General features: G+C 36.8%; 3 protein-coding genes across 4 annotated transcripts in view; 1 reads left to right on the forward strand and 2 right to left on the reverse strand.

The window, feature by feature from the left end:
• Nucleotides 1–3,654, reverse strand: part of MS3_00009283 (uncharacterized protein) — a 15,923-nt gene extending 12,269 nt beyond the window's left edge. Inside the window, exon 1 of the mRNA XM_051217638.1 lies at nt 1,821–3,654. Within this exon, the coding sequence (XP_051065056.1) occupies nt 1,821–1,970 (150 nt within the window). The 5' untranslated portion in view covers nt 1,971–3,654. The remainder of the gene's footprint in view (nt 1–1,820) is intronic.
• A 23,440-nt stretch (nt 3,655–27,094) lies between these two features.
• Nucleotides 27,095–37,517, forward strand: MS3_00009286 (uncharacterized protein; the record flags this gene model as incomplete). Of its 2 annotated transcripts, none has more annotated exons than XM_051217641.1 (4): nt 27,095–27,593; nt 32,041–32,593; nt 34,007–34,313; nt 36,012–37,517. In XM_051217641.1, 4 exons carry the CDS (start codon nt 27,186–27,188, stop codon nt 36,334–36,336), a joined length of 1,593 nt encoding a protein of 530 aa, XP_051065057.1. In that variant the 3' UTR covers nt 36,337–37,517. The 2 variants fall into 2 exon arrangements, with proteins under 2 accessions (XP_051065057.1, XP_012796653.1); XM_012941199.3 differs by having other exon boundaries at nt 27,186–27,593; nt 34,004–34,313.
• A 118-nt stretch (nt 37,518–37,635) lies between these two features.
• On the reverse strand, nt 37,636–58,627 carry RBM12B (RNA binding motif protein 12B). The gene is made up of 2 exons (XM_051217639.1): nt 58,569–58,627; nt 37,636–54,767 (listed from the first exon to the last, which is right to left on the reverse strand). The coding sequence occupies exon 2, from the start codon at nt 54,757–54,759 to the stop codon at nt 51,988–51,990; it is 2,772 nt and encodes a 923-aa protein (XP_051065058.1). The 5' UTR covers nt 54,760–54,767; nt 58,569–58,627; the 3' UTR covers nt 37,636–51,987.
• Nucleotides 58,628–60,948: the final 2,321 nt, after the last annotated feature.

Raw genomic sequence — 60,948 nt, forward strand, 5'->3', positions numbered from 1 at the left:
CATAAAGGCGAGGATTGACAAAGCAAGGACAGCATTCCTACATTTAAAGAATATATGGAACTCAAAACAACTGTCAACCAACATCAAATAATCTTCCATACGAAGTCATACTGTACAGAGCTAAAACTTGGAGAACTAACACAACCATCATTCAAAAGGTACAAGTATTTATAAACAATTGTCTACACAAGATACTCACTATCCGTTGGCCAAGTACCATCAGCAACATCCTACTATAGGGGAGAACAAACCATCTTCCAGCTGAGGAGGAAACTAGGAAAAGATTATGGAGATGGATAAGACACATATTGAAGAAATCATCAAACCAAAACTCGAGGCAAGCCTCAACATGGAGTACTGAATGGAAACGGAAGAAAGACCAAGAACATATTGAGCCAAGAATCGAAAGCAGACATCAAAAGGATGAATAGCAACTGTAAACAACTGGAAAGAATTGCCCAGGACAGAGTTGGATGGAGAATGCTGGTGAGCGCCTATTCTCCTCCATGGGGGTAACAGGCATAAGTAAGTAACTATCCTTCCAAAATTGCCCATACCCTTGAAACTGGTGGGATGAAAGCGATGCTTTAGATGCTGATTGTGTGAGAGAAACACCTTACTACTGTGTGGTCTTCGAATTTGAAACTTGACAGTTACAAGTATTCAATATAAACCTGAAGAACAAGTTATAATGTCAAAACACAACTCATTTCCTTTTAAAAGCAGTGACTGGATTACCTTTCCAGAATAATAGATTTGCTAAGCTTGAATTAGTGAAAACCACCAGTAAACAGATATGTCTAGTTTAGATTTTTGATTTGTGAACATCGACAACTGATCATGGCGAGTCGGTCAGCTTCAGAGAAACTTTTCTGAATTCAAAACAATTAATTGATGGTGAGCAGCATATTTTACCAAGTTATATGAACTTCATTGTATATCTTTAAACCCAGCCATTTCTAAGAGGTAGACTTTATATCATCGTTGTCTCCGAAGGATTGCTGGCATCCAGTGGCAACACCATGTTAGTAATGCAGAGGTTCGGCATCGTGTGTTTGGTTACAGTGACGATAATTCAATTGGTGTCAGTATCTTGAAACATCGACTTCGGTGGCTTGGATATGTTCTACGAATGTCGTCCCACAGAATTCCACGCCGTGCATTATTTGCCGACTCTGGGAGTGGTTGGAAAAAGCGAAGGTGGTCAGTGTATGACGTGTCGTGGTATGAAAGCTGCACAGGGATAGCTTCTGTTGGTCCTTCACGACTCCCTGGATGGGGTCCTAGAGATGGTGCAACACAGTGGCTAGATACGTTATCAGATATGGCTCAGAATAAAAGCCAGTGGTGATCCTGCAGTAACCTTTTACTTTCTTCACAAAACGTGATCGTAACTTCTTTAACTGAAAGAATTATTTCTGGTTGTACCTTTCTGTTTCCCCCATTATTATTACTACTTGACTACCATACACTAATTTGTGGTCGTTATTGTTCTTTTTTTTCTTTTTACACGCACCTGACATCCTTTATATCTTCCCACTCTGATTATTATTGCGTGGCGCATATGCATCTGGTGCCCCCTTGTACCAATATTTGTGTTCAAATAAACAAATAAACTTTATATCCAAAGTTTTGACGTAAGCACAAATATTAAATTCAGATATGCATTTAACCACCAAACATATTTAGACTCATGTAAAATTCCAGAGATTTTAGTGAGTGTTAAAAGCAATGATAGCAAAAATGTTGATTATAGTCCAACAAAAAACTATACAAATAAAGAATAAATCAGTGGGGAAATGATTATGTTGTAAACTAACCAATGGCTGGTCATCTTCATCAAGAGCATTATTTGGACTATTCTCTGTGAGACTATTAAAGATATCATCACAATCAGCATCACCATCATCCAATGAGGAATCATCTGATTTGTAGTTAGTTATTAAGGGCATACATTTTTTACTAGCCATAAATAATATTAACCCTGCGGTTTGATACAAAAAAACCCCGAGTACTCCTGCGTTTAACGGTAACCTTTAGAACTGACAAGTAGAAAGATAAAGAACTTATGAAATACAAAGAATATCAATTCGTTTAAGTATATGGCTGTGAAAACGAATTAATGTTGAGTTTCTAAATAATTAGCGGTTATGGCAACTTCAATTTATATCAAGATAAGACGGGTGGAATGTAGAGTCTGACACAAAACTGCATGACTTAAAGTTAGCATATCCAACCCAATAGAGGTAGAACCGGAAAAAGGTAACGAAAAAAAGACCGGACAAAAAATAAACAAACATAATAAACATCACCACTTTTAGAAATAGAAAACGAAGCGAACTTGAAGTATCAACTGCCCTTTAATTTTAATAGATATCAACTTGCCAACATATACAAGACAACAGTATAAATAATTTAACTAATTTGACTTCGGGTTTAAACATTAACCAATAAAATGTTTCAAGTCAAGTATAAAATCAGTTATAAGCAATGTTGAAGCTGGCGTATGCCGGCACTGATTTAAGTTGCCACACCATGTAAGCGCAAAGAGTATTTGTCAAGACAAATACTAAAACGGTAAAATAGTGACAGTAATAGCAATAATTAAAAAAGATCAGACAAAGATGTGGCTCGAGAAAACTCCAACCCGTGGAGTAATGAAAAAAGTTTCAAATAGTTTAAGGACTCAGGACGTAAAAAAGGGAAAGGTAAATGGACCTGCATCATTCACCTCAATTTTGAGGCACGCCACCTAGTTTTCAATAACTGGTTACAATAGTCGAGTGAACCCTAACGAGTTAGTCTGCACGTACCAACACGGCTATCATTCAATAGATTAATGAAATGCCATGTCTTAGTGTCACCCCCTCTAGTCTTCTTTCAGATAAATCCAACGAACATTACATATTGAAAAAGTGGATGTACAGTTATAAATGGAAATACTATAAAATGACCGACGAAATGGATGAACAATAACATAATTGGTCATCAGATTTTAGTCCAACTGACAGGTTGTAACTGATTATCATATAACAGCAGGAGATCAATGATGATGGCTTATATGTACGATGATGTCTGTTGAAAATCGTAAGGAATATACAAGCTACAGTCAGATCGCCTTAATAAATTGTACGTATTCTCGTGGTTTTATCCCATCAACCTTCACTGCTTCCTATGCTAGTTGTTACACTGCTTTACCTATTTCGAACCAGCGTGGATAAACAAGCGGGGTGAGGAATAAAAAGCAATCTTATTTGGCTTGCCAACGTTGAAATGGCTTAAACTATTTCAAGACTTATCAATTGAGATTAATTAATCGCAATTGATGAGTCTTCACCAGAAAGAGTTGTCAATCGCATACTGCAGGCAAATAAGGCTTTTAAAGAGACTGATCTCTGAACAGAATTAAGCAACGAAGTGACTAACCATTCATCCTTATACCTGACCCCTACCTTGACACAACACTAATTCCTGACCTTAACTCCCAACACTACTTCCCAATTAAACCTATCTGCACTATCTTACAGTATTAACATAAAATGTTACTGGAATGGACCCTTTTCTGATAAATACGTTATAACATTCTAGTCACAAAAAAACCACGAATGACAGTCAACACGCCAATGCGGAATACGCGCCATGACCTAGAAATCGTAATTTGCTACCTGATTATCTCATACCTGTACTTTGATCTATGTCTAAATGTAGTTATGGATACCAATATGTTAAGCACTCCAAATAGAGTCACGCACTGTTGAGTTCTATTACATGGTTAGAGTTGATGCATCCTATTGAGATGTGAATAAGTTCCCAGCTTGAGATTTCGACCAGCTGTAACTACATTGGTACGAACGAATAACTTTTGTTTTTAGCCAGTGATCATATTGTTATCTTTATATGGATACCCAGATCTATAGGACGTCCTGTAGTGTAGTTACTCTGATACCTAAAGGCTAGGAAGAGTTCAGGATGGAATAAAGGTCAAAGTAATTATACATCACCTCTGAAAAGACTGGGAGTTCTTCGCAGATATATCAAGACTAGCCAAGAGTGCTGCAGTATTACCGAAATATTCAGAATTTCACGAGTCTGTTCGACTTTTTATTGGGTATGACGTCTATCTTCTTTAGAACGTATTCGTTGGTATTAGGAATAATGATCGACTTACCTGGTCCTTGAAATAGTGCTTCATCAACATCTCTGTTATATGTGCTTAAATCGCTGCTATCTAGAATTCAAACCGTAGACTTTCCGACATTCTTCACCTCAGTCCCCGTTTCTGGTCAAAGACTGCTTCCACGAAAATACGTAACTTCTGCAGACGCTACATATCAAATATTTAAATGGTGAATGGTTTTAAAAAAAGACTCTTTCGTCACAGACTGTTTAGGAATTGTATGCTGCAGGAAAAATCTGCCTACTTAAGTGACTATTCACTAAATGTTGTAACAGCAATGGAACCGACTGCATTTATTTACGTCCTGATGAAATTTTCCTCACCATCATTATGACGAGAGTACCTGAGAGCACCCCGTACCATTCATCCAGAGTGCGATTGCTTCTGCAACAAAGTGAGAACAATCATCTGACCTTAATACTATATAGACCTCCTTCCTACTAGAATTGTCCAGTAATCTCTAATGCTGGAAATTCAGTAGGTCATACTGAAATGTTGAAATCTGATACCCCGAGTTTTTAAATAAATGACGAACTGTATACTACCTGTGTTAACAATAAAATCGTCGAATAAACCAAGTGATGTTATTAATTGCTTCTGAATCCGGAAAGTATGTTTCGAAATCGTGGATATTGATAACATATCCAATCATTGAAAACACCCATATTAATAAGATCCTCATAACAAAGTTTTTCCCAACTGGAGGCGAGAAAAAACTCTACCTGTAGCCCTTCTACTGTTACTGCTGGTCCCAAGCCCAGATAAAAGAAAAATATCGGGCATGGGATTAGCAACCACACCCAGTGGACGGTAACTTTGTCTAAATAAACACCAAACCCAAAGTTCATTTAAACCAACCAAACTACTCTGGTAGTTGAAGGTTCTTCATTTAGAAAAATTATGAGACCTTTTAGTTAAAGCCGAAATTCTGTGGAATTTATGAGCCGACAAACCTCCTCACCAGAGCAATGATTAACGTAGGTACATGGAATGTATGAGCAATGTAGGAGACAAGGAGAACTATTCAAGGAGCTATGAAAATTAGAATATACAACTCACTGATTCTCGAAATAAGCGAAACCTACTAGACATTACCTTAACAGAAACATTTGCTCCCGGCGAAATGCTATTGTAATCTGATCTGGTGTCGCTTTCCGCTTGTAGAATTCAGCAAGGTTGATATAGCTTCTCAGCCGTGGAAGTAGACTAATTCGGACCTTATGTAGCCAAGAGAGGAAGGTCATTGGAAGTAAAATATAGATGTATATTTACTTGTTTACAAACACGAGTACTATGTATTGAAGTGACGTATAATCTGAACACTGATACACTTAAAAATATCATTATTGTGTTTAATGGAAAAAAGCGGGAAGCCTGTTGAAGTATACAGTGACAATTAACCGAATTTTGGGGGTTTAGTCTCCGAACTAAGTAAATTTGTTCAACAGTGAAACCAGAAAAGGATGACTAATGAATTGTCAACTACACAGATCCAATGGCATTTCAACTTGCCCTTATTTAGCCACACAGGTGGAGTATGGGAAACGACGATTAAATCAACACAGCGGCTGTTATTATTGACCACCAAAATACAGTATTTTACTGACGAGAACTTTAAACAATCGGCTTTTAACCCCAGTTATCATGGACGCTAACGGTAAACCAGGTTTGTCCTCAAATATTTTGCTGTTGTTGGGAGAATGTGACAGAATGGTCAAGGAACGTTACATCAGAAATAAGTATGACAAATGTTGGAAACAGGTTAATTATCAAGCTGATGTGTTTTCAAAAAGGGAACTAAAAAAATATTTACCATCCATACAAACACGTCACAAATGGTTAGTCGAACGTCGCAGTTTCCAGAAAGAAGACACTATAATTGTAGGTTCGGAAGTTTTGACTCGTGAAAGGTGGCCCTGAGAAGTGATAGAAGTTTGTGAAAAAATAATGACGGGAATTTTGCGAAGTAAGCGATCACGACCGGTGCATTTAAGGTCATTTCCTGTGCCAGAATGAATTAGTGATAATAATCTACAACTAGAGAAATTAAAATGAAACAGCGAGCATGGAACAACAAAGCAATAATTACCAAAATATGTCGATCAGGTTCACCATAATGCATGTGTCATGTGACACTGTGATATGCCATTGATGTTTGATATTATTCAAATTAGTTAATGTTACTGGGGGCAGGGTTAACGTAAAGTGACAGAAGATAGGTGGTTTCACTTAGGGAGTTCACTAACAAAAATGTCTAAACATTCAAAGTTCCTATAATCTCACTTGCGGAATAAGAAACACCAACAGGTGCTAGAACATTTAATGCATTTTCAGACGAGCAGAATGCATCAATACAGCGAACAAACTCGAAATGGTTTCTTTACAACATTTACGTGCCCATAAGATGTTCGTTAATAATAATAGCAACAGAGAATGGGAGTGATTTTATCGTACGGACAGATTGTGTTGGATTATTCCAGAGTCAAAAAAATTGCAGGTAGAGTAATTCATACGGAGAGATGATTTAGAATGAGTGTGTTTCACAAATGACAAGGAGCTACGAATGTCGTATTAAGAAGTTTCTGCATATTAAATCACTTGATTTGATAAAAGGATAGTTTATTATTTTAAAGAAAAGAATAAGATCGAGTTTTTGTCTTCTCTTCCATAAAGGGTCGAGCTCAAGCTTAATAAATCTAAAATTATTAACCAAGAGTAAGAAGTGTAAATCATCTCAGTACTGATTCCCAGCCTTCATTTATCCTTTGTGTGCGCACTACTAAGAATAAACGTGCAGTGTTCTAGAAGTGGTTGAACACAAACTTCGTACATTGAAATACGTAACTCATTGTTAGAAAGGTTTCGAATTATGTAGCCTACAGGGCGTTGAGACTTGGAAGTCTGCTTCAATATCTGTTCTGTAAACGAGTCGTAGGAGTGCTTAAGTCCCAAGTCTTCTACTGTGTGTAACCTAGATAACACTTCACAATTTATGGTAAGATCTGAGTTGAGTGATGCATTAGCAAAGTATATCCACCTACATTTCGTTGTGCCAAGCTCCAACTGCCATTTTAAACACCACTATGCTACAATGTCGACGCAATTTCGTAGATTGTTCAGCTCATGTGAAGAAAATGAATACAGTACCTTAAGATAATCTGCATATAGAAGGGGCTTACCCACACAAATCTTTCACAACTATCATTGATAAACACTAAAAAGAGCAAAGGGCCCATGATGTAAGATCCATTTTGAATGTGTTGTGTGTTGGTGAAAGTCCCTCCATGTATATACTTGTACTTTATTCCTATTGATCACATTAGTTGTACATTGTTGTATTTTGATTACATTTGAATTGTTAATATTTTTATTTTTTGTTATAGTTTTTGTTTTTATTACGCATTCACTAAGTTTGTGTTTCTTCCTGAACTGCATCTGCGTTGTTTTACTTGACACTTGTTCTTGGCCGTAGCCATATTGATTTGATCCTCCTGTTGTGTGTGATCTATCCAGTCAGGATAGAATAACGTTCATTTGTTGTGATTGGTAATTTTTCCTCATCTTCTATCAACTTCTTTATTTATTGTAATTTAGATTTAATTGATTGAACAATCATTGGTTGAATAGCCGGGTGATAATATTTGTTTAGGTAACGATTTACATATAAATTTATGATGAATTATAGAACCGCTAGTTACCCGATTACTTGTTCTGATTTCGACGGGAAAGGGCGCGTATCTAAAGTCACGGAAGGCTATTCTTCAACATCCAAATCGTAGTTTGGATCCTACAGTTCTAAACAATTATTACTTGGCCGAAATCCTTTGGTAATCGTTCGCGGATTTTCTGGAAATAATTGGTCGTTTCGCTTATAATGCCAGTCAATCGTCGAAGGAGATCAGGCTCAAAGTTCGTCGATGTTAATGAAGAATCCCCTATTGTCAAGCAAGTGCCTTGTGACGTCCTTAAGGGTCATGGTTCAGACTTAAATAGGGTTGATTATCATGGCAGTGATTCTAGTCTTAATTCGATGTCAGATGACGTAAAAAATCTTAGTTTAAAGGAGGAGCAAAGGCCAGAATTACTAGGAAAGAGCATGTTGCCTATAGTTCATGTTGTTGGCCCAGAACTACCAAAGGTTGAACTGAGTTATTTCGATGGAGAGCCAAGAGGTTATTGGAAGTTTATAAGGCAATTTGAGACGTATGTAGCATCAAGAATCACGGATGATAGCCAGCGCTTGCTCTATTTGATACACTATTGTAAGGGCAAGGCTAAAACAGCTATTGAAGGTTGCGTCATGATGGAGGCATCCTCTGGCTATAAAAGAGCAAGGGAGATTTTAAAACGTTTTTTCGGACAGTCTCGCGTAATTGCTCGAGAAACACTAGAGGACTTATTCAGTGCTGTGAATTTTGAGTATATTGACGGGGACCAACTATCAAACTTGGCTATTAAAATGGAAAACTGTGCCATGGTCTTGGAACAGATGAATTATACTTCTGATCTAAATTCCTTAGTTACCTTGGAAAGAATAGTGAGACTCTTGCCTCAACCTATGCAAGCCCAGTGGGCGGACTGGGTGGATAAATTGACTGAAGATAACAGGGAACCGACCTTCGACGAGCTCACTCAGTTTATCGCATCGCGTGCGAGAGTGGCTTGTAGTAGATTTGGACGGTTAGCAAACCGTTCAAGAAAAGGACATAACGTAAAGACGAACTGTCACGTGCAATCAGAGCAAGGGAATAGTTTGACAACGAAAACTAAATGCAGTATGTGTTCCTACGACCATGCCATTGATAAATGTCCACAGTTCTTAGCGCTTACAGTTCAAGACCGATGGTCTCACGCTAAAAGCGAGGGTATCTGTTTCGTCTGTCTTAGACAAGGACATAGAGTTAAGGAATGTAAGCTGACAAAGCGCTGTAACGTTGAGGGTTGTGAAAAGAAACACCATTCTTTGTTGCACAGCGAGAGTGATAAACCTGGTATCTCGAATTGTTGCGGATATACTAAATCACTAATCAGTCTAGTGTGTTTAGGCATGATTCCCGTACGGTTGAAATCGCGAAAAGCCGAGATTGTGGGTTATGCTCTGTTGGACAACGGTTCTGATGTGACACTGATAAAATCAAACTGTTTGAGGTCTCTCGGGCTGAGCGAAGACGAAGCATCAGTGGTAGTTGAGACTGTGGGCGGTAATAGAACAATGAAGGTCACGAGTGCGCCTTTTGAGGTATATTCTTTAGATCGATCTGAACATGTTACGATTGAAGGAGCTCTGATTGTAGCAAGTATACCAGGTCATAAGCCAACAAGGTCAGCAATGAACAACCTAGTTAAGTGGCCGCATTTAAGCGATGTGCCAGTAGATAGTCTAGACTCTGAAGAAGTTTTACTGTTGATTGGTTGCGACGTACCAGAAGCACATTGGGTGTTAGACCAACGGTTGGGTGGAAGGAAGAACCCTTACGCATTGAAAACGTTGCTAGGGTGGACGGTTTTCGGACCTGCGTCATATTCGGAATATAGGAAAAGAGTTGTTAGTCATACCAGTAAGATACAGACATTGGAGAACGAAATACGTAAGCCTTATGACGTAGAGTTTTCAGATGCTTATTCAAGTGATAAATCATTAGCAGTAGACGACAAGGCGGCTATAAAGATTGTGGGAGGAGGCACGCGCTTCGACAGTGGTCATTTTGTAGTTTCTATACCGTGGAAAAAGAATCCAGATATGAAAGTGGATAATTATGAAGTAGCAAACCGTAGATTACAAAGTTTGAAGGGTATGTTGTCGAAGGATGTCAGTCTGCACATCAGGTATATCAAAAGTATTGAAAGTGATTTTACTAAGACTTATGCGGAGAGGGTCTTTGAAATATATCTGCAGTCTTATTATCGCCCTCGATGGTATTTACCTCATCATGCAGTATTAAACATGGAAAAACCAGAAGAACTTAGAGTGATCCTTGGTTGTGCCGCACAGTTTGCAGGGGTTTCCATAAATGATATGATTTATCAAGAACCCGATACCACCGCTGAGTTAAGGTGTATATTAATAAGTTTTCGAAAGGAGGCAGTTGCAATCCCTGCAGATGTTGAAGAAATGTTCATGCAAGTGAAGGTCCCTGAGTCTGATCGAGGAGCTTTAAGATTTCTGTGGTGGCAGGGGGGAGACATGTCGAAAGAACCATCCGAGTTTCAAATGACATCTCATCCATTTGGCGCCATATCATCGCCGTTTTGCGCGAACTTTGCCTTGAATAAGACGGCCCAAATATTCTCTGACGGTTATCATGGTTACGTCGTAGATGCTGTTAAGAATAATTTCTATGTCGATGATTGCTTGGTATCTTTTCCCACTTGTGATCAAGCAAAGAGTTTCGTCAAGCAGATAAGTGAATTATTATGTAGAGGAGGTTTCAAACTAAAGAAATGGGTTACCAACTCGGAGGAGGTAAGGACCATCTTGCCTGATGTATGTAAAGAACAGTCCTTGATAGAAATGTCAACGGATTACGACACTACTCATCGAACCCTAGGTGTAGAATGGGATCTTAAACAAGATGTATTTAAGTTTTACTTTGATGCACCGGAAAGGCCTCTGACTAGGAGAGGTATTTTATCTATAGTTACTTCTCTGTTCGATCCTCTGGGTCTAATTGCTCCAGTCTGTCTTACTGCCAAACTTCTCTTGCAAAAATTATGTAGGTCCCAAATAGGCTGGGATCAGCCTCTCAACGAGCCATACCTGTCCGCGTGGCTAGGCTGGGTAAGTTTTATGCGTCAGATAGGTCACGTCACGGTAGCTCGAGGTATTAAGAGGAGAATCGACGAACCCGACGCGAAAGTGGAATTGCACTTGTTCAGTGATGCTTCAGAGGTTGGTTATGGAGCAGTTGCGTACGCACGAGTCAGCTATTTGAAGGAGCCACCATATTGTATTTTGTTGTACAGCAAGTCTAGGGTAGCACCTATCAGACGAGTCACTATACCGAGACTTGAGATGGCGGCAGCGGTGTTAAGTGTGAGGCTTAGTGAAGTGTTACAGAGAAGTCTGCCTAATTTTTTCTGAGAAGTAAACTTCCATACAGATTCCATGATAGTGTTATACTATATTAAGAATATTGAGAACCGATATAGCACCTATATAGCCAACCGCCTCGCTGTGGTGCACCAGTATACGAAGGTTGAACAATGGAATTATGTAAAGTCGTCACAGAATCCAGCTGATTGGACATCAAGAGGTATACAAAAAATGACTGATCTGGAATCTTGGTTCAAATGTCCTACCTTACTGCATGGCGAATTCTGTACAACAATCACTGACTATCCGGAACCTACTCCTGACGATATTGAGTTTAGAAAAACTGCTGTGGTTAACTTGAGTAGTATAAAGCACAACATGTCACCTATTCTCTCTTATTACTCCGAGTGGTTGAAATTAGTCAGGGCCGTAGCCTGGCTTAGAAGGTTCATAGAATTCCTGATGGTGCTTCGTTCACCGAGTCATGAAGGATCCGTTCATCTAGGATGTTTAAAGGTCAAAGAACTTAACATCGCCAAGCGTAAAATTTTGTTGATGGTTCAGAAAGAAGTGTATGGAGAAATACTTAGTGGATTTAAAAACAATGGTAAAGTAGTTAGTCACAATGATCTGAAGTGCTTATCACCGATAATGCTTGATGGGTTCCTCTGTGTTGGAGGCCGACTAAGCTACTCAGATTTCTCAAATGCCTTTAAACATCCAATAATATTGCCCAGTCGACACTTAGTGACAGAAATGATAATTAGACATTATCATAAGGAACAAGGGCACACAGGAACGTCACAAGTACTGGCCACGATTCGAAAAAGGTATTGGATAATAAAAGGAACCGGCACGGTTAAGAGAGTGATAGGAAAGTGTGTGACATGCCGGCGGTATACGATGGTTACAGGGCAACAATTGATGGCACCACTTCCAGCCTGTAGAGTGCAACAAGGATGGTATAGCTTCTCAGTCGTGGGAGTAGACTACTTTGGACCTCTTTTTGTCAAAAGAGGAAGATCATTAGAAAAAAGACATGGATGTGTGTTTACTTGCTTGCAAACCCGAGCAGTACATATTGAAATGACACATAGTTTGAATACTGATTCGTTTATAATGGCCTTATTACGTTTTATTGGAAGAAGTAGGAAACCTCCGGAAATTTACAGTGATAGTGCGTCAAGCTTCATGGGAGCAGATTCTGAGTTAAGGAGGTTTGTGCAACAGTCGAATCAGCAGAAGATAAATATTGAATTGTCAGCGAGGTCCTCATCCAACAGCATGGGTGTAATTTGGGGAAGAGTGATTAGGTCTATACCAAGACTGGTATTGTTGATCACAAGAGAACAGGTGAAGCAGGTCTCCTTGAAGCTTTGGATTAGTCTTTGTTGTTATTAATGTAGTTAGGTCGAGTAGGCGTACTGTTGTAAGTCCTACTCGTTCCTATGGTGTGATATGTTATATAATGAACCATGACCGTAGGCATCAAGGTAGCTTGTGTGGTATGGAGGGATTTTGGGGGCCGGTGTAAGATCCATTTTGAATGTGTTGTGTGTTGGTGAAAGTCCCTCCATGTATATACTTGTACTTTATTCCTATTGATCACATTAGTTGTACATTGTTGTATTTTGATTACATTTGAATTGTTAATATTTTTATTTTTTGTTATAGTTTTTGTTTTTATTACGCATTCACTAAGTTTGTGTTTCTTCCTGAACTGCATCTGCGTTGTTTTACTTGACACTTGTTCTTGGCCGTAGCCATATTGATTTGATCCTCCTGTTGTGTGTGATCTATCCAGTCAGGATAGAATAACGTTCATTTGTTGTGATTGGTAATTTTTCCTCATCTTCTATCAACTTCTTTATTTATTGTAATTTAGATTTAATTGATTGAACAATCATTGGTTGAATAGCCGGGTGATAATATTTGTTTAGGTAACGATTTACATATAAATTTATGATGAATTATAGAACCGCTAGTTACCCGATTACTTGTTCTGATTTCGACGGGAAAGGGCGCGTATCTAAAGTCACGGAAGGCTATTCTTCAACATCCAAATCGTAGTTTGGATCCTACGCATGACACTACCATGTATTTCACCACTTCTTACAGGGACAACGTTAGACAATGAGGAGTTACTTTTAAGTATTGGACGTCGGTTTCTGAGGAAGGAATCAAACCAAGCAGAAAAGTGTTTTGAACCCCATAAAATGCGAGTTTACCTATAAGAAGTTAGTAGCTAACCATGTCCAGATATAGCACTAAGACTAGATATCCTTGACTAAGTAGAGAATAGAGTAAATCAAAGACGTCTGAGTGACTTGTCATGCAATATCAATTTTCAAGAAGTCCATGTCGAGTATCATTGATAAATTTTCCAGCGAGTAAATAGTTATAGAGATCGTCACTGGTAATTTTTTCCATAATCCTAGAGATAACTGGAGTAACACTTATCAGTCGATAATTGTTTCTGCCGTTCTTATCGCCAGATTTGTAACCTGGTACGATGTATGCGGTTTTCAAACAGTAAGGGTACGAACCAGTTTCCATAGAGAGCGTAAACAGCTTTAGAAGAAGAAGTGGAATATCTAGCCCACCATACTTTTAGAGAAAGCATGAAACCCCGTTTGCTCCATGACCTCTCGAAAACTTAAGGGTATTTATAGCCCAACTAATCTTCAAACACGTGAAGGAGAGAGATTTTATTGAGTTACTACTCATGCACATAACTCTTGAAACAGCACCATTTATAAGTTCTTCGCCATTTACAAAAATACCATTGAAAAGTTCTGCTATAGCTCGCATATATAATTCGTAAGGTTTACTAAACTTGTACGTTTTAATCGGTGCACAGGAATTTAGACAAGATTTAACGATCGGATAGAATTTTTCGATGGCTTCCATGAGAATATTACATGAGAAAAAGTTAGTGCAGTCTGAGAGTTTAATCAGTGAGCGCAGAAAATCCCAGTCAGTATGCTTATAGTATCTATATTGACAGGTTTACGAATGGATCGTTTATAAGAGGGATAGATAGGGAGAGCACAAACTACTATCTTATGGTCACTGCTTCCAAATTTATTGCATACTTTTACGCATGGTGGGATGACATCTCTACTAAATATTAGGTTGAGCATACGGTTATCTGTCGTCGAGTGGCGGTTGACTATGATCACCACTACAGGAAGACTATGTGCCGGTTAACCGATAAGATCACTCGTAGGCCAAATATTAGAAAGCAATTAAGGGCTGTATTCGAGATGTATTTGTTGACGATCTCGTGGTATCGAGAGAATACCAAGATCGTGCCAGCTTACAGGTTTGGTTACTGGGCGTAACCAAATCCGTGAAAGGTCACAATCGACGGAAGAATTTGTGTCTTTAGTGCAGTTAAACAAACAACTACAGTAAAACAATCCCTGGTACAATTGGTTATTATAGTAATTTTTTCTATTCCACCGATCGCGTTCTGCTGATAAAAGTGGGCCACTAAAATATTATCACCCCTAGTTGGGGTGCGAACCCACTATTAGCAGCGGTGCATGTCAATGATTGCTGACGACTACCGGTACTCCAGTTAACCCAATGAAATTGAAAACTCCAGTGATAACCTCAGCATTAAAGTTTAGATCAGATTCATGTATGAATGTGTAACAGCTTAGGTTGGTTGGTTAAGAGTTCACCTCAAACAACTGAGCATATGTCAAGACAGTATTGTTCAAGTACTCATTCACTTATTTTGTATAGGCGTTGTATTTCCAATAATCTTCTACTAAATGTTGAGAGACTTTGTTTGTCTGAACAAATCATCCCACGTTCCACTGTGACTGCGCTCAAGTATAAATAAAGACCTATTTACTACTTGTCTGGTTTCTTCTATCAGTAGCACGAGGGTTATCTAGAGGCACGAAAAATGCATTGATAATAAGATCATTACCAGAATTCAAACTTTCTTGAGCTCTGTAGACTATAACTCAGGTAGTTTGTTGATATTCAAACCGATTCTGGTAAACTATTTAGGGCACTGTCTTCAACTTTATTAGTTGTTAGGGTATCCAAAACGTATATAAGACAACTACCTCCTTACTTAGTTTCTCTGTCACAGCGATGGAGTCGATAGTTCTGGATATTTAATTCTGAATCAAATACTGCTTGAGAGCACCATGTTTCAGTGATAATTATGAAAGAAGGCTTGGTTAGAAGAGCTATGGTTCTCAAGTCTCAAATTTTGTTCAGAAGTGAACTTGCATTGATAAGCCATAAGTTTAAGAAAGGAGTATGGAGTGTTAAAAACCGAGGGCTTCCCCACTGATGTTTAGTATTAGATTTACCTGGACTACGGTTTAATATGTTCGATTGATCGTATGGGCTACGGCCTGAAGAAACTGTAGTGCTAGTGGGACTTGGGATTTCTGAAGGCCGAAAAATTCATGGTTTTGATAAGGTGGATTAATTTGTTGAACATGACTTGGTGATCAGTTGCCCATTAGGAAAGTGATGAGAAAAATTACATTTTACAGGCTTAATAAGTAAAGTGTTTGAGGGTAACCACTGGGCACGCTGGTTCACTGCTTACACAATGGTTGTATTGGCCGTCTTGTGTGACGTTTGAACGAATTGTGGCATTGTAGGCTTCCCTACGATGAGCTTGGTGTCGAGAAGTATATTTTTGTTTGGTAGAGTAGCGTTTTCATTCTGGCCAGCGTTTTTGTGGTGAGCTAGTTTTCCATGAACTGGGGTCGCTTGCCCCATGCCCAACCCTCCCTCTTTATCAGGGCCTGGGACCAGCAGTAGACCCGAGGTTCTCTAGGCGGAGTTTTTGTTTGGTAGGACCATCGTAATATTTTTGCCGTTAGATATGGAACCAGAAGGTTCTGTATATCCCTTCTTCTCATATGATATAGACCTTTTAATTTTAATAGTGTTTTTAAAAGCCTTCACATTAGGACTATGTATTTGGTTATGGGCTTCTAACGTTGCACTAGAAAATATCGGATCAGTGTCTCTATTAATTATACATTGGTTATCAGAGGTCAATACAGACAGAAGAGACAAATTAGCACTGTTCATCGGTAGATCAGAGTACTGGCTAACATGAAATAGGTTGGCTGAATCACTGGGTTCAGCTGATGAGGCAACGGGATTTATAATGACCTCAACATCGCTATTTTCGTTTAAGGTACGCTTTCGCGTAAGTCTTCGGTTGGTGGTCTTATCTGAGACTTTACGAGAGTTTATAAACTTCGTAGGCGCGTATATCAGCTGTTCGGATTCTTTGAACTGTTCAGTTAATAAATGAGAATCGAATCTAAACAAGACCGAGCACGAGTATTTCTGGTGCTTTACATAAAGTCAAATACATTGGCATGGACTATCTTGAAGGTTGGCTGCTTTTAATATCGAATTCCTTATATATTTAATGTCGATTTCGTCAAGTATATTATAGATAATCACGTTACTACGAGAGATTATTTGCTTAGTAACTTCACTAGCGATAAAATCGAAAGCAGATTCTATTTGATAATGTCTTTAAGTGCCACAGGAACTACATCCCTTGACAATAGCAGTTTAAGGGGTTGATAATGTCTTTAGTTCTTGAGTATGATCATTATTCTTTGATAAAGAGCTCGCAAGTGACTCCATTTCAGAATGCATATTGCTTAATTGTTTATAGATAGTGTCTTATTCATTCTCAATATTGTCGATACTTTTTTATCTTGAGGTAGAACTCATTATTAAATTAAAGAGTGAATCATCCAGCAGCAGGTGTGGTGTAAGTCCACTCCCAGCATTATCTAATTCGAAAGGAATTGTTATTATCTGAAGAATTAGGGCTCTTCCGGGCTCTTTTCTGTCAGTCGAACCATTTTACTTTGAGCGTTAATTATAATGCTATTTGTGAGTTATACACGAGGGTTCAACGATAATTAAGCGATCTATATTAGATACCATGTTATCGTAACGCAAAGTTCAAACATACCGCGAATCAATGCAAACAACGTAAACAAGCGGAAAGTTACATAAGGGTCGACAAACAGAAGTACGTGGGAGACTTAATAATGACAGTGGAAAAAGAAATATTAGACAATGGCAGGATTCAGCGAAGAACCTATCAGGGTAATACAGTAAAGTAGAGCAGCCAGTCAAAAGTGGTGAGGAAAAGTCAATCGCTGAAATTGACAAATAGCGGAACAGGTAGTTGGAACACTTTGAAGAACTATGTGACAGACTAGCAGAACTATGCTCATTGGGTGTCTGGGCAGTACCTACAAACCCTCTTATAGATGTCACTCTACAACAATCGTAGTCAGCAAGACCATCAAATAAATCACGAATGGAAAAGCGGAAAGTCCAGTTACCATTAACAACAGCCCACTATGGGCGAGAACAAACAAGCTTCCAGCTGAAGAGGAAATTAGGAAGAGACTATGAAGGTGGATAATACATATATTGAGGGAGTCATCAAGCCAAAACCCGAGGCAAGCCTCAACATGGAGTCCTGAAGAGACCTCTAGACCTTCTCTGGAAGTCCTCATGCTATTCTAAGGACATAGATGGTGAAAATTTGTCGTTCACTTTGTACTATTCTTATCCTGTGACATCGCGACATACATGTAGGTAATGACTGAATTTGGAAGGCCTGTACCAGTAACATAGATAAACTTCGCATCACTGGTGTGCCAAATTCTTCCAAGATAATTATTCACAAGGAACTGTAGACCATTTTATCAGTGTATTGTTTTTTTCCGAATTTTAGAACCACTACAAAAAACCATAATTGAAATTCGCAATAATTCAGGAGGCCACGACATTGAATACTCCGTTAGTTTGCATTTTGATCAATAAGTAATCCAGACGTTTCATTTTCAAAGAAATTCTACAAGAAGGTAAAAAATAACATTTTAGATTAACTCAACACTCAACCTATGTAATCTATTGATTTTTCCGCTCATTTACGTTCACTTTTTGACTCCATACCGCAGTTGCTACACTTCTTAAAGTGAAACGAACTTCACTAGGACGTTTAGAATATTTAAACGATACTTGAAAACACTTGGCGTTAAGACAGAATAGAATAAATCTTTTAGATGATTGCCAATTTTCCCACAGCCTTTACATAATCAAACGATGTATAAATTGACAAATGTTAACTAAGAATAAGGATCGAATTCCAGACAGATATCACTACTTCATAGTATGACAGATAATATTAGATGATGAACTACTTCGATTCATATCAGCATCACGTATTTCTGAAGTTAACTGTTAGCAAACCAACTCATCACCAGTTTGTCATAAACAACATAGTTTGGGACATATAGAGATCAGTTGAAGATGACGCACCACGTCAATACATCAAGACCAATACCAAGGTACTGATATTAAGGGCATCAGAAGTAATAAATATTAAGCATAGAGAATATTATTGAAGAAGAATGAATTAATGGGATAACAGGTATGACCTAAAAGTTTAGAATCTTCAGGAGTGCAATCGCGTCAGTTACACACTGTCATCTAACTTTTCCAACTATTCTTGCATTGTTTCTTTGTACTATTTAAACATGAATTAATTTTGATTTGATTATTTGTTCTCTGAAGAAATGGCTTACATTGAATCACGAAACATCAGAAAATCTAATTCTTCTACTCACTGGAATATTACATATATTTTATTTTTTTCCAACTATTGTTCATAAAGATTAGATAGACAACAGTCCGATAGCCTGTACATTGTAAAATCCAAACTAAGGTTTGGACTGCTGAATAGCCATCCAGGTACATTAGACACGCGCCCTTTCCCGTCGAAATCAGAACAAGTAATCGGGTAATTAGCGGTTCTATAATTCATAATAAATTTATATGTAAATCGTTACCTAAACAAATATTATCACCCGGCTATTCAACCAATGATTGTTCAATCAATTAAATCTAAATTACAATAAATAAAGAAGTTGATAGAAGATGAGGAAAAATTACCAATCACAACAAATGGACGTTATTCTATCCTGACTGGATAGATCACACACAACAGGAGGATCAAATCAATATGGCTACGGCCAAGAACAAGTGTCAAGTAAAACAACGCAGATGCAGTTCAGGAAGAAACACAAACTTAGTGAATGCGTAATAAAAACAAAAACTATAACAAAAAATAAAAATATTGACAATTCAAATGTAATCAAAATACAACAATGTACAACTAATGTGATCAATAGGAATAAAGTACAAGTATATACATGGAGGGATTTTCACCAACACACAAAACATTCAAAATGGATCTTACATACATGTTAACAATCAATAATTTTATAGATTACTGTCATATTTAGTTCGACTCCCACTAGCTTTCTTCTGATCTACACTTAGATCACTGAGCATCACGTATCAAGGTAGACTTCTTTATATTAGATTTTTCTAATACAGTTAAGGAAAGATTTCATAATTTAAGTTGACATATTTTCCCCAGGTAAAAATACTTATGTAACATGAAACTATACGTTACATGAATTTACATTGTCAGTTAATAATTTCAACTAATGTATTTCTCTTAATTTGGATGCTTCTGTTTGAATAATGAAACTATTTCAACCGTTGTATTCAGGAGTACCTTATTCAGTGTTTTCATTTTACCACCTGAATACATAAAATTTATCAATAAAATCCAGTTTGTTAGACTGACATCATCATCATCATTAATTATTGACTAGTGTAAGGTGAATTAACGAATCGCAGGTCCTCTGTTTCATATAGACACTATAAGTAACACAGCCATGTCGGAATTTATTTATTTATTTGACCACATATATTGGTACAAGCGGGCACCAGGTCCATATGCGCCACACAAATTTCTTTTTGATTTGTGTGAGGGCTGTGATACTGCTCGTGTGCCCAAACCGAAGCAGGTGGTTTTCTTAGGGGACCACACATGGAGCCTTTGAATTAATAGTTTTATCCATAAGGTAGTGGAGCATCGTAAGGAGATTCAGTCCCATGGTTGTCGGTAGGAACAGAAATAAACTACCTTTGGAATTTATTTATTTATTTACAGTGAAACACTTGAACTCTAACCAAAGTAAATCATTAAGTTCACTTGATGTTATTTTATTTTTATCTTCCCATTATTGTTTAGGACTGCAATTGATCAGTTTCATGTTGGCATATGTGCATCCTGTGCGGATTGCCTAGGTGTAGCCTTAAGTCACAAGCTTTTTAAGTAAAGATGAATAGTTTCTAGAAGTCGACTCCAGTTTGACATGCGTTTCGTCCTATTTAGTACATCATTATTTGTAAGATTCCATTAAATAAATCCATGGTGATCTAGCTTTAATCGACTTATGAATTCAATTATTAAATCTTAATCTTATTAAATCATAATACAAAATTTTGAATTCAAAGATATTCTACTGCTACTTGTGACACCTTAAATTCATCTACGAAGCATTTTCATTTCATGAACTATATGCATCAAATGTAAAAACAATTCACTTGAAGTTAACTGTTAGAACACATTATTGTGATGTGTGCTATTTGTATCGACAAATATAAGTGGTATGTAACGCGAATTAAGAATGGAATGCAAGAATATATAATTAATTGTCATTGCTACAGAGTATACTACCAGCAATATTTCAAACAGCTACTAATAGATGATCGCAATATGGAAAATGGCGAAAATATGACTGAATTAATGCATACTAGTCAAACTCTACACGAATGTTCTTTCATTTCACATTAGACTTAGTATTTCAATGACATAATTCTACATTTGATCGATCAATTTTGTTCAAAACTGGCAACTGAATGAAGTGACATTAATGATGACTTAGTCAGAGGCTGATCGAAAACTGAGTTTCTTGTTGTTGTCTCTTTTTCAAATATATTATGTATTGATAATACGTTTTGTAACATCGCTTAAATTTCAATGGTTGAGATTATGAGTCAGTTGAAGTTGGGCCACCATGGAAAATCTGGAAGCACTGGACGGCCGTTTCGTCCTATTGTGGGACTCCTCAGCAGTGAGCATCCAAGATCTCGACCACCTCGGTGTTCGAACCCAGGACCTATCAGTCTCGCGCGCGAGCGCTTAACGAATAGACCACTGAGCTATCTAGTGCTTCTAGGTTTTCCATGGCGGTCCAGCTTCAACTGACTCATGATCTCAACCATTGAAATTGCTATAATATCTACAAAACCTCTTCTGATATTAATCTCTTAAATCAACGAAACCTTCCTCTTAGTTACTAACTTTTTCTGTTAATAATCTGATTACCTAGTTTTCTTTTAAATAGTTTTATTATTAAATCAATAACACTAAATATGTATATTCAGGTGCTTAATTATAGACTTGTGGACAGCTAGGATGCAGCTAAACGATCTAGACTTCGCAGATGATCTGGTTCTTCTACCGCACACGCAACAAAAAATGCAGGAGAAGATGACCAGTGTAGCAGCAACTTCAGCAGCAATGGCTTTCAACATACACGAAGGGAAAAGTAAGATTCTACTATACAACACAACATGCACCAATCAAATCACACGTGATGGAGAAACTTTGGAGGATGTAAAAACTTTTACATATATGGGCAGCATTATTGATGAACACAGTGGATCTGATGCTGATGCGAAAGTGAGGATCGGCAAAGCAAGAGCAACATATCTACAATTGAAGAACATCTGGAACTCAAAACAACTGTCAATCAACACTAAAATAAGAATTTCAAGTACAAATGTCAAGACAGTTCTACTGTATGGGGCGGAAACTTGTAGAAATACGAAAGCCATGATCCAAAAGATACGATTGTTTATTAACAGTTATCTACGCAAAATACTTTCGATCCATTGGCCAGACACTATCAGCAACAACCTATTGTAAGAGAGAATAAACCAAACTCAAGTGGAGGAAGAAATCAGGAAGAAGCGCTGGAAGTGGATAAGGCACACCTTGAGGAAAGCACCCAACTGCGTCACGAAGCAAGCCCTTACGTGAAATCCTTAAGGCCAAAGGAGAAGATTAAGACCGAAGAACACATTACTCCGAGGAATGGAGACAGATATGAGGAGAATGAACGAAAACTAGATAGAACTAGAAAGGAAACCCCAGGAAAGAATGAGTTGGAGAATACTGGACGGTGGCCTATGCTTGATTAAGAGTAACAATCGTGAATAAGTAATTATAAACTTACTTAATTCTTATTCTTAGGTAGCAAGCTATTATAGTTGACGAATTATGCAATCAATCTTATCTTTAGAATATATTGAAATACATAGTTAGATAGACCAACCACCACTTATACGGTGTTGGTATTATTATTCTTCACCGTAATACCCTAAATGTTAGTGTAGAGTCTTTACAAAGAACAAACTGATTAAGAAAGAAATCTCTCTTTGATCAACTATCATTTATAGTAATATATATCAAAAAAGAACTCAATAATATAACACTTCTTATGTCAAACTTATTGCATAAGCGTACTATTGTACTTGATCAATATTTATCATTACCTTCTCTCGGTGATAAAACACAAATAATAATAACAAAACAGTGAACAATATAACAAATTGATTTTATTACGTATTTAGTATCTATGGGATAAATCATTCAAGTAAACCAAACAGTGATTAAGTAATGCAGTTTCATAATCCTTTTGATATCTATGTATCCAATACAATGTGACCAATGTGACATTAGTTGATTCCCCTGAAACATAAATAGAATCCAGGAATAATTTGTAAGAAGTGATGTTTTATTCAATGGGGAAAATAATAATCGTTTCGATTCAAGAATTTATATCCGTTTAGATTGAATTATGTTTATAACATAATTCAATTGTAAAGCTCATTAGTACAGTTTGTAAATTTTCAGTTTAGTTTAAAAGATGGTAGTTCTAATGAAACTTGACAGCATTAGTCCCGTATCAGAACTGATTTTGTTGGATAGATCATGCCTAGAGCAATGGAATTCAGGATGTACGTTTCGTCCTGTTTCGGACTCGTCAGTTGAATGTACCTACATCACAGAGTTCATGTCCGCTCTAAAACTCGAACTTGGTATCGTTCGTTTCAAACACCATCGCGTTATCCACTCATCTACTTAGTCCTTATAACCACTTAATTGTGCAATAGGGTGAAGTTTAAATTCATTTGGTATTGTTTACTTGAATCTTAGCACTGATGTTTAGGATTGCATTATAAGCAAAGATGGATAGTGGTTCGAGTCCCAGAGTGAACATCAACAAGTCTAAGATGCAGGCGCATGCAGCTGACAAGTCCCAAATAGGACGAAACGCGCGTCCTGGATTCCACTACTAGCCACTATCCACCTTTGCTTATAATGCTTGTAAATTAAGGTAATATCGAGGCAATCCATATAAGATGCACATATGCTAATAACAGAGACTGATCAATTGCAGTCCTAAACATCAATGGGAAGATACAAGTGAAACGATACCAAGTGAATTTGGATACAATAATGATTAATCTCTTATTGATATTGACATATTAATTAATTGAAATGAAAAAGGATTACAATCTGATCAGTTTCTCTTAGATTTTCATGAATAACTAGTGAATAGACAATTGGTAATATACTCGATGATTAATCGCAAACACATAAGCTAATCAATCAATATTTAATGCATAAATCAATAAAATCAGATTATGTAATCAACTTTCAATAACCCTATCAATCACATTTGATTTATGACAATGAAATAAATCATCTATGTCAATGATAGTAATTAAATGTACCACTATATTTACTTTCTAATATGTCAGTCAGTCAGTCAGCTACAACGTAGGACAAGGCACATATATGCATCGGTCCAATTTGCCATACCTCATTAACACAACAAGATGGACACCGAATTCATAAAAGTAGTTAATTCACAGGTGGTAATATATAAAAGAAACATTGCAATAAGGATATAGTACAGGAAGAAAAATTTCGTACGTTGAAAGAAAGATATGAAGCGAATTCAATCTTATAGTTTAAAGGAAAACAGAGAGTGTACACACCAATGCCATTGTGATCGATTCTGAGCCATGTCACCAACAGTCACCAACCATTGGTTACAATAGTCACGTGGACCCCAACCAAGTAGTCTACATCTACCAACGTGACTCAGACTAGAAGTTGGTGACTTCAAGTACTGATACCACGTTTTGGTTTGGCCGTCCCTAACTTTCTTCCAACCATATCCAACACCGGTTAGCATTGCACCTCGTGGTAGTCGGTGTTCAGGTATACATAACACGTGGCCCAACCATCTTAGTCGATGAAAATTTACGACCCCATCAACTGATTTACTATCATTCCCTAATATCCTGTGTCTAAGCTCACTATTACCTACCCCGTGATTTCAGCAGACGCCAGCAATATTTGTAAGGCATCTGTGGTCAAATACTAGTAGTTTACGAGTGTCTTCTACTCTTAATAGCCATGTTTCATAAAACACTACTGATATTTTTGATTAAGATCATAAATTGATTGATGTTAAACCTGGAAGCACTGGACGACTGTTTCTTCCAGGTTTTCAGTGATGGTCTATCATTAATCCGCTCATGATCTCAATCAAAAACTAAATAATAACCACAACCTTATACTGATAATCACAGTAGTTATGTATCATTTGTACTATATTACTAAGATCATTTTAGTAGTTTCATAATTATTGATTCATTTGTTGAGGTTGAAACACACACACACATTTATGATTGTATAGCTGTATTTACCATTAGTGTTGAGAGATAGTATATAGTCAAGTAAACGAAAGATTAGGAGGGAGCAGAATATAAAAACCCAAATATTTAGAGAGAACGACTCAGTCAGCCAGTCAGCTATAACGTAGGACTATTCTGATTAGTATCATGTGATTAAAACAAATTTATATTATTAACCTCTATTAGATAAACTAATGGATACATACAATCTAGTGACATGAATAAACATTTAATGAAAAAGAAGATAAGTACCATAGGTATTTCATTAATTCACTGACGAAATAAGACAATTTGCAATGTTAGAATAATAATTATTATTATGGATGGAAACTTCATAAAATAGTCCTAGGTGAAACTTGGTCGATAAGATTCGATCTGAACTAAGAAGGACCAGACATACATGATATTGATCGCTACCCCTGTGATCAATCAACAGTGAATACATCTCAGTTCTATAGGAGGTCAGTTACGTCCCCGATAGCCCAGCCTCTGACCGTGAAGCTGGGTAACACGAGATCGAACGCGCTAGGGAGCATCAACTCCCTCAAAATTACAGGTACACCTTGCTGACGAATGCCAAATATTACGAAATCTAGGTTCAGGGTCTCCTATCGACTACCTAAAACCACCATCTTATTCGGCAATCTAAGAAGGTACATTGATAAACCAGTACAATTGTGAGATTCAGCCAGTAGACAGACTTAACTTATATTGTTTAATAATGTATTTCAACACATTACTACTGATCTATTAAAATAAAAACTGACTACATATTTGAATAAGTATAGTAAATGAATAATCTATTAGAATCGAGAAGATAACACTTTTGTTAGAGGTCATAAAGAAATACAAACAAATTCTTACTAATTAAGTAGTTAAGATCCTGAGTCGATTAAAGCTAGACCAACATGGAAAACCTAGGAGCACTGGACGGCCGTTTAGTCCTAGTATGGAACTCCTTAGAATCTTCAATAGATTCATGAATTCAAAGATTAAATTACTAAACACGTCTAAAAAATCTATTTCTGATTAAAATTCTTATTAATTTTAACTTGTAAACAATGTCTTATTATCTGAATAAATATTGTTCAACATTAAGAATGATATTCCGTGTCAGAAAGGGGGTTTTATGAAGAATTTAGTAATTTAATAGTTCAATTCATAAGATAATTAAAGTTAGATGAGCATAGAAAACTTGGAAGCAATGCAAGGCCATTTCCTCCTATTGTGTGACATTTCAGCAATGCGTATCCACGATCCCACCTCTCAAGATTCGATTCGAATCCAGGATCTATCAATCTCGTGCGTGAACGATTAACCTGCAGACCACTGAGCTGGCCGGCATTCAATAGTGTTAATATGCGACTTCGACTAATCCACGAAATTACGCCACTTTTCTCTTCAATGAGCTACTATCTCACAATAGACACAGTTGAACTCTTTTTTGATTGACATCATGAACCGATTGATGTTAGACTACCTTTGGAAATTTGGAAGCACTGGACAGCCATTTCGTCCTATTGTGGGACTTCTCAGCAGTGCGCATCCACGATCCCGCCCGCGGAAACCGAACCCAGGGCCTTCGGTCTCTCGCGCGAACGCTTAACCTATTGAACCACTGAGCCGGCATCTAATGGTGATAGTGTCTAACATCAACTAATCCACGAAACCGGGCGACCATCTTCCATTGTACTGAGGTAGTTACTTGTCTCTACCTGACATGGATTAGCTCCACTGGTCACGGCTTCTTACTAGAACTCCGAGAATTCCCTCACGAAGTTAGTCACTAGTGAACACAGATGAATTCCACTGATCATGACTTCTTATTAGAATTCTATGAAATATCGTTTAAAGTAATCAGTTACTAATAACCAAATGATAATTATTATCAGAGAATAGTTAAATTCTCATAATTTCATTAATGTTAAATCATCATACATCTAGATTACATCATTTCGTTTATTGATTTTTTTTGTTGAAAAAAATCTTTATATTGAATACAATATAAATAAAACTTTATTATTATGATTATTGATTTTTTCCTCCATTAAATGGATGATATAATCAATCAATCATTGATATTGATTAACAAAGAAAAAATCAATAATTTAAATTTTAATCGATTCATCAAGTTGAATAGAAATCAAATAACAAATAATAAACAATCTCAATTCACAATAAACAACGACCATCTTAACACCAAACGACGACCATCCCAACAAACAAAAGGGATCCTTATTCATAATCACTATGATTCAACGAAATCATCAATTCAATAATTTAAAATTAGGTATTAAATTATCATTAATTACTAATGCTCAATATCGTTATGAAGGAATATTAGCCGGTATTAATTTAATTGATAATACAATCATATTAAAAAATGTGAAATTTTTTGGTTATGAAAATCGTATACCACCACATAACGATAATAATTATGATAAAGAGAATCATGATCCAGATCAACAAAATAATAAAATACCAATAATTGGTACAATATTTGATTCAATTACATTTTGGATATCAAGTATTCATCAAATTAATTCATTGAATTCAATGAAATCATTTAATCAATATGAATTAAACAATAAAACTATGATTAAAACAAATTCATCTATAAGAAGTCATAAAGAGAAATATAGACGGCATAATAGTTTGGTAAGTGATTGTTATAAATGTTCAGTTTTGGTTTTTACAAATGGAATGTTTATTTACTTTAGATGAATATCTACATAAGATTCTCTCATAGTATGTCTATTCTATAAGACTTCAATATAACACAGATGAAGAATATGTGATTAGCTGGACTAGAATGTCAATATATTTCTACACCAAAAACCCGACAACAGTCAACAGTCACTAATAATAAGGATAGTAGAATATATAACTCATCTAATAACTGACTAAGCACACAAACAAACATTCATTGTCTTCCTCGTCCACATATCAGTTAAAAACGTTCAAATGAATATACATTGAATTGTATCAGTAAGGCTACTTAATGATGATGTTGATAACGATACTTAAATAGGAATAAAATCTAAATCTATGGATAATAGTAATCAGTCAGTCAGCTACAACGTAGGATCAGGCACATATATACATCGATCCAAGTTGCCACACCTCATTAACACAACAAGATGGACACCGAATTCATAAAAGTAGTTAATTCACAGGTGGTAATATATAAAAGAAACATTGCAATAAGGATATAGTACAGGAAGAAAGAATTAGTTCATAGAAAGAAAGATATGAAGCGATTTTAATCTCTTAGTTTAAGGGAAGATAGAGAGTGTATACACCGACGCCACTGTGATCGATTCCGAGCCATGTCACCAACAGTCACCAACCATTGGTTACAATAGTCACGTGGACCCCAACCAAGTAATCTGCATCTATCAACATCACTCAGACTAAAGGATAGTGACTTCAAGCACTGATGCCACGTTTTGGTTTGGCCGTCCCTAACTTTCTTCCAACCATCTCCAACACCGGTTACCATTGCACGTCGTGGTAATCGGTGTTCAGGCATACGTAACACGTGGCCCAATCATCTCAGTCGATCAAGATTCACAACCTCATCAACTGATTTAACATCATTCCCTAATACCCTGCATCTAACCTCACTATTACTTACCCGGTGATCCCAGCAGATGTGAGCAATATTTGTAAGGCATCTGTGGTCAAATACTAGTAGCTTACAAGTGTCGTCTACTCTTAATGGCTATGTTTCGCTGCCGTAAATTAAAACAGAACGGACTGCCGCGCAGTATACTCGTCCTTTTATTGATAGACGGATATATTGCCTTCGCCATAGGTGACGTTAATTGGCAAAAGCCAAACGAGCTTTTCGAATCCGTGCTGAGATTTCGTAAGCTTCTTCTATATATATATATATATATATATATATATATATATATATATATATATATATATATATATATATATATATATATATATATAAGAGAGAAGCTGACTGGCTTTAATCTGTAGTTATTTGCTTCTTATTGATCCACTTTAAAATTAATAAACAATTGTAAAGTACATGTTAATGAATCAATACTATAGTTAATATCACATTACAACCATTGAAGTGAAACACAATAAAGATAAAGATTTGTTAATACTAAATAACCAGTAATCTACATAAGATATTCTCAAGATATAGTTTATATGCACTGTAACCACTTTCATTACAAAAAAAATATTGACGCTAAGCATAACAATTCAGGGAACAAAGTTGTGATGAATTCAGAACGAATGAAATAATTGAAATGAACTAGATTTGAGTATATCATCAATTGAAAATATAGTTATTTCAATAATTGAGATCATGAATCAATTGAAGTGAGATCACCATAGAAAACCTGAAAGCATTGGACGGCCGTTTGATCCTAGGTGCTGGGTTCGAATCTCTCGAGGCGAGATCGTGAATGCACACTGCACTAGAAGAGTCCTACAGTAGGACGAAACAGCCATCCAGGTTTTCCATGATGGTTTAACTTCAATTCACTCATGATCTCAACTACTGAAATTACTATAATATTTACAAAAACCCCTTCTGAATGTATACTATTTACTGTTTTAAAAAGTGATTTGATAAAAGTGTAAGACAAGTTGAGCATAAAAATAATCTATCGTTTCGAAATTATATAGAAGTTTTACAAAGAGACTAAAATTGCAAAGTAAACCCAATGATCAATTTTAAATACAGACACAATGTAAACTAAATACAAACAATGAAGGTCATATGAACATAGTCTAATACTTGAATTGTATCCTAAAAGACTTATTTCCTTGAACACGTAAATATTGGTATGGAGGGGCACCGAAAAGATATGCGCCACACAAGTCACTTGATTTGCGTATGGGCTGGGATACTTCTTGGGTGCCCAAACCGAAACAAGTGGGTTCCTTAGGGGGCCCCTCCCCGAGACATTGACCTAGAGGTCTAATCCACAAGGCGGTAGAGCAATGTCAAGAGATGCAGTCCCAAATTAGCTGGTGACCAAAGATCGGTTCATACGCCATTTGTTCCTTCAGGATACTGGAGTCCATGTGCACCAATGGTTTGGAATGAGGGTTTTCTATCTCCCCTAGGCGGACCCTTTGTGTTCACCAACCCGGTTAAGGCGCCGGACATTCATTTTTCGTACTCTCAATTTCGTAAACAACACTCGTGGCGCGAGGAGGTACTGAGCAGCACTTTTCTGGCAGTGGCTATATACGTGTGGCCATGTGAGAACATTTCTATAGGGAAAGCTGATTCTCCCCATCCTCGACCGTACCAGGGCATTTGAGGGCTGATTGGAATAAAATAGAATATAATTACTCTTGACGAGTACAGAATTCTCATGCTTAAGAATTACTATGCAGCAGTTTAACTAGAAGTATTCTTCCTCAAATATTTAAATGAAGTATAAAGAACAATTAACTGAGTGTAGAAATAGAGCTACCTTATATCATGATTGTCTTTATTTACAATACACAACACGATGATCCAATTTACAATTATGCGATCTAGATGCAGGAAAAACTTAGAAAAACATAGACTATAAGATTTTATACATCTTCATTTACAAGACATGTTAATCCTAATATGATCTTTAAAAATATAAGTAGTTTGCTCCAAAACGAGGACTTTCATCAGAATTAATTGAAAAGCAAATACTTCAAAGTTTTTTGATAGAGATCATGAATCGATTGATGTTAGACCACCATCGAAAACCTGGAAGTACTGGACGGCCGCGAGTCAGATCCTGGATACGCACTGCTGAGGAGTCCCACAATAAGACGAAACGGCCGTCCATTGCTTCCAGGTTTTCAGTGGTCGTCTAACATCAATCGGTTCATGATCTCAATCAAAAACCTTAATAATCTCCACAATCTTATACTGATACTTCACAGTTTATATAATTGTTGATATTTTTATCCTATAGATGTATAAATCCCTACCTATCTTCAACCTTCAACTACAATGCTGACCAGTGTTGGGAATGGTTGGAAGGAAGTTAGGGACGGCCAAACCAAAACGTGGCATCAGTACTTGAAGTCACCAACTTCTAGTCTGAGTCATGTTGGTAGATGTAGACTACTTGGTTGGGGTCCACGTGACTATTGTAACCAATGGTTGGTGACTGTTGGTGACATGGCTCAGAATCGATCACAATGGCATTGGTGTATACACTCTCTATCTTCCCTTAAACTAAGAGATTAAAATCGCTTCATATCTTTCATTCTACCAACTAATTCTTTCTTTCTTTACTATATCCTTACATATAATTTTTCTTTTATATATTATACCACTGAGTTAACTGCTTCTATGAATCCGGTGCTCGTCTTGCTGTACTAATGAGGTATGGCAAATTAGACCGATGCATATATGTGCCTGGTCCTACGTTGTAACTAACTGATTGACTGACATAACATCTCATTCAAATGGGTTTTTTTTGTTTTTTTTATACTTACTGTAACTATCATTTTACATCTTTAACAGCACTAACTACAGCAAGTGGAAATATCAATAATAAGGTATGATTGTATGTGGTAATTCAGTAAAATTGAGCATAAGATGTTTTCCATTCGTACTAAAATGCAATGATACATTGAAAGTTAGTAAAATTTAAAATGAAAAAACTTAAGTATATACAATTAGGTACCCGGATACAATGATATCCGATTAATGCACATTTAGTTTCAATGACTATCAGTCAGTCAGTCAGTCAGCGAATCTTGTGTACTTTACGATTAGCTAAATCTCCAATTATGGTAGCTGAATTCATAACTGCAGTACATTAGTTGTCCTATTTAGTTGAACTGGGAAAAGACGGTCGGGCTCAATGACTATAATGTAATCTCAATGTAAATTCTACAATGACAATATTCTTAGTACTGATTTAATTAACAAATATGAATTACAGTTAATATAAATAGCTAAATGGGACATGATTGACTATTCTATTTATGATGATTAAAAATCAATAAAACTATTGTCTTTTATGTCATATAGAATCATTGAAATTTGAGAAGAACAAAACAAATGATCAAGCTGATTATAAGATTATTAAATTTTTTCTTTGCGAATTTCCTTTATTCTCGTTTACAGTGTTATGCTCCTAGGGACCAAAAGCGTCTCATGGGAATAAGTTCATTTAAAAATAAGTCAACTACTGGAGATTCATTAGTTGTGAATAGTCGTAGAGATTCATCAAATCAACGTACCGTACATCAATCACGTATATTGGACTCGTACTCTCGTAGAAGTCGTAATGTGAGACCTTTACTGAAGCAAAGGAATTACATGCCTATGTTTCAAGTTGTTCCACATCCGGGAAACTTTTACAAGTTTGGTTATCCTCTGACCGTACAAAACCCACCATTTAGACTTCTGAGTAATTCTATTCCACCTAAGTTTGGCCATATGGGATTACGATATTTTAACAAAAAACAAAATCGACCTATGAGGATTCCAAACAGTGGTTACAGACAACATATCCAAAGTAGTGTGAATCCTTATGGAATGTATGTTTATTTATCTCCTGAAATGGCGACAACTATGCAACAAAGATCGACCAATTTTATGACCCCTCAGTTTAGAGGAACCAGACGCCGGGTGACACAAAGAAAATCAACAAGAAACAATCGCAAAGTTCTATCTGGTAAGTTAAATATTTTCGGAAAGTAAGTTAAAAATCTTGTGTACTTTACGATTAGCTAAATTTCCAATTATGGTAGATGATTCCAAAACTGCAGTACATTAGTGGTCCTACTTAGTTGAACTGAGAAAAGACTGTTTGAACCACAGTTCATATTTTCGAACCGAAATACCACCTTGTCCGCCAACATAATAGATTACCAGGTTTAGTGAAAATGATTATAGCTAGTAGTCTAAGCTTTTTAATGCATTTCTATGTGAATAGGCTTAGTCTGAACAAAAATATAAAATTACTAACAGTATGAAATGGTTTCCTACATCAAATCGGTGTCTAACAAAATCTCGGCATGCACTCAGAAAACCTGATTGGTGTTTGCAAACTTGTATCACTTGTGTCTTAGGTGAGATATTCGTCCGTCAAATAGCGGGCGTGTATACGACTCAGCAAACCACTTGTTTCTCCTCTATCGTTGTCAAAATTGACCGATGGACGAGTAAGCCGAGGATTTTACGATCATATGCATCTTAAAGGCATTGTAGTGAACGAGAACATAGGCGGAAACAATCAAACGTATTTTAATACATTACGGAATATTTTGGTAAAATCTGAGAACCACACAGAAAATATTTCATTTTCAAAATATACATCAATTGTCTGATACTTTGTTGTTCCTTCATTTCCATCACCAATCACTCTCTGTCCTTGTTCTCTTCTCTTCAATTTTCTCAACTTTCTGCCGTCAGGCATTCCACCATCGATTGATGATACATACTACTAATATCTGTCAGCATCAGTAGCACATATCACAACAGATTGAGTAATGTTAAAGTTATACACAGGGTTCTTGGAAAAGGTGGTAAATTATTTAATAAAATCGTAAATCTATATCGAAATGTGTTACGCGTGTCTAACCACCATCTTTCTTGACGAGCGATGCGTCCTAGTACAAACACAAATTGGAAGGCTGGGGATGACCAAACCGAAACGCGGCATCAGTTCATAAAGTCACTGAATATTGGTCTTAGTCATATAATTAGATGTAGACTACCTGGTTGGGGTTCACGTGATAACCACGATTAATGGTCGGACACTTTGGGTAAAATGACTAATAATCGTTTACAATCGCGCAGATACGTCTACCTTTCATCCATTCCTTGATCACAAATTCTAGTACTTCATCATATATTCTTTTCTGCTGACTTGTAAAACATTCTGAAGGTTGGGTCTTACTTTTTATTAATGCTACTAAATTATTGCGATCTCCTTAGTTATCTTTATCTCGTCGAGCTTATTTGGTATAACAAAATGGGTCAACACACCTATGACAGGCACTATGTATATGATGTCTGTCAGTCTACGCGGTGAAGTTGGAAAATATTGCTTTACTCATTTCTATTTTTTTCTAATTGAAAGAAGAAATAGATTGTACTAAACCATATGATTTTGAAATGGCAAATGCTGAACTAGAAGCCGAGTTGGCTAAAATGAACTTGAATACGGATGAAGATTCAGTGAGTCAAGAGAACTCGGAGGTAGATCAAACTGTTGGCGAACGGCCAATACCGTCGACGGCAGCAAATAACGCTTCGAGATTACAAACCAATCCCAATACTTTATCTGGGGAATCCCCTTCAGGAGTAGTTAGTTCTACTACGGCCAATAGCACAAACGTTCTCATTTCTGAAAACAAACGTTCATCTGAGAGTAAGGAAACTCTATCTAAGTGAGTTTAATCACTGAAATATAAGTGAGCATAAGTTTTATGTCCTTTGTTATTACCGAAAATAAAAGTATCTCAAAGAAAGGGGCTACTGGAAAATACTTCAAAACTAATTAACGAACTCAAGGAAGAAACAGCGAAACTGATTGAAGACAATGTGCCTTTATAGTTTCGCAGTCTTATTGATCTTATTTATTTTATTTAAACATATAAACATTGGTACAAAGAGGCACCAAATAGATATGTGCCACATAAGTGTGTGAGGGCTGAGATACTGGCCAGGAACTCAAAACGAAGTAGGTAGTTTACTTAGGAGGCCACTTCCCGAGCCCTTGACCTAGAGGTCTAATCCACAAGGCAGTGGACCAACGTTAGAAGGTGCAGTCACATTAGTAGCCGGTGACTAACAATAGGTTCATACGCCATTTGTTCCTTCAGGATACTGGAGTCCATGTGCACCAATGGTTTGGAATGAGGGTTTCCCAACTCCCCTAGGTGGATGCTCCATGTCCATCAACCCGGTTAAAACACCGGATATTCGCTTTTTGTCCTCTCAATTTCGTAAACAACAGTAATGCCACGATAAGACAGTGAGTAGGACTTCCCTGGCATATTCATCTTAAATCTTATTACAAAAATGTTTAGAACTTATTAGATACCGTTCAATAAGTTACAATGAACCAAAAAGTATCCATAAACAGAAGTAAAGATTTCTCATTCAGTACAAAATTTTAATGATTCAGTTAGTTACTACTCACTGGTGTACGTGAAGAATGATAGTAGTAATCTATAAATCTCTCCCCAAAGATATTTCTAGAAACTTTAGTTTTATGCATCGTTAAAAGTTGTTGATTGTAAAACGTTTAGTATATATATATATATATATATATATATATATATATATATATATATATATATATATATATATATATATATATATATATACATGCTATTATCGTGAGATGAGAAGTGACATGTCAGAAATAAGAAACGATCACTAGGCTGAAATGTAATAGAATAAATACATTGAACGGCATTATGTTATAACGGTTGGTTTTCCTTGTTTAGACGTATGGGAAGTTAATTTACCTTAGACGAATATCTACACTAGATTCCCTCCCATTTCAGTACGTATTTCATCGTCTTTATGGTTAAAATAACATACTTGTTTTACCCCATTCTAATCCGTTAATGATGTTCATCGTTCACAATATGTAGTTCGATGACTTTTTTAAAAAAAAATGTACAACCTTAAATGAACAAATTACAAGTGTTGGGAACATAACTTCTCTAATACTATGTGTAATGTTTCGAGGTAATCTTTAAATACAGATATACAGTACACAGATCAGAAATGATAACTAAGCTCTATGGAACAGTTAGAACTAGAATTATCGAATAGATTAGATATTACACATTTTGAATAATAGTGCTAAGGAGTAAATATGATTAATATGAATGGAACTACATACTAAACGATTAATTTGAGATTCATATAGCTGCTAGTCATTGTATCTACATTTAATCTAACATATGATTAGTTAAACGATGGAATTGTTATGATTTAAATGTAGTTATTTGTGGAATACTCCTTTGATTTGAAGAAACTTAATCATAGATCTTAAATTAGATATAACTTTGCGTATTTTGAGGTGTCGATGAATTCATTTTAAAATCAGTACATATTTGTTCCAATTTCAGAGGTGAATACTACGTTCGAGAAAAATGCTTTTACGATCAGATAAGTAGATCAGATGGACGACCAAGAGGCCTTACCGACCTTCAGAATGGACGGAGAAAATATAAGAAATCAACGAGCAGCCATTATGATATTGGTTTATCAACACCTGGAAAAAAATCTAATGCAAACGGTACCATGACTCGAATCACTCGAGCTTCATCATCTAAAAGAGAACGTCTATTGAATTTCGAAACTTTTGGTCCAATGGCAACTAGAAGACTTTATTGGCCACAACGAAAAAGTTCTAGTGTTCCTCGTAACTTATTGGTTTCTGCATCAGCCTAATAAAATAGGATTAACATTGACAAAACTATTATATGAAAATTGTTTATTTAGTTCATTAACATAGTTGGTTGATTGTTTGATAAGGTTATGGACAATATGATGAATGGATGAATTTTCTGACTACAATAACCTTTGTTGATTCTGTTTATTATTCTTAAATGATGTTATCTTGTGTTGATTCAAATAGATGTTCTTCTTTCATTTGAGAATAAGTATGATGTAACAAAAGTGAATAATTCGTTTCCAATTATTAGAATTCACATTTCCATAACAAGATAAGTTGAACACAGACATGATAACTACAGTCATCCAGTAATCTATATTGTCTAGTTTTATTTGAGATATATTTTTATGAAATTATTTTATTTTCAATAGTTGAAATCATGTATCAATTGATGCTAAGACCACCATGGAAAACCTGAAAGCACTAGACGGCCGTTTCGTCCTATTATAGGACTCCTCAGCAGTCCGCATCCACGATCCCGTCCCATGAGATTCGAACCCAGGACCTCTCTATCTCGTGCTCGAACGCTTAACCTCTAGGTCATATTTAATTAAAGTCATACTCGCACTAAATCTAAACATTTCGTATCAATCAACGTGATGGGTAATTATTGAATCACAATAACGTAACCCTATCGATAAATACACAAATTAGAATTGTTTTCGCATTATTTAACAATCAACATATATGAATATATCAGCTTAAAAACTCGTATACATCTAGCATAAGTGGAGTAATTTAACTCAAGATGAACTATGTAATGTCAGTTTCAGGAATGTTCAACACTTGGAGCTGAGATATTCATCGAGAACTTTTACAGCATCTAAGTACTAATTCTTACATTAAAACTCTATTTTAAATGATAAGTAACATTTAAATCATAAAACCATTTAACAAAGGCGTAGATAATATTGAACTCTACATCATATTCCTAATAAGATGAGATTTGAAAATGATTCAGGTAGAGAAAAAACACACAAAAAATAAGTCACTAAAAACCATTCTGACACTATGAAACATGATCAACTGATGAGAACTGCAGAAGAAAACAAGAAAGAAATGAAGAACCAACAGTCGAAAACAGAGGAGCTTTTCAAGACTATCACAATACACATAAGGCAAAAACGATGTTCAAAACTATGAATAAACAATGATTTAATATCTTAACGATTGTTATATGAGTGTAATAGAAAACAAGTACAATAATAAGAAACTACATGTTAAACATACGAAAAATATACAGTAAATAAGAAATAAAAACGTATGATATAACTGAATTGTAAATATTCATAAAGGGTAATTAGAAATTCGAAGGTTAGAAACCAAAACAGATACACAATCAATATTAGACTCATTGGAACAATTAGTCATTCTTGTAGATAGTAGTAAGAATACACAGAAAAAACGATATCAGCAAAAAGAAATAGAGAAAAACAAAACAAAAAGATATAAGAGAAACAACTAGTGCTACTTAAACTGAACAATCGGGATCATATAAGGAAATAGGAACTGATGAATATTATAAAATTACAAATCAATATACGAAAAGCAACAAAAACAGAGATATGTAGAGAACGAAAAATTCCCAGAGTAATTAAAAAATAGAAAAACCATTGAAATAAAACCATAATATTAGGGATATCCATACATAAAGAGGTACTACTATCTTAATAAAAATAACGTGCCTACTTCATTGACATTAACTCACCTACTACACTTTCTTTATTCATATCCTACTTTTAACTGTTTCGTAGTAAATGTATATGCAGTGTGAAACTCAACACTTCCCCAATAAATAACTCAATACCACTTCAAAAAATTAACTCCATTCACTCATCATCATCATCTATTAACCACATATGACGCTTTATGTTCAAGTCGTAAGTGATTAATTCAATCAATTCTCACTGACAAATAGATTACCCATCAGTTCAACTTATGTGTACATAACATTTAGCGTCGTCATTGAAAATCCACAGCACCATATTAAACATCATCGTTCACAAATCCCAAACTTGTACAACCACCACTCAACTACATATATGAAGACCTCCAGAACATAATGGACATGATCAGACGCTGAAAATAATCACTACGATTCTAATTGTCAATTCCACATAGATAATCACCACTCGAATAAAAACTTGTCGGCTATTCCCACTTACATTGATAAGTTAGTCAATAGTTCGTCAACTCACAAATCAATCTATTATTAAATATCATCTTACTAATCTGTTTATTAACTGGAGAATGTTTGTCTACATATGTAAATATCTCGTTTTCATGGTGCATAATTTCACGACAAATTCATAAATTATGCAAATGACATGAACCGCTACAAAATTCTCAGATGGTTTTGTCAAATCACTTGAGTTGAGTCAACTCCAACTTTGCAGTCATGGTTCACACACACACACAACGAGATTACTCATTTTAACACTGTTTACCCTATGTGTTGTGGTTAATTCTTTGCTTTCACTGTACTCTAAATAATATCCCGCTTAGATCAATAGGGTTTATCCTGATTTTAACTCATAATCTCCACTACACTATTTGCTGAACATCAATGGATTTTCAGTTGAATTCCTGGTATCAAGTCTGTGACTTTCTTTAATTTCCCTCATTCATTTGCTATTTGTTATATATGTATTATTATAGAGTTCAACTCTTTTGTGCTTATTTTTTATGCCATAACTGTTGCGACAGCAATTTCTACCGCCCAACACTTTCTCAGTCACCGACCACTCATCTGAGATCTGAGCCATTTCAATCAGCCTGATCAGATGATTAACACTTTTAGTAATAATGAGTATTGTCATTTAATCTATGATTCGTGGCATAGAAAGCCCTTGCACAAACCTAAACTGCTTTAGCGAATTCGCATTAAATGAACTCACTAAAGTAATAACATACAAAATACATATTTCTACATGCTTCATAATTCTCAATAACTAAGTTACTTAATATTTTAATATCAATAATAATAACGGTCCATGACCAACCAGTCATAAACCATCACTTATGCAACAACTTAACATCCATCAGTCAAATTAGTGTCACTCCGCTTTCTTTGCACCTCAGAATGAAATCTTGCACGCGGCAGTTGATTAACCAAACAATAATCAATATACTAGAAGCCTTAAATTCTTGTTTTCTTTTAACAATACATAAGTAACCGATTATAAACAAGTATGTTCATTCACTATGGGTAACGGTTCACCTAACAAAAGTATGTGGAGATGATTGTGCTTTAGATTTTACATATACGTGACCCACATTTGCTTTGATAGGCTCGCGAGACTAGTTTATAAATATACCAGCCAGATCTGAGATTGCGAATCTCGGATTTTGGAGCACAATTTGTTCGTCCTTATGGCTAATTATATGTTAAAACGTGGTGAAAAGCCAAGTCCTAATTCACAATCTTAACTTCTCTCAATCGCTCTCATTTGTTTAAGGCCTTATTTCGACCGCAGTAGATGTTTGACCCTCTTCTAGTACACTTTAGTATCGCTAAGGTTGTCTCGCCATCAGGCTTTAAGGCAGTAAATCCTCAATACTATTACTTGAATACCCAAGAGAAATCAAATGTTTAAGACATGAAGAAATAACTTGGTGTAGCACTACATTTAGCCGTTCGCTTATGGTTGACGCTCTTATTTTTGTATATGGAACTCCTAGAAGATTGTATACTTACACCTACACTTCATTAGCTTAGACATCTCCCATCTAATTCATTGTTGACTAGCTCTTCAAAACGACCATAGCTGTGGTATCAGCTCATGATGCTAGTAATTTTTAGCTTGATTTGCATGTGAAAGAGCAGACTGAATAGCCTTCTTGCGTGAAAATACATTGGTTAAGCACTGAGTCTCCAGATGTTCGTTTATAACTTGTTGCAGCGCTTATGTCAGTCGTTCAGTTTTAGTTCTTTGTGAGCTAGCTGGTTTACTGGGCAAAATTTCAATGATTTCATGCTTGATAGTTCTTAATTTGTGTATTCATCATGTTTTTACTCAAGTTTTCCAGTGATTATTTCTCATATGTATAGATGAGGGATCAGTATGCTTTCACCTGTGCTTGTCTTTATAGATGAAGCTTCATTTTCAGCATTCGTCCCAAGAAATAAATATTTTTTAGTCGTTAGTGGGGGATAATCAGTTGTCTTAAAAAACAGGTCACCTAGGCACCGAAAAGTAGAGACAAACGACTATATGCCTAAAACATGACGAACTTCCTTATGTGGTAAATATCTATTAGAACAAGTGGTATATTTGTAAACCTTGACTTACAACATTCCTAAGGTTTTTTAACCAGTTTATAGATTGATATTAAGGTCGGGACAGGTGAAGCTCAGAGATCGTAGTACTGCGAGCCTATTAAGTCGAGACCGTCAGTTTAATAATAACAACACAAGAGATAGTGACAATAGGACAATTTAAAATAGATATCAGATCCTAGTCTGCATTTTTGTCAGAATTGTCTGAGCCATGTTGGTAGATGCAGACTACTTGGTTGGGGTCCGCGTGACTATCGTAACCAATGGTTGGAGACTCTTGGTGACATGGCTCAGAATCGACCACAATGGAGTCGGTGTATACACTCTCTCTCACGGCCACGCGTATACAGCCTCTGTCAGGGAAGTCCTACTCATTGCCTTCTCGTGGCGGGGGTGTTGTTTACGAAAATGAGAGGACGAAAAGCGAATGTCCGGCGCTTTAACCGGATCCCAAACCAGTGGTGCACGTGGGCTCCAGTATCCTGCGGGAACAAATGGAGTATGAACCAATCGCTGATCACCGGCTACCATAGGAATGCATCTCCTCACGATGTTCCACTGCCTTGTGGATCAAACCTTCAGGTCAAAGGCTCGGGGTGTGGCTCCCTAAGATAACCACCTGCTTCGGTCTGGGCACCCGGGCAGTATCACAGCCCACACACACACAAATATGGTGTGGCGCATATATATTTGGTGCCCTCTTGTACCGATATTTATGTGTTGAAATAAAAATAATAAACAAGTGCAAATTATTACAATCAGACTTAAATCAAGTACAAAATTTGAGAATATTCAATTATTTTGCGCAACATTTCTTCGCGTCTAGTCTGTATTTATTTTCAAACAGTAGAAATGTACAGAATAAATTAAATAACAGTCATTTCAACAAGCTATTGTTACAAGCTATATCATACTTATAAAACAACTACTAAACAACTAGTTTCGGTAAACCCCTATCAACCACATCTACTTTTCCATAATCTTGCGATTTAAGTAACCTATATACGTTTAATATAAGTAAAACCATTTACAAAGAATATAATACCTGAATATAAAGCGGCATTGAATCATAATCATCAAGTGTCCAACTATCTTCCTGAAATATTCCTAATATGATATTCAGTCGAGTAACTTTATTACCCGGCGTTATTTCACTCAAATTATATACCACTTTTTCTTCACAACTCAAGACAAACAGGTTATTCCACAAAACGATATACAACAGAGAATTTAGTAGATCATTAGAAGAAGTTTTCATTGTTACATTTACCTAACTCAATCTATCACTTGGAAATTAACATGAGCGTTACTTAATTTGACAAAACTTAAGCTTCATTTACTTGTTAAACACAAAAACAAAAAACTTTTCTACAGTTCGGTCCAGCTCAAACGCATAACAAATCAATATCTTTAAAAAAATACTCTCAACAACAGAGCCTTATTTATAAACAATGAAATGCTGAAAACTTTAATTAAATTAGCTAATACTAGGTTCGTCAGTCCAGAAAAAAACACATGCCAACTAACGATTGGAATAAGTAATAACAGATGACTAACCGACAATGAAACTATTGTAATAAACGACTAACATCTATAATTCATTTCGTCACCGAGGCTATCACTACGTTCCGAGGCCTATTTTCCTTCCTTTACCATCTTCATTTTTTCTTAAAACATGACTAAATATGATCTACGCATGAGTCCATAACAATAACAACACGACCTGAGTTGAGCTGTAATATTCTTTTTTACTTGATGGGTCCAGCTATTTTCCATAAAATACACTTACATGGTCGAGCGTTTATGGCCTCACCACATTATTGTGGTGAGTTCTTCTACTAAAGGGAAGGATAGTACATGAATGTCCGGTGGTGAAGTCAGTTCAATGGATATATAATCGGAAAACCTCGAATATATTATCGCCATGATCGTCAGTGAATGAATGGTGTGTGAACGCACATCTATCACCTGCTACCCAACCAACGAATTTCTCACGTCGCTTGACTGTCTTGTGAATATGAAATTCAAATCAAAAGTTCGTAAGGAAAGAAATTCGCTCTGATTAAAATGCTTTTACAGGAACCGTGACAACTTTAAATGAGAACGTACATTACTAGTCTTATAGGGTAGTTATTAAAGGCCAAAATTACGTTAATGCAAACAACTGCATCTTATACCGCCCTACACTAATGCATTGCTCGCATGTAACTCTTAATCCTTCTATTCAAATTTAAAACTTGACTAATTACCCTATCGTTGTCGGAATTCTCATTTCGACTAGAACTTCCAAAGTCGATAAAAAAAAGCTCAACGATCTTACTGAGCCTAGTAGGATATTGTATTATTGTAGTTACGCTATGTACAAATAATAAGAGAAAAGAACCATCAACTGTTACTTTTATAAAAACCATCAATGTCAAGTCAAGAAACATACGAAACATTCACTGAAATCTATACAACCTCCATCAATTCAGTCTACGCAAAAGTATTCTATTCTCACTAAATATGCTGCTTCATTACCATTTCAACCCTAAATCCAAATATAAACACCCCTACAATCCACTCGTTCAACACAAATAAAACTACAGACAAACCGAATTTATTTTACAGCCAAATAGGAAAACCCGATCACATAACGGCAACGGTAACAACAGGTCAAACGAGTAGAAAAGTCATAGAGGAACTATAGTAAAAAAGCTCTTTTCCGATCGAGTAAGTTTGTACACAAAAGACACATTGGACTGAAGAATTGGTAATAGGCTGATTTAGAGTCTGTCAACTACACACTCTGACTACTGCTTCACAAAAATACACGAATTGATTCAGTTCCAATTGAAACGAAATATAGTGAGGAATCCATGCTGAAAGAACACCACAAGCCATAAGGTCCCTCGGTCGATGTCCACGAAACTAGAGTAGTAACAGACAGAAGAGAAATTGGTCTTTGCATTGTAATCTTAAGTGACATGTTACATTGGAATAAAAACTACTGGGGTCAATCTCCCAGGAATACACACTCTGGCCACCTATATCCAATTATTAGTCTAAAATAATCTAATTATACTCTATCAAACCTGAAACACTCAAACTTCCGCAGCACTACATACCAAAAACAATAGGGCTCCTAAATAGCCTATTCATTTCACTTTCCTCTCCATGTTTTCCACAAATGATAAGCAATCTCAACTTAATGGGTTACTCACAAACCCCAACTCTCTCGTTCTCATATCTACCATCTTTCACATGATGAAATGCTAAATTAATATCAATCCACAATGTTCCACAACAATCCTTTACTATCCTAACCAGCTCATCAACCAAATATACTGTTAAAATGAAGTCATCACCTAATAATCACAACCTCATATCAAGCATCGCCTCATCGCACTATCGCAAAACTATTTTCCATCTCTTCTAATAATAGAAATTCTAATCATCCACTGAACGTTCAGTCATCGACAAACTTTTGTGCTGTCACATCGATTAAACACTTTCAAGCAACTTCTATCAAACTCAATCGAATTACATTTTGAACAAGAGAAAGAAATGAGAATAGCAATATTAACAACAACAATAATAATAACCATTGGAGTTTAGCACTTCATACATACACTTCCATATATAATATCTCCATTTGCAACTACACACTCTTGTGTTTAGATAGTGCCAAACGGGTTGCATAGCAATGGATACCGTTTGTCAAATCCCTACTAGAGGATCATTCATAATTAAACATGATTGTTATATCTGCATGGAAAAATATCATTGTAACTCTAGCATCACAGTTACCTGTCACGACCGTATTCTGATTGATGCAGCATCACGGTAATACGGAGCTATTTACAATCTTATATATCCGCTTATGATTATCAGGACAGTTCTTATTGATGAACTGAATACTCGGACTTATCTTAGGTGCTTATTTTGCATTATCTGTCAGCAATGCGCGTAATGCTAATCAATCAGAACGACAATCTACTCTCCAAAGTTGGCAGGTATATCACGAAAACTATTCTCAAAACAATAATCTTAAACATTTACATAATTAGACAGAGTAAGGTCATTTGTCATTTAACCGAAATAGCACAATTAGGTCAGACCAATCAGAAGTTGTGAACTAAACAATGCACTCTTATAACCAACAATATTTGGGATAGCTATTCATAAAGAGGTACTACTATCTTAATAAAAATAACGTGCCTACTTCATTGACATTAACTCACCTACTACACTTTCTTTATTCATATCCTACTTTTAACTGTTTCGTAGTAAATGTATATGCAGTGTGAAACTCAACACTTCCCCAATAAATAACTCAATACCACTTCAAAAAATTAACTCCATTCACTCATCATCATCATCTATTAACCACATATGACGCTTTATGTTCAAGTCGTAAGTGATTAATTCAATCAATTCTCACTGACAAATAGATTACCCATCAGTTCAACTTATGTGTACATAACATTTAGCGTCGTCATTGAAAATCCACAGCACCATATTAAACATCATCGTTCACAAATCCCAAACTTGTACAACCACCACTCAACTACATATATGAAGACCTCCAGAACATAATGGACATGATCAGACGCTGAAAATAATCACTACGATTCTAATTGTCAATTCCACATAGATAATCACCACTCGAATAAAAACTTGTCGGCTATTCCCACTTACATTGATAAGTTAGTCAATAGTTCGTCAACTCACAAATCAATCTATTATTAAATATCATCTTACTAATCTGTTTATTAACTGGAGAATGTTTGTCTACATATGTAAATATCTCGTTTTCATGGTGCATAATTTCACGACAAATTCATAAATTATGCAAATGACATGAACCGCTACAAAATTCTCAGATGGTTTTGTCAAATCACTTGAGTTGAGTCAACTCCAACTTTGCAGTCATGGTTCACACACACACACAACGAGATTACTCATTTTAACACTGTTTACCCTATGTGTTGTGGTTAATTCTTTGCTTTCACTGTACTCTAAATAATATCCCGCTTAGATCAATAGGGTTTATCCTGATTTTAACTCATAATCTCCACTACACTATTTGCTGAACATCAATGGATTTTCAGTTGAATTCCTGGTATCAAGTCTGTGACTTTCTTTAATTTCCCTCATTCATTTGCTATTTGTTATATATGTATTATTATAGAGTTCAACTCTTTTGTGCTTATTTTTTATGCCATAACTGTTGCGACAGCAATTTCTACCGCCCAACACTTTCTCAGTCACCGACCACTCATCTGAGATCTGAGCCATTTCAATCAGCCTGATCAGATGATTAACACTTTTAGTAATAATGAGTATTGTCATTTAATCTATGATTCGTGGCATAGAAAGCCCTTGCACAAACCTAAACTGCTTTAGCGAATTCGCATTAAATGAACTCACTAAAGTAATAACATACAAAATACATATTTCTACATGCTTCATAATTCTCAATAACTAAGTTACTTAATATTTTAATATCAATAATAATAACGGTCCATGACCAACCAGTCATAAACCATCACTTATGCAACAACTTAACATCCATCAGTCAAATTAGTGTCACTCCGCTTTCTTTGCACCTCAGAATGAAATCTTGCACGCGGCAGTTGATTAACCAAACAATAATCAATATACTAGAAGCCTTAAATTCTTGTTTTCTTTTAACAATACATAAGTAACCGATTATAAACAAGTATGTTCATTCACTATGGGTAACGGTTCACCTAACAAAAGTATGTGGAGATGATTGTGCTTTAGATTTTACATATACGTGACCCACATTTGCTTTGATAGGCTCGCGAGACTAGTTTATAAATATACCAGCCAGATCTGAGATTGCGAATCTCGGATTTTGGAGCACAATTTGTTCGTCCTTATGGCTAATTATATGTTAAAACGTGGTGAAAAGCCAAGTCCTAATTCACAATCTTAACTTCTCTCAATCGCTCTCATTTGTTTAAGGCCTTATTTCGACCGCAGTAGATGTTTGACCCTCTTCTAGTACACTTTAGTATCGCTAAGGTTGTCTCGCCATCAGGCTTTAAGGCAGTAAATCCTCAATACTATTACTTGAATACCCAAGAGAAATCAAATGTTTAAGACATGAAGAAATAACTTGGTGTAGCACTACATTTAGCCGTTCGCTTATGGTTGACGCTCTTATTTTTGTATATGGAACTCCTAGAAGATTGTATACTTACACCTACACTTCATTAGCTTAGACATCTCCCATCTAATTCATTGTTGACTAGCTCTTCAAAACGACCATAGCTGTGGTATCAGCTCATGATGCTAGTAATTTTTAGCTTGATTTGCATGTGAAAGAGCAGACTGAATAGCCTTCTTGCGTGAAAATACATTGGTTAAGCACTGAGTCTCCAGATGTTCGTTTATAACTTGTTGCAGCGCTTATGTCAGTCGTTCAGTTTTAGTTCTTTGTGAGCTAGCTGGTTTACTGGGCAAAATTTCAATGATTTCATGCTTGATAGTTCTTAATTTGTGTATTCATCATGTTTTTACTCAAGTTTTCCAGTGATTATTTCTCATATGTATAGATGAGGGATCAGTATGCTTTCACCTGTGCTTGTCTTTATAGATGAAGCTTCATTTTCAGCATTCGTCCCAAGAAATAAATATTTTTTAGTCGTTAGTGGGGATAATCAGTTGTCTTAAAAAACAGGTCACCTAGGCACCGAAAAGTAGAGACAAACGACTATATGCCTAAAACATGACGAACTTCCTTATGTGGTAAATATCTATTAGAACAAGTGGTATATTTGTAAACCTTGACTTACAACATTCCTAAGGTTTTTAACCAGTTTATAGATTGATATTAAGGTCGGGACAGGTGAAGCTCAGAGATCGTAGTACTGCGAGCCTATTAAGTCGAGACCGTCAGTTTAATAATAACAACACAAGAGATAGTGACAATAGGACAATTTAAAATAGATATCAGATCCTAGTCTGCATTTTTGTCAGAATTGTCTGAGCCATGTTGGTAGATGCAGACTACTTGGTTGGGGTCCGCGTGACTGTCGTAACCAATGGTTGGAGACTCTTGGTGACATGGCTCAGAATCGACCACAATGGAGTCGGTGTATACACTCTCTCTCACGGCCACGCGTATACAGCCTCTGTCAGGGAAGTCCTACTCATTGCCTTCTCGTGGCGGGGGTGTTGTTTACGAAAATGAGAGGACGAAAAGCGAATGTCCGGCGCTTTAACCGGATCCCAAACCAGTGGTGCACGTGGGCTCCAGTATCCTGCGGGAACAAATGGAGTATGAACCAATCGCTGATCACCGGCTACCATAGGAATGCATCTCCTCACGATGTTCCACTGCCTTGTGGATCAAACCTTCAGGTCAAAGGCTCGGGGTGTGGCTCCCTAAGATAACCACCTGCTTCGGTCTGGGCACCCGGGCAGTATCACAGCCCACACACACACAAATATGGTGTGGCGCATATATATTTGGTGCCCTCTTGTACCGATATTTATGTGTTGAAATAAAAATAATAAACAAGTGCAAATTATTACAATCAGACTTAAATCAAGTACAAAATTTGAGAATATTCAATTATTTTGCGCAACATTTCTTCGCGTCTAGTCTGTATTTATTTTCAAACAGTAGAAATGTACAGAATAAATTAAATAACAGTCATTTCAACAAGCTATTGTTACAAGCTATATCATACTTATAAAACAACTACTAAACAACTAGTTTCGGTAAACCCCTATCAACCACATCTACTTTTCCATAATCTTGCGATTTAAGTAACCTATATACGTTTAATATAAGTAAAACCATTTACAAAGAATATAATACCTGAATATAAAGCGGCATTGAATCATAATCATCAAGTGTCCAACTATCTTCCTGAAATATTCCTAATATGATATTCAGTCGAGTAACTTTATTACCCGGCGTTATTTCACTCAAATTATATACCACTTTTTCTTCACAACTCAAGACAAACAGGTTATTCCACAAAACGATATACAACAGAGAATTTAGTAGATCATTAGAAGAAGTTTTCATTGTTACATTTACCTAACTCAATCTATCACTTGGAAATTAACATGAGCGTTACTTAATTTGACAAAACTTAAGCTTCATTTACTTGTTAAACACAAAAACAAAAAACTTTTCTACAGTTCGGTCCAGCTCAAACGCATAACAAATCAATATCTTTAAAAAAATACTCTCAACAACAGAGCCTTATTTATAAACAATGAAATGCTGAAAACTTTAATTAAATTAGCTAATACTAGGTTCGTCAGTCCAGAAAAAAACACATGCCAACTAACGATTGGAATAAGTAATAACAGATGACTAACCGACAATGAAACTATTGTGATAAACGACTAACATCTATAATTCATTTCGTCACCGAGGCTATCACTACGTTCCGAGGCCTATTTTCCTTCCTTTACCATCCTCATTTTTTCTTAAAACATGACTAAATATGATCTACGCATGAGTCCATAACAATAACAACACGACCTGAGTTGAGCTGTAATATTCTTTTTTACTTGATGGGTCCAGCTATTTTCCATAAAATACACTTACATGGTCGAGCGTTTATGGCCTCACCACATTATTGTGGTGAGTTCTTCTACTAAAGGGAAGGATAGTACATGAATGTCCGGTGGTGAAGTCAGTTCAATGGATATATAATCGGAAAACCTCGAATATATTATCGCCATGATCGTCAGTGAATGAATGGTGTGTGAACGCACATCTATCACCTGCTACCCAACCAACGAATTTCTCACGTCGCTTGACTGTCTTGTGAATATGAAATTCAAATCAAAAGTTCGTAAGGAAAGAAATTCGCTCTGATTAAAATGCTTTTACAGGAACCGTGACAACTTTAAATGAGAACGTACATTACTAGTCTTATAGGGTAGTTATTAAAGGCCAAAATTACGTTAATGCAAACAACTGCATCTTATACCGCCCTACACTAATGCATTGCTCGCATGTAACTCTTAATCCTTCTATTCAAATTTAAAACTTGACTAATTACCCTATCGTTGTCGGAATTCTCATTTCGACTAGAAGTTCCACACGTGTGACTTCATTGAAACCACATATGAGTTAACGTGTAGTATTCGACACAAACAAGAGACAGACACAGGTAACAAGCACAATGGGAAATTTCGGTCTTATGATGTATCCGAGACTTGTATTCAAGATTCCAATGATTATCCAAAATTTCCCATTTTGTCAAGTCATTTTAAGCACTTTATTAAAGTAAATTAAGGCTCGTTGCCCAATCTTTCTGATTGTAGCATCGTACTGAGGGTAGAGGAGTCGATTTGAGGCTTACTAACAGTCGGTTGAAGACGGTAAGCTAAAATTGCATGCAACTCTGTGAGATGCTGTACTTATCAACTCTTGGTTTTTAAGGACTCGTAATGTTTTTTTACGCTCATCGGTGAAGCGTAATTCTCTGTAGCGAAAACTTTTACAAAACTCAACGGTCAAGAAACCTGGTGATTGGATCTCATTGTCAAATTGCACACAATATATACGCATTTGATTGACGCCGAGAGCTATTCCCACCTATCGGCTACTACAATCCTAGTATGGGTGAAATAAAACGTGAGATAATAGTTCGTTAATTCACAACTTTTATATGCATTTAGAACACTAAAGAGTACTTTGGCAGCTCAAATTCACCTTCGTTACAGTGACTTCGACCGCTATATTACGCCTCTTGACTGCAAAATATCTACCATTCTGAAATAACTGTCTTATTCATTTCTTAAAAAAGATTACAAAATGCATATAATGGGCGTTTGGTTAGGTATATATCAGCAGATTGATTTACATGGTTGTCAAGATTTTTTTCTTGCATACACTTTTAAAATGGTATCAACGGGTCATGTGAGTGATAATGATAATATGACTGGTTAAATTAATCTACGGATAGAGAAAGTCAGATTCTTATGTCAGTTCAGTAACATTTTACAAAACTATTTCAGGCATAAGAGCTGAGTGGTACAGTGATGTGATCCATGCTAATAAAACTTGACTTCGGGTAAAGGATTTTTAGTAACCACCTATGATCGCTATTTACGAAGGACTGTTGGCACTGAATACTTGGAGTTAGAAATAATAACGACCATAATTCAATTAGCCCTACCTCCTTAGAATAATAACTATGGCACGCAGAATGTATACCAGTGATTATTACCGTACCTTTGATTCGATGACACTGGGACAGTGTGAGGGAAGAAAGTCTATGGTATGGTGTAGTGAGGGATAGCTTGAGTTAGTGCGTTACTGTAACACTCCAGATAGGACCTCAAAGATAACTCGATTCAGTGACATGGTTTAGAATACAGTAGGTGACGGTACTATTAATTCTCGATAGCAAATTTTAAAATTTGATATGACGCACACCTTTAGTCGAAGACACCTATCTTGGTTATGACATTACTTGAACTACTTAATTAGATGGGTTCTATTTCTTTTTAGATGAATTTTATAGCATATCCCCTACCTTCCTATTGTACTAAATAATTCTCACGTTATATACAAATATTAAAATTTAATGGAACTTATGGGAAGTTCGCGATCCGTTGGACCCCCTAAATCAAATATCATATGAAATGTTTACCAGAAATCCAGACTGACGTAACAAATACTTTGTCATCGTGTTATGAAAATTAAACAAGAACAAACTTATCACAATTTACAGGAACTATGAACGAATAAAGTCAACGATATACACTTCACCATCGTAAAATGCGAACACATCAAATATGAAGAGTTAAGACGTCCTTAACATTGATAATCGATTGGATGGTAATAAACATTTGTTTCAAAATCCTACAAGTGATCATTAATGAGAATACGGAAATCCTACACTAGATATCTCCATTAGAAACGTATTCACAGTACTGGCAGTTAACCAGTGGACTAACTTTCAAATATACTTACAAAGCGAGATTTTATAGTTAATTTACACCATAAGTTATGTTCTCAATTTGTGAAATAATTGGTGTAGTTTGATATCATCTGGAAACATTGGCTTAGAGTATGTTGAAGGAAATGTTAACAATGATCTTACAATAAACACACCCAAAATATGGAAATACTAATGAATCGAGAGGATGCACGTAAATGTTTCGGTACAAACTAACTTAGTCATTGGGTACGATTTGACCCATATATGAGAAAAAAGACTAGGACTTATTCAAGGGATTGATATATTGAGTCAAATTCTAGTTTCAAATCTCAGAAAATAACTAAGTTACACAAAGATTTTCAAAAATGCAAGGAGTTACTTTACATAAAAAGTTTACGAGTAGTCCTACAATATAAAATAAATAAAAATCTTACCTGTTACTTCCGGTGATCAAAATGCAATACCAAGGGTCGACCGGCTACTCGATATCCATTTAGTCCTCTGAGCGCCCTATCAGCTTCGTAACTTGTTTTGAAATCAACTAACGCTTCACCAACAAACTGCCCTTGAGGATCACGGCGTAGTCTTATCGAACCCGGAACGAAGTAATAATCCCGCATTATTCCAGCTAGTTGATCAACTGTGCATGCGGGTGGAAGATTTCCGACAAAAACTGTAACAAAGTCAGGAACTGGGCGACGATGTGGAAGAGGAACAGGTTGTCTCGGAACAGATGAAATATCTGATTGGTGTGGTGGGATAGAATGCAAATTATCCACAGGCGGGCGGAACCTACGGAAGGAGTCGTGATGGTCATCAAAAGGGGCAGGTACAGCGGGGCGGTCATAGTAAGAGTCATCGTACTTAGCTCTGCCTACACTTGGGGGACGGCTCTCAAATGGATTCGAAGGTGACGGACGCTGGCGTTGATCCCAATGGATGCGGGATTCCCGAGGATCTCTGTCACGAGATCTTCCAGGTCTGTCAAAGTTGAGTTGTTCATCTTTTGGATCGGCACCCAAACGGTTCAGCATTTCCTCTCGAGAAATGGCTTCTATATGAAGAGATGGATGTGACTGTTTTGCCTTAGAACCTTCAGTCGATGCTTCATTTACAGCACGACGACAGTTGTTTTCACTAATGAAATCAATGAAAGCAATATTAGCATCAGGAGCCAGTCGTACCGCATCTCCAGGAATTAGGATGGACGGAAACAGATTCAGAACTTCAGAATCTTTTACTGTGCGAGAAAACCCACTGACACAAGCACATGTCAAAAAGCCACCAGGTGGTTTAGTAGGCTCCGAATCGACATCACGAGGAACAGGTGGTTTGATAGACTCTTTAGTACTTTCAGATTTACTACCGATCGCTAAGGCTGAATAAGCAGTGACTTGCAGCTTTGATATTGGTGTTAAGCGCACTGATGGAAGTCCCACATCTGGTCGAAATGGCCGTGGTTTGGCAGAAAGAAGGATTTTGATATCCTCTGCAGAAGGAAGCGTAACTAGTGCCCTAGTTAAGTTGGTACTGCGTGGTGCAGACTTATCATTTGGAGGGAACCGAGCCAGTACAACATTTTCACAAGTTAGACCAGGAGCACCCAAAAACCGAACTACTTCTGTCTTGGTGGTATCAGATGGGAGCTCAGCTAGCTCAAGACAACCATCGTTGTAATGAGGAGGGTAGAACTGATCAGGTGGTGGAAGTTTTTTGGCAACCTCTGGAGGGCATTTTGAAGTAAAGTTTGTATCACTAACACTGTAAAATTCACTTAGAGTGCATTTGACCACTTTTATCACGTCTCCTTTGTGAGGACGATTATTAAAACTGAGTGCTCGTTCATACGAATCACGAGTTGTCATCATTATAAACACATACCCAGTGGGACGTTGTAGCAAATCTTCTTCAACCCGGATACCCCATTTTGGAACAACTTGGACGCCACGTAAAACTTCGAAAACAGTCTTTATTCCAGCTTCTGGGGCGGGCAAACAAACTCTTAGTACGTAATCAGTTTCTCCAGGCACTATGTCAGATGGGCGAGTATATGATGAGGGTTGTGGTCGACGTTTTCGTGGGTACTCTTCAAAGTCTGTAGTCTGATGCTGGAATGGACGCTTTGGTCCTGAAACGGGTGCATTATCGTTGAGCCACGGAGGTCTAACAGAAAAATCGCGTTCCTCTTGCAGCCTAGAATCAGTGCATGCAGTTTCACGATCAAGCGGATGACCCGGGCCACTTCTAAATTCTGATGGAAACGGGTGGGTATTTCCATGACCAAATTCACGTGATTGAATATCATGTGGAGGGAAGCGATCATTGAATACTCTAGGAGATTGTGCACGGTACTTATCATAATCTGTCGTCATACCATCCGAGACGTGTAGTGCAGAATAAGGATCAGCATAAGAGTCCCTTGGACTACTTTTGCCTTCATTGTCTTTGCCTCTCGGGACGAAGTTGTCTTCAGAAGTAATCGATGGCGGGTGCCTACTATAATCGTAATCATCGCGATAAGATCTATGTCCCAAGTCACCTCGGTTATTCAAGTATGTATCTCTTGGACCATAGTCGTTAGTTGGTGGGAAGTCTCGTATCGCATCATACCTTGAATGCATGTTAGGTTGGTTATTGTAACTATAATCTCGATCCTGACTAAAATGAGGTCTATCTGGAGGTAAATTTTCGGGATATTTGTCCGGGTTGTTACGTTCAGCTGATTCAATTTGTCCACGAGGGGGATCCAGGGTTACACTTTTGCTATAGGTGTAAGGATACTGCTTGGAGGAATCATCAAATGATTCACGAGTGGCTCCATTACGGTACGATGGGAAGGAACTGGGCAGTGTAGGAGCTGTCACATCTAGTGCATGCATAGTTTCAGTCTTTTGAGAGAGAGAGAGAGATAAAACCGGATTTCCTCCACTAGAAAATAAGGCTGAAGTTTTTGCAGATTCGATTATTGACTGCATTTCGGCTTTACTGCTCAGAAACAGGCGAACAGATGCCCCGTTGATCGTTTGTCGATCAAGCAGCATAGCTTTTCTTGCATCTTCATCTGTAGCAAAGGCAATAAATGCGTCACCTTCCGTGCCCCCGACGATGTGCACGCCCCCTTCAGGAATGGATAACCCGCTGAAAAAGCGTCGAATATTTGAGGCGTTTGCTGAAATTGGTAGGTTTTGGAGTCGAATGATGACAGACATTCTTTGTTCTGCAACAAGAGTAAATCAAAATGTATCACTGGAACCAGGAGATTTCCAGAATAAAAAAATTAGACAACACTGGATTATTGTTTAATATGACTTGTCTTTTACCATGTCTATATGAATAGGTATAGATAAAAAGGTGAAACGGTCCGTGAACTTTTCACTGGAAAATGGCCTCTTTATTTGATTTTCAAGACAAAATAGAGATCAAAAAATTCGTATTTTTATCATTCGACCTATTTTTTACAGGTTGGCTCAGTCATTAATTTCGAAATTTCATGCTTTGAACAACGCATAGACGAACGAACATCTACGAAAACATTTTCAAGTGGAAACAAGAACGATTACATGTTTTACTCAGCCCAGATCTAGAGGGGTAGCGCAGTGGCTATAACTCTACTTACAATTACTTCAGTTTAGCACCCAAGTAGGGTCACTGATTCATAAAGTGTGACTTAAGGGACATAGAGCAACCGGTTAGAGTAATTACCGAATACTTCAAAGGAATTAATACGAAACAAGATGTTGAGTTGTGAATGATGTACAAAACTACCATTAAGTCTGTGATTTGATTTTTGGAATTTCCGTTAGTTGGTGAACACTGAGGGTTCATCTAGGGTAGTTGGAAAACCCAGATGTTACACATGGGTTACAGGATCCTGGGGAAACAAAAGGCGTATGAACCTATTGTTGGCCACCGGCTATCATGGGACTGCATCTGCTAAAGTTGTCCCGTTGACTTGTGGATTCGACCTCTAGGTCAAAGGCCCGAGGAGTGACCACATGTCTCGGTTTGCGCACACGGGCAGTATCCCAGCCCTCATACAAATAGGATGACAGAGTGTGGCGCATATGTATTTGGTGCCCTCTTGTACCAGTATATATATCCGCTCAAAGGACTGGACTTTAATATTTGACCTCTCAATTGAAAGTAAACTGTACCACGTCAATGGGAAATCCAAACATGGGACCAAAAAGGGGTTAAATTATTGGTCGAATCTTGCCCACTGGATAACTTGTGTTTTCTGAAGGAAAATAAACAAAATGGACTATAATCACCCAAGGTGACTATGAAATCGAGACCTGAGCAGTGCTTGCTTTTACTGATTCAGTGAAAATTAAAGACTAACGGAAAGTACTATACTTAGATACACTGCCCTACATCCAAAGTCAGATTTGAGGTTTACTAGTCTTAGTACAAATCGACCAGGAATAAATGCACCGGTACAATCCGTGCCATTCAGAAGTACAGAAACCAACTGATGCCAACTGAAACCAAGAAGTCGAAACGATTATTCACATAAGTCTATTACAAAACCCACCCATGGAACCCTAAGCTAATTACGAAAGGAAGTGCATCGCGAATGACAGAAAACAATGTTAAAGCAAAAGCCATAGCTGATTATTTTGAGACGATCTTTACACATGCTCCTAATTTTAACTTAGGATTAGCCCCACATGCAATTAATGAATGTTGTTTGTTAAAACTTCAAAATGAAAAATGTTGCTTCAGGATTGGGTTGCATTGACATCTAAACTAATGACAGGGAATGAAGTAGTTCAGCGGGTCGACCGCTTCACTTATCTTGAGTCTCATCAGCTCTTGTAGCCTGATGTGTGGCGAAATTTCAGCACGGATACAGAAGGCTCGACTAGCTTTTGCCAACTTGCGTCATTTATGGAGTAGGCGAAATATCCGTCTACCAACCAAATGACGCTTTACTGCGCAGCAGTTCACTCCATCCTACTTTATGGCAGTGAAATATGGCCCGTAAGAGTAGAGAATATTCGTAGGTTACTAGTATTTGATCATAGTTGTCTTCTAACACATTGCTCGTATATCCTGGGACCATCGATTAAGTAACACAGTTGTTAGGAAACGGGTACTAATAAGGATGGAAAATCAATTGATGAAGTAATGGAACTTCATCAGTTGAAATGGCTGGGTCATGTATTACGTATGTCCATCCACCGACTGCCACGACGTGCGATGTTTCATGGTGTAGGAGTAGGTTGGAAGAAAGCTAGGGGCGACCAGACCAAAACAGGGAACAAATCCTTGAAGTCACTCACAAATGGACTGAGCCATATTGGTAGGTGTAGACTACCTGGTTGGGATCCGTGAGACGACAGCAACCGATGGTTAGAGACCTTGAATGACATGGCTCAAAATCGTTTGCAATGGTGTGAGCAGGTGCATCTACTCTGTGTTCTCCGAAATTATAATCTTCTGAATTCTTCATGCACTTTGTTTTCTTCCAAATTTATTTCACTGGATTATACTCCTTGAATAACATCTTCAAACCCTAATCTTTCCGATTACTGCTTATACTTTTACTACCTCTACAACTAGAGGATTTGAATCGACAACTGCATCCGTGCTAATGTGGTATGGCAACTCGAACTGATGTACGCACGTACAAAGTTTTACGTTGTTACTGACTGACTGGAAAACTTCAGATGAGCGTTTGATAGGGTGCCACATAGTATGTTCCTATTGAAACTGAGAGGTTTAGTTTTTGGATCCGCGCTTAAGTGGATCAAAGACTTTTTGATAGGCAAAAAAAGACTAAATGCTCCTTGAGGGAATTAATACTTCATGAAGTACCGCGAGGCATCATTTTAGATCTTTCAGTTTTTTTAATTAATATGAGTGAATCGTCGATGCTACTTTACACAGGCAAACTAAAGATCTAGAAAGTGACGAAGATGACGATGTGGGCACCCCAGACCGGTCTAGACTCCCTGACAAGCTGTTCTAAAAGTAGCCAACATCTATCATTATCATCAAGTCTATAGACACGTCAGACATGTTTATGTTGGTTGTGTGAAGCGTCAGTGCCCCTAATCTTGTCTCAATGAATTATGGGTGAGAGTTACGACCAAAGACTACGGCTTACTACTAACCAGGGTTAGAGGGATTGGAACTACATGAGTGTTATGACCATTTACTAAGTTGGATACAAATATGTTATATATGGTATATACAGGCCATATAAAGCCCAAACTAAATACTGTATTCAGGCCACAAACTTTCGTTCTAAGTAGTAGGCAGCTTTCTGGGAAACTTCGGAACTGAGGCTTACCATACAGACCAGAGAAGTCTTTTAGAAACTTGAGGTGAACTAATTTTGATGTACAGGATACTAAATGAGCTTGGACCTGCTATATCTCCCCCCCTCCCACAACTACGCCAGGATAACTCATGGGAAACAAGATTGAGAAGACGAGAACAGACGATATCCCCTAGGCATCACAGGTCCTCCCATTGGGTTGCCAATTCTTAGAAACCACTAACTGAGGGAGTGTCCATATTTTTAATCAACTTATTGAAGAGAATTTACACTAGTAGAAGCTTAATAAAAACAAACTAACGTCCCAATCTTTCAATTTTGGGGAGAATTCTGTCCGTTTAGTGGATTTCTCCAAGCTTTGGGGAAAACCCCAAAATAGAGAGATTGGGGCAAAATGTTTGGTCAACAGTGCTCAACAAATAAATCTAAATCTAAACAAGTTGTATTTGCGTGTCTGTAGCCAGTGGTCTCCAAATGTGACAAACAGATTATCTAGCAACAACACGAAGTAAGACTTCTCTTGAGGAACATTCACCACCGACCCTAAACTACGTAATCGGAATGAAGTACGTTTACATGTAAATCTTGGAGATTCACGTTACTGTGACACCATTACAACCGACAATATTATAATCATCTACACGCGAAACATGGGTGGTTGCCCCTAAAGTAAAGAACCTGGGAAATGATGAACGATATTTGGTATCGATGGGATAAAACAAAGCAACTTACACGAAGCGATATGTATGTCCCGAAGCCGACCAAGATGGACCCTGGCAGCGCAGATAAACAACTAGATGCTAATGTCATAAATTATTTTAAATAAGTATAGATAAATTATGAGAAGCTGATTCTTGACGAATTGAGGTACGCAATCTCAATGGGTTGGTGATTCCTCTAAGCAAAGATTAAAGATTATGAAAAAAGAAATGGGGGGAATAAATGATAATTCATTGAGAAGCCATTCTGGGTCATTATAAAAGTATCACATCACTTTTTTAAAAGTCATAAAGATGGTAGTTGGGCACTTACATATTTCGGGGAATCTGCAGAGAATGACTATTTCAACTACTGTACACCAAATATGTTTCATTACGACTAGTTTTATTTTAAGATTGCTATCTAATTCTAAACTTTAAAACTGATTTTGGGTCTAAACTTTCCCGATTCTTGTTACTGTATATTATTTTCATTCTAGTTACCAGTCGCTAATTTGAATTATCAATCTGTAGACTTGTCAATCCCACTATGGATGTCAAGATATTTTTTAGAATGATTTAGAAGACCACTAAAACGTCCATGAAAACCAACAACTCGTTGAACATCGGGCATGATTTCATTAAGGGATTATCGTGCATAGCCAGCTTCCCTATGGCAAGAAAGAGATAGACAAAGTCGCTTTAGTGGCAAATCAATGAAAATCGCATGTATCAGACGTCACAAAAAATTATTACTTTTCAGGAGAAGTGGACAAAATTCCACATTTCCTTATGTCCAAATAAGTCCAATCAGGTCTACTGAAAGACTCCTAAAGGGAAACATATATTGTCATGGATCCAACACAGTACCTAAAACTGAACTTCTAAATTTTCTAGTTCGGTTTTTCTTTAATATACCAAAGCTCCAACCTATAGGCACTTATTTTCCATTTAGGCTGGACTTGAAAGCTCTGCAGCGGCATATAGATCCCAAAACAAATATTCCTGTCGGTCCCCGACAATGTTTCTGACCTCAGTAGTTTTACTGGATACACCCTAGCTGAAAGCGTTAGATCGCGCACGTGCATCAGATCACCATTGCGTACACCCTGAAACACATCCTTCGCAACAGCTAGTCAGACTAAGTCAAACACTTTTCGACACTACGAATACCTTCCAAATGCATATTCGAACCCCTACATTCCTGGTTTCTGATTTTACTGGGTCGGGATCTTTCGATCAGAAAGGATAAACTCCAAGTGTTCTTCATAGAAATCAGTATTTAGTGGAGTACTGAATACGTATATATATCATCAAATTCCCAGTGTTGCCATATACTGGTGGTATGTAAATCTGGAGAGAAGCACTTGGGGATGCATCTGTGTGTGCACTTCGGGTCAATCTGAACGTCCTGGTTAGCTGGTCTAAGACCTAGTTTATGCGTATCATTGTAGAGATTAGAGATATGAAGAAAAATAACCATTGCATTGGATAATAGTCGGTTTCCTCAGTTTTGTCCCACAATGATCCATAGGTAACAGTGAGTCATGTTCTGAAGACTGATGCCCACTTCCATGAATCACCGCCAAGATGTTCAGAATCCTACCGACATTATGTTATAAAAATAAGCACTAAGTTGGATGGATCCAAACAAGTTATTAAATCACACCAGATCCTCGTACCTGACGTGATAGACTACTCAATAATTTCTTTTATTACTGCAGGCAGGCATAGACAAAATTTTATGTGAGTAATACCACTCATATATTCGTCTACTGACTGCTGAAGCGTGTGTACCTAATTAGTTTGACTGCATATCACACTGTCTTCTGATTTCCGTACCTGAGGAGAGGGTAAATATTAGTCTAACAAGAGATGCTTCCTTGTTTTAGAAGAAATATTTTTATATGCCCATTAACAGATGAGCTGGAGGTCAACTGGAGCACTGCATCTCGAGGTGCGACAATAAATCCATGGGAATTCAAGGTATTTGTGCAAACTAGTGATTCTTTTGTACTTGGTTGCCCGCTGATTACGATTCCCAAATTCATTCGTTTGTGCTCACATAGTTCCATTTAACTTAAATTGTACTATTTCTAGAATTCCTGGTTGGTACTTTAGTTTGAATTCTCCTAATCATCATATTGACTTTATGATGGAGCCTGTGTTTGAACAATTGGACATACGCTCGAATTCTGAAGCTTTCAAAGATTACATGGAAAGGTTTGAAATCTGGAGTATCACCAGGAAAGATGTAAGGGATGACAAAACTGTGGCTTACGTCCTTACATTCATCAGAAAGGATGCCTTCAGTTTACTATACACGGACACTTTTAGATAAGTCTATTTCATTTTCCTACGCAGCTTTCAAGGAACTACTAGTAAATTATGTAAAATGTACTAATTTCAGTCCT

This window comes from Schistosoma haematobium, chromosome 5 (genome assembly GCF_000699445.3).
Source record: "Schistosoma haematobium chromosome 5, whole genome shotgun sequence".
Lineage (NCBI taxonomy): Eukaryota > Metazoa > Platyhelminthes > Trematoda > Strigeidida > Schistosomatidae > Schistosoma > Schistosoma haematobium.

Excerpts from the sequence above, each read along its gene's own strand:
- RBM12B (XM_051217639.1), bottom strand. The coding sequence starts at position 54,759 with ATGTCTGTCATCATTCGACTCCAAAACCTACCAATTTCAGCAAACGCC.